The sequence below is a fragment of the Telopea speciosissima genome, chromosome 11, assembly GCF_018873765.1.
Source record: "Telopea speciosissima isolate NSW1024214 ecotype Mountain lineage chromosome 11, Tspe_v1, whole genome shotgun sequence".
NCBI classification, from domain to species: domain Eukaryota; kingdom Viridiplantae; phylum Streptophyta; class Magnoliopsida; order Proteales; family Proteaceae; genus Telopea; species Telopea speciosissima.
The window spans coordinates 12279600-12351688 of record NC_057926.1 but is presented as its reverse complement, the minus strand read 5'-3'; the positions used below and the strand labels follow the sequence as shown (position 1 = coordinate 12351688).

The following is a 72089-nucleotide window of genomic DNA, read 5'->3' as shown; positions in this document are numbered from 1 at the left end:
ACATGCAAAGTTCTGCAACAAGGAACAACGGTTAGTTAATCGTGCGAGAAAAGAAAGAGGAGAGAAAGAATGAGATATTGAAGGAGAAAGAAACGGCTGTAATTCGTTGCAGTCACTGAAGGCAGCAAGAACAAGAACTCAACAGCCAAATAGGGTTCTTTGAGTGAGGGAGGACAGAGGAGTTCCTTCGCTAGCTTGAGTAAGATGGGTAGAGCAGAGAACTCAAAACGATTGTTCTTCAAAGTGAGGGTCAAATCATTTTTCGTTTCAAATGTGTTACACAAGACCACAAAAACACCAGAATTTTCTTTTTTCCCCTTAGTACCGTTACCAGACACCCTTACCTTTCGAGGTATCGTAACTTATTATTCCCATTTTAGGGTGTAGTTGTAAACTTATTTGGTAGTATACCTAATAAAGTATTTGTTAATTATAAAGGAGGAAAGGAAAAAAAAACAGTTCTTACCTGAACCCCACTATCACTACCTTACCTAAGTTCTCCATGACTACTCTTCCTCCACTGTAAAATCTTTAACTGCCAATTTTATCCCCTTCCATCCACGAACAATTAAGACAGCACCAGAATTAGGAGAACGTATTCTTTCATAGGTGATATCCCATTCTGGAAACTACAACTGCTCTGTAGATCACCATTTGCATTTCACCCAATATGATCTCAGAGGAGTGCCAGCGCCGCCAAGACATAAGTTACAACTTACAACTGTCATATTGCTGGTATATCTGATGATCTCAAACTATTTCTAAGTAATGCAAACTTGAGCCTTCCAGGCACCTTTCTCTTCAGAACCAGATGGAAATCCATCATACATTGAACACAGAATACCCACTCTTCAGCACAAATCACAGGTTCAAGGTACTAAACTGAGAATCAAGTACTAAACAACAATAAATTAATTGAAGTGGAGAATATCATTGTTGCATAATGGAACTGTTGCTCAATTTGGAGAAACCAAATCTAGTTCAAAAGCAATGAGAAGGTAGAACATGGGATCTCCCTACAATGATAGATCTTTGCTGAAGAAACTAATGCTTTAAAGGGCCAATTTAACTGATCTGAATTTAGTAGTTCAAGTATCAAAACTTTAACATCTAGTTCATAACCAAAGGAAATAAAATAAAGGGTTAAGAAAAAATAGGCAAAGGTTTATTAGAAATGCCATAAGTAACGATGATAGAAGCATTCAACAAATCAAGCCTACCAGAACTTTTTGGGGCTGGCTGACTCGTCAGTGGTTCTAGAGGGGTAAAAGTTAACATCTGAAATTCCTTGCTTACCAATCTGATTCTCCTTCCAATTTCAACTAATGGGACTCTATCACAGATCGAATATGTATGCACCAATTCGAACCTTGTTGATACCAGAACATTGCCTCTATTGAGGGAAAGGGAGTGGGATAAAAAGTTTCATCCAGCAACAATATAAAGATGTTTTCCAGTCTCAACAGAATGCAGATGTAAGGTTCCTGCAGAATAATTCCAATTTCTAAAGATGGTACACTCACCCAACTAACAAAATTTTCAGGAAAAAATGATGTCCTTCTGAAAGGAGAGATGTTGTGCTAAGAAGACCACAGAAACCATCAATAAACAATGCAAACAGACAAGCTTCCACTGAAGGGAGAATCCATCGTCACCTAAAATTCTGATTCATTACAGAGGAATGACACAACTATTGTCAAACAACCAAACATAATTAACTAATTTCAAACATGCCAATTCAATTCTAGATGAGACACAAGGATGATAAAGTTGAGAAGAAGAAAAAAAACAACTTAACTTCATATATCTCAAAAACTCAGAAAGCCCAGTGATGTAGGACAACACATGAAGAAGAGGCCAAAACATTGTTCACATGAACAGTGTCACAGCCCATATTTTCCTTGTGTGGAGATATTTTTTAGAAGATTTTGTGGGCCCATCAAGTGGAGAAAGATTCTATCCTGATAATGCCATAGTTTAGGTTCTATTTTCAGTTTTAGAAAGTATATTAGGTAGTTTCTAATTTCAGTTTGATTCTATTTTTTGTTTTCTTGCTTGTTTAGAAGGCTGATCCTATAAAGCCTTAGTAGTTGCTATTTTCAAATTTCAATTCAGTTCTATTTCCATTTTGCAAGATTTAGTTTCAATTTTCCAGTCAAGTCAGTTTCTTGACGAGCAAGTATAAGCCCTCTATTTATTGTAAAGGCTTTTAGAAGCCTTTGAACGATTTTATGAGTTGAATGAAAAGTTTGCTTTGAATGCAAAGATTATCTTGTCCCTTATGAGTGACATGAAGGGCCATTAGGAGCCTGGCTACGAGAGCCTAATCCCATTATCCCCCTACCTTCTATTTTCTTATCTTCTTTATTTTCTCTACCCTTACAATCAATCCTTGTGCTGCTGCTGTTCTCTGCTGCTCAATACAATTGCTGTGAAGACTCCTTGAAGGCTTGAATCAATCTCCAATCACCTCAAGGACTGCTGCTGCGACATACAACCCAGACGAGACCTGGACAACCTTGCAGCCCTGCTGTTCTGCTCTATTTCTCCAGCAAACTTCAAGCCTCAATTTCTCTGCAACCTGAACTCAGTTTTAGCAGAGGTTCAGAGGGTTGAATCACACAACCAGGGCTCCACTAGATCCATTGTTTGAAGACCAAGTTTCCACTGGTTTGCAAGATCTGTTACAGCCTTCTAATTTTGACTCCATCTCATATCTCAATTGTTAGCCGTCAGAATAGGCTAAGATTTGGAGTATAGATCCTCCACAACTCCTCTTTCACTCGATCCCAATCTGGCAAAGTTCTGCTGTCTGATTTGGTTTAAATTCTCTAAGATACTAATTCTAATTTTGTTTTATTTTGATGTTCTGCTGCAACCTATCATCGATCCTACTGTAGAGTGGTACTTACTTGAACCCCTTCTACATTACCCAGGATGATAAAGTTGAGAAGCAAAAAGAAACAACTTCAACTTCATATATCTCAAAACACTCAGAAAGCCCATGAATTTTATGCCAACTCCCAAAAACATTAGGAGAAACTCAAATCTGGAATTCCCCATAAAAAAATAAAAAAAAACTCAAATCCGGAATTCCTCTACAGTATTAACAGGTAGGGGTGTCAAATAGGCAGTCTCGGTTGGGCTGAGACAGGACCAAATCATAGTGTTGAGACTAAAACCAACCATTGAATTTTTCGGTTTTTTAAAACTGAAACCAAAACTGAACCCTTATCGGTCGGTCATTTCAGTCCCTTATCGAGTTCTCTTTATCAGGCTTGAATTGGTCCGATTAAATTCGGTCTCGGGCTAAACCTGATTAAAGACCCGGTACTGACCCAAAAACACCCTGAGACAGAGAGAGAGAGAGAGAAAGTCAGGGAGAGGGGGAATCGGAGAGAGAAGAATCAGAACCAGAACCATGTAAGGCATTTAAATGGGGTAAATTATTCTGTGCCATAGTTGGTTTGGTCGGTCTAATGGTCGATCTTATTGGGTACCCGTCAGTCCAACCCAGACCAAACCGAAGCTGAATTACTTTAAAACCAAAACTGAACCATTATGGGTAACAGTTGGTCCAGTTTTGCATTTTCCAATCGGTTTTGACCGGTTCTAATGGTTTGGTACAATTTATGACACCAACAGGAGAAATGGTTAAGTTCCATAAAAACAACAAAAAATCTATGCCAAGATTAAATGCAAATAAAAATATTTTAAGCATCATGAATCTATTCTTTTAATGCATATATTTACCCCAAGAAAACTAGCTACTTATGTACCATAAAAAAAACCCTATGGAAAAGAATATACATTGACTGATGAGGTTACATAACAAAATGCAAGGGAACATAAAACTAGAATAACATGGCAAAGGGTATTCATGAGATAACAAAGCACACACAGATATAGTGAAACAGAAGCAGCAGAACATATTCTCCTTTCACAACAATTTACAGTTCCTTGACAAAAAAATGAGACAATGCAAGGCACTCGCAGCCTGTGCATCTGCATCTGTTTCTGCTTCTAATTGTTATCAGGGAAACATCCTCACATCCAACTGTCAGTCAAACCTCTAGAACAATTACATTAAAGATTCACAAACTAGAAAAACTGTTCGGTTATGGGAAAGAAAAATGCTCCATACAACAAACAGAGAGGTTGATAGAAGAACAAAGCTAAGTACTTTAAGCCATCAATTCACATTTGCGATGAGTTCAACCCAAAAGAGAATAATAGACAGCTTTACTGTCAATGTAACATCATTTCCCAATACCACCACCCACAGAAGAGTTAAAGAACCCTGTGAATACAAATGCATAACTGCTCTAACGATTTTTGAGCCTCCATGATTCAATTTTAGCATGAACAAACAAATGCATAACTGCTCTAACGATTTTTGAGCCTCCAAGATTCAATTTTAGCATGAACAAATCCACAAAACAGGAAACAAAACAGAGAACAAAATAAAAGGCCATAAACAATGGCTTCCAATGTAGAAAAAAAATCTCATACCTTGACTTATAAAAGGTTTGGCGCATTCAAGAACAACCAGTTTGGGTATTTCGAATTTGCACATCTTTTTCCACTCCCTCCTTTCTTTTCCCCTTTTTAATAACTATACTTGCACAACTTTGTGCGCCCTCATACAGATGAAGCCCATAATCATCACCGGAAAGGGATAAAGTCCACCCTCAACATCCCCATAACACCCAATCTGTCTGATGGCCTGAGACTCTGTGTTGCCTATGGGGCAGTATTGTGAAATATCTAGGACTATACCATTAAATGAAGACACGATCCTGCAATGCTCAATAAGGTCCTAAGAAAAGTCATACTCAATATCTTAATGAGAGGAGTAGGAGCACTCCAGCAGCAAAAGAAAATTATATGGCGGGCATGCTCCTCAAGCAACGGTCAACATTGGTAGCATTAAGTCACGGAAAACCAAGGCTGCGACGTGAAACCAAACAGAGAAGTTTGCAATTCCACACCACAAACTCGTAGTTCACCATGGAAAATCAGGAAATTAAAAGGCAGCAGCAGAAGAGAAAATTCATAACTTAAACAACACCCTTTTTGCCAAAGGTATACATAGAGGGATGGGAATCTAACACCCAGATGTAGTCAAACAAACAAGTTTTTTCATTTTTTTTTTTTTAATTTTTTTTTTTCATTTCAATGAGTATTCTGTCCATTTTCAACACCGAGACCATACAAGACACCGGCATATTTCTCAGTTGAGCTATTAAAGAAATGATCTTTCAACTTCCTGAATGTACATGAAGTCAGCAAACTATCAGATCCTGCTTGGTGGCAGATACCAAACCTCTCTACCTCCAAGAGCTCCGCAAGCTTGTTCAACCCACCGTGTAGGCTGTTGCAAAACTTCATCAGATGCTTAATATCGTAAACGGTGGGGAAATACATGTTGATCAGGTTGAAGAATCCAGCCTGGGTATCTGGGAGGTTCTGGCACGTCAGGAGCTTGAGCAAGTACCCAAAGTCGTAGCCACTGTGGAAGGTAACCCAATGCACGTAATCATTCAATACAATTCCCGAAGACATCAAGAGCTCGCCAAATCTTTGCGCATCAATTCCTTTCTCGTTATTCTTCTTGAAATCGATCCCGCTCTGGCGCAAAAGCTCAATCGAGTCATTCGCAAACACATCTTCGCTAACGTTGAACTCGCGGAAATTGAATTGCCAAACGCAGTACTTGTCTGTCCCACAGGTAGGAAGGTTCCCTGCCTCGTCAGAAAAGGTGAGCCCTAACTGGATAAGCTTGAGCATATCAACGTTGGCCTTCAAGGTCTGATAATGATAGTCAGAACTGGTCTTGAAATTCCCGACAGGACGAAGAACAATCCCTGGAAACTCGGTATCCATAGCGACGTAAGGGTAATCGTCCACAATCTCACGAATCAGAGCAAATTCAGCTTCAAGGTTATCATTCCACACCTCCCTAATTTGAATATCACCTTTAGGTGGTAGCATCGACATTTTTCGCAGGAAAGATACCAAGCCAGAAGGCAATCACTTCAAAACCAGATCTCTAAATAAAACATAAGCAAATAGAGCCCCACAAAACTCCGACCGATCTATCGTTAACCGCTTTCCCTTAATCAGATCTGCAAAACCTCCCAAACAAATAGACCCTAAATTATCCGGAAACATAGATCAAAGACTACAGAACGCGAATACAGTGCAGAAGAAGCGAGAAATCGAGATGAGGAACGGCGCATAGATCTGAGATGACTCACCTCAAATTACAGAAATCCTCCGATGCGATCTAAGGATTTCCTAATTCCGATTAATGACTTCGCTCTTCATCGAAGAAGAGAGATGAAGAAGAAATGTGATTAAGAGAAAAGGAGACGAGAGATGCGACCAAAGCTTTTGTAGGGCTTCTACCGTTCCTGTTTTTTTTTTTTTTGATGAATCTACCGTTTCTGCTTTATATATTTGGGAAATGAAAAATGAGAATTTGTATTATATAATTTATTTTCATTTAAATAAAATGATGAAAATGTGAAATGAGAAATTGTTATCGTCCTGGGCTCCTTGCTTTATTTAATTTAAAATAAAAAAATATTTTACCAAAAGTCGTGTGGCCCCTGGCCAGACATAGGAGCGTATAAATTTACTATCCCAACCCCATGAAATCAAATATCCCACGTCCCACCAATATTGATGTTCCTGCGTATGAATGAATTTATGTTATGTTATAATATGGGGCTATCTAAATAATAACACGTACTTGTAAACTTCTTTTGATTGTTCAATGTCTTCTTATTATTATCGAAAAAAAAAATCTTCTTTGAGAAAATTACAAAAAATTCCCCTGTAATTTGAAAACATTACAGTAATCCTCTTAAAATTACATCCACCTCCCCTCTCAAGGGGAGGCATAATTTTGAGGGGGATCAGTGTAATTATTTTAAACTATAGGGATGATAAACGTAATTTTTCCTTAAATAATTTAAAAGTAAATTACTCTGACCTCTCTTCACATTTCTGACAATTCAGAAAATCTCCCTGCGTTTTTTAACAATTACTCAAATCTCCCTTATTTTTCAAACTTGATTTCAGTTAGCCCTAATCTGTTAACGGAGTTAAGAAAAAACTTGTTCTGGCCAAATTGCTTGTACACCTTTCCCTTTCTTCCTCTTCTTCCTCTTCTTCCTCTTCTTCCTCTCCTTCTTCCTCCTGCAAACCCACCTACCCCCACCCCTCTAATTTCCCTTTTATTCTTCTTGTGTTTGCAATAGCACGCTCCAGTCCAGAAGCAGTAGACAATGGTACAGAGCCTAGAGAAACACCCAATTGATCCCACAATCAGAAAAGCCAATAAACCCCTATCTTCGTTTTCGATGAAGGCGACTTTGATGTTGGCGGAGGAGGAGATAACATCGGCGGTGGTGGTGGTGGCGGTGGGGATTGCGCCTGTAAACAGTTCCGATGATAGATAGTCACATAACCAGCGCAAAATCCAGCAGCACTGGGATATTGACCGCAACTACAATTAGTAAGAGTCATGGTTCGTAATATCGGATTGGATCGGCCGATATCGACTGGATCAGATCGGTATCGGTTGAGGCCGATCCCGAGATTAGACCTATACGTTAAGGTTTGACTGGATCATTCCCTGGATCGGCCAACTCGGTTAGATCGGCTGATCCAATCAGATCCTTGATCGATATTTTTTGGATTTTTTCAAAGTTTTTAAGGTTTTTTTTTTTTTTTTTATATTATCTTCACTGATTCTGACCAATACCAACCGATATTGACCGATCCGATCCGAAAGGGTTTCGGCTATGACCGATACCAAGTCCGATACCTGGATTTTGAACCTTGGTAAGAGTGCAAGGACCTGGAACAATCTGTGGCCGAGGAAGATAAAATGATGAACTAGTGTACATAGACATACCAGCTCCCCAACAAATCACCGAAAGATTTCTAGTTCTATTTAATTAAAATGTTTTATCAAGTTTTGCGAGACCCGATCATATACATAAACACTTATATATGGACATGTACTATAGAATGGGGTTTGGTAGTACTAATGTACATGCCCTAGATTTCTTGGTCAACCATTTGCAAAGCAAAATGGTCTGACGGCCTAGTGATTTGTACATTGTTATATAAGGCAAATACTATAAGACTAAATTATAACACAGTAATAAGAAAAATACCTGTTATCAGTACCGAGACACGAACCAAAGAGGAGAACTTCAACAGCACAAACAGGAACCAGAGACACGAACCAGGTGAGTTGTGTCCTATCTAACAGATATTTTCCTTAAGGTTTTAGATGCCTCCACTTCTGCATTGGGGTTGACCTTGCACCTAACCCTCCAAAATGAAACATCTCCTAAACATATAGGTTGCAGAACCTGATACGAGTACAGTAGGACTCCAACGATTGTACTATCATTCTGTTTATAGAAGATACAGTAAGGTAAAACTGTCTTTGGAATGAACAGTTGCAGAGACAGAAAACGAAATTTGTTGTGTGTATCAAATGGCAAGCAAGACTTTGTATATCTAGTGTTGGAGTACCCTTTCATGAAGGGATATATCTATACAAATATAGGTGACCTACGTACAGAGTGCATAGCTATGTACGGTTCAACCGTATAGACGAACCATGGGTGAACCAAACCGAGTTTTAATATGAAAATTAAAACTCAAAAGTCCAAAACTTATACTATCTAAAAATAAGGTTTTGCGCACATCCTGACCTTGGCTCAGCTCGGCTCGGAGCACGATTCAAAAGCACCCCAAGGACTCCCCACACACTAGAGAGTAGGGTGACTACCTTTCCAGAGTGCATAGCTATGTACGGTTCAACCATATAGACGAACCATGGGTGAACCAAACCGAGTTTTAATATGAAAATTAAAACTCAAAAGTCCAAAACTTATACTATCTAAAAATAAGGTTTTGCGCACATCCTGACCTCGGCTCGGCTCGGAGCACGATTCAAAAGCACCCCAAGGATTCCCCACACACTAGAGAGTAGGGTGATTATCTCTCCAAAGGGCTCACACCTTAAGGAACCAACCATATATATATACCCCTCAAATTACTCTCCCACAACCAATGTGGGACTATTCTTGAACTCAATATTGTCTCTTGCACACAAGAGTGCACAATAAATTCAAACCAAAAAATGGAGAGAAGTAAAAAATGAGGGAATGAACAAAAGACACATTTTTTAAACTTTGACTCACATTGAAAAAGTGTTTTTTGAAATAATACATTGACTCAAAAAGTGCTTTTATAAAATAATAATACAACATACATCCATCACACATAACAGAGCTTCGCTTTTCAAACTATGTTGGCATCTTATCACCAATCCCAATAAATTATTGGCTGAGAGTCGTAGACCTTAAGGCTCCATTTGTTTCGGTGTAAAATTTTACCTCAAAAATTTTACTTGAAAATTTTTACTTCAAAAAAAATTAGATGTAAAATTTTAAATGTTGGAAAGTGTTGCAATGTTTGTAAATTTTATATTTACGAAGTAAAATTTGCCGTGGAAAATTTTCTAGGTAAATTTTTACACCGTTACAAATAAAGCCTAAAGGAAAAAATACTTCCCATCTCAAAATCTCCTAGTTCACTCTCAATCCCTACACAGAGGATCGTGGACATGGAATAGTATCATGAGGATTCTTCCTTATCTATGTAACATCCTCTGTTGGCAAGTTGGTGTACATACGAGAGGGGTAAAGGGGTCATTTCAAAGGGGAAGAAAGAGATTGATAATGGGTGCTAGCTTATGGTACACCGACGATGTGCCTAGCCTTTTCCAATATATATATAGGGATTTTTTTATCGATACCCTTTAATGTATCAAATAATTTGTAACCTTACTGTTTTGTCTTTTTAATATGATATATAATTGAATTTCACATACCACCCCTGAGGTTTGCCTTAATTACTGTCACCCGTGAGGTTTGAAAATTTTCACGTATCTCCCCTGCTTTTCAAACTAAGTAACAAAAACACCCAATCTGTTAATTGTAGACGTTAAACGTTAAAATTGTGTTTAATTGATCAAAATGTCCTCATCTTACATTCTTACCCAATTAAAACACAATTTTAACCTCTTTTTTTTTTTTTGGTACGACACAATTTTAACATTTAACATCTACAATTAATGAACTAGGTGTTTTTGTTACTTAGTTTGAAAAACAGGGGAGGTACATGAAATTTTCCAAACCTCACGAATAAAAATGTAATTAAGGCAAACCTCCGATGAGATATGTGAAATTTTCTTTATATAATTTTCTCTCAATGAAGGTAATAGTGCCCTTTCAATATACCCGCCCCACGTGAAATAAACATTTTCACCCTTATCGGCATATCACTATTCCTATTGAAACAACTCACTTCTTTTTTGGGTAAATTGAAACAACTCACTTCACTAGGACTTTTACCCTCACATGCTTTTATTCAATTGTAGTGGAAGGCTAATGATGCTTTTATTCTATTGTAGTGGAAGGATAATGCTTGACAAATCATATGCAAAGATCAACCAAATCCCATCTCCTTTTTCTCCGACGCACGCTTCCTCAGCTCCGGCTTCCTCTGCATCTCCCTCCCCCCTCCCCTCTCCGCATATGTATGCATTGGCCGTTTACACGGGGATCCTTGAACAATAATTAGTCAAAGACTACTCCATCAGATCAGTACCACCTCCACACCCCCACAAATCTCCATCTTCCTATCTTCATTCCTGAATCTAAAATCTTATGGTGGAAGAGATCGTCAGTCATGGATTCGTATTTGATTTTGTTAAAAAGTATTACCATTCACTTTTATAGGGGAAATTCAGAAATTTATTGCTGCAGTCTTGTACCAACAGCAAATACAAGGATTCTCATCCCTAGTTATGTATTTTTTCGCTCGCCAGAATAGTTGCAAGTCCAAGCCGGAAGAAGTTCCAGTTACTGTTGAAATAGCAATAGCGGTTTCAGCTCCTTTTCTCTTTTCCAATGGAGTGGGGACGATAGATGAGGAGAGAGATGATCTTCGTTCCCTCTTGAACGTTTTAAGAGAAATTCTCAGAGGGTCATTGTTTTTTTAACACTCAACCAATTTTGACGAAATGGATACAGTTGATAGAATCTTTTGATTTCAGGGGAGGGAGAACTAATACTCAAGATGCAGGGGTGGGGCTTGTCATTCGGGCATAATCGAGGGAAGGGGGGAGTAATTTACTCAAAATAATCACTGCCCTTCCCTTTACTTGCAACCAAACGGAGCCTATGGAGGAAAAGAAAAGACAACTCACAATATTTTCTGAAAGGGTTGGCGAATTAGGAACTACCACCATGCCCAGAAGTGGCAAAATGTTCAGAGGAAATTTCCCAAAAAGTTTGGACCAACGTTCTGACTTCCAACCATCCATATTAACAGCATCCTGCAATTAATTACCTGGATATGATAGAATCATCTCAACAGCATTTGGGGTTTGCAGCCAAATCACCTTTGTTCAACGTATCTATCGCACATCAAGTTTCGAGTTTCCAGTTTCTAATGTTCACAGTTGCCGATAAACATCAGCAAAGTTCTATATAATTTCACCACCTTGCAATCCCTTCTTCCACCTTTTGCCTGTCAATTAAAGAAACTTCACATAGCACTACACTATTGGGTTTATATATTACAACCTGTGCGAGCCTAATGAAACCAAAGTGAGAAACAACAAATCCTCATCTAGCAGTTGCATATAAAGAAAAATCCTCATCTAATAGAACAAAGAAAACAAAGGTCAACAGCCAGGCCATACCCCCTAAATAGTATTACCCAGCAAATATATATCTTGGAGTTACAGAGCTCTGGAATGACCTATCATATCAATTCAAGCTGATGGAGGTGGTGGAGGTGGTGGCATGGACATTGGAGGTGGCGGAGGAGGTCTTCCAGCCATATGATGCTGAGGAGGTGGTGCTGGTGGCCAAACCAGTGGTGGTGCATTCATACCCATTGGTGGTGGTGGAAGCCTTGAAACTGCTGCCTGTGGAGGAGGTGGAATATTAGGTGGTGGTGGTCTGGCAAGTGGTCTGAACTGCTGAGGTGGAGGTGGCATGACAGGTGGCATCATCATTTGACCCTGTTGCTGCATCTGACCAGGCCAATGCTGCCCTGCTAGTTGCATAGGAGGGGGAAAGGCCCCAACCTGTGGCGGGGGAGGGCGGATTGCTGGAACTTGCCCAGGATTAATGGGACCATTTGCAAAGGGACGAGGAGGAACAGGGACCCCCATGGTACCATTAGCCTGAGGACCATTCGATAGTGTAGGTGGTCCACTTGCAAAAAGCGTGTGGGGCCTGTTTTTCTGCGCACCAGGATTGCTTGCAGCCAAGACTCTCTCTGCATTGCATGTTTAAAACAATAAGTATTTTCTGGAAATAGAATCGAGTATCTATCCAAATTGACGATAAAATGCTAAAAGTCAGCATTTGAGCTAGTCCAGTAAGTTGGCAGAACACATGGGGATGTGACATAGAATAGTGAATACAAGATAAAAGATGGTTGATGTAAAACCCTAACCTGCTGGGGTACCATGACGCTCCCCTTTGGTATCTTTCTTGTATGCATAGGACACTGTAATTTGACGATTGCAGAGATATTGACCATTCATGGCCTACAGATACAATAAAAAGGAACTAAATAATAGCAAGTCATTTATGACCATTTAAGATTATGACCGCAGATCAGAAGCAGGGATGTACCTCGATAGCTGCATCAGAAGACTCAAAAGAATCATAGCTAATAAAACCAAAACCACGGGAATTCCCAGTCTCAGGGTCTCTCATTATCTGAAACAGGAAGCAGTCTTGCATCAGAGATCATTTGAAAGTAAGCTGACACCCCTATGTCAATTTTACATCTCAATCAGTCATTCTAGGTCATTGATTTTCCTTCCAAAACAAGCTACTATGCTCCCGCAAGAGCAACACCTTCTAATTAGTGCCTATACTTTTTTTTTTTTTTGGCACCACTTGCAGAGAACAACTTTTTAAATGGGATCTCTATTATAAGAAAATTAAAAATTAACCTACACTATAGAACCAAATGGTAGTATTTTGGTCAATACTTTTTTCTGGATGATCGAAAATATATACTATAACTTAAGTGTTGCTTTCCATGTGGAGAAATTTACACATGCTGGCCTGCTGGATAGATCTTGATGGGGATTTTTTATTGGCTCTTTAGGCAAATTAATTTGACCGCAGAAAAGTCAATGCACTGAGCTGCTACTTTGCCTCCAGGAATACTTCCAAGGTCGCACAACCATTTTGTCTTGGAGACATGGTGAGTAGATACTGAAACTACAACCCACCATGGTATACATTTATAGAACATCTCAAGCTCCAAAACAGAAGTTCATGAGTAAACCAAATCGGAAATATGGCACCGCAAGTTTCTAGGTGCAACCAATATCTTTATTAACTCAGGCTTCCATTCAGGTGAACAAAGAGCCAAAAAAAAAGGGCATACCCAGTGCACAAGGCTTCCGCCACTGCGGGGTCTGGGGAGGGTCATAATGTACGCAGCCTTACAAATTAGATACTAGATTGCTTTGGACTTCCAGAACTAAGTAGAACATAATAGCACCCTTGGATTAAGAAGCAACAAAGTGACAAGGAAAATACACCTGGTCATTCCTAGTCATTTGCAAGTGACATAGATGAGCACAATCAGAAAGTTCAAATTAAAACAAAATGTCACTATTCAATTAGGTTTCCTGCATGGCCCACCAAGGAAGGCCTTCCCGTATTCCCCTATTTTCTACCATATGGAAGATCAGGCGGGGCCCAAATTCTGTGGGTAGGTAGAGCCAAGGCCCCCCTGCTCATATGTCAAGTTTCAGCAATAACGAAGTTGGCCATGTAGCTAGACAAAGCTTTAAAAATCCACTAGCACAAGGAATCTCTTGGGAAATGGTTTAATCTCTCTCCCCTTACAGGAAATGACCAAGCTGCCCTCCCATGTACGAAACCATCCCACCGCACCTCATTGGTGTGCTCCTCTATGCCACTTGATCAGAGACCTCTTCCTTATATCAATATCCGAATTCATGTGAGGAGGGGGGCCAAGTACTTTGATACTTTCAGGTTTCTATTGCTAAAACTTTCACTTCTAATGGTACAAGATGGTGTACTCACCTAACACAAAGGCTCCAAGAGTGCATAAAGGAATTAAGCTAATAACATGATAGTATGAAATTCATGCACAACAGAAAGTTAAAAAGCCATAGAATGCCCAACTGCTAACTGCAACAAGGTGATATAATGCAGCAGTTCTCTCCTTTCTTTTAGTCAGCATTATAATTTACATTAAAGGAAGAAAGAACAGACTGATAAAGTAGAGCCAATTAAGAGGGATAATAACCTTCGGGTTTGTAACAATGAGTCCAAATGCACTAAAAGTATCATAGAGAAGCTTTTCATCCACATCCTGCAAATGAAGTCAAATTCAAATGATGAGAAGAGTAATGATGGTGTTGGTGAGACAGGTAACGTCTTGATACAATTTGACAACTTACAGGGTCAAGGTTTCCAACAAAAAGGTTTGCACCAACATCCAAGCTCTTCTTATCTTGAGAAGCCTGGTGACAAATGGAAACATTATATGATAGATCATATATGAAACTTTATCATGTATAGAGAAAATAAATTCATAAAAGGGTACCTCCAAATGCCTTATATCATTTTATTACAAAATTAAGGTCCTTGACTAACACGAACAGTTAGAGGCAAGAGTGGAAAAATAACTCACCTTATTCACACGTATTGGCTTCCCATACAGTTTAATCATGTTCAGAACCTTTATTGCCTGGATTACAATAAAACAACATTAGTTCAAGGGAGGAAATAAAATTTGGCCAAAAACAACTAAAGCCCCATATCAACAGAATTATCTTTTGTTAAAGAGTCTACCGATTTATGTAAAGTTGTGTTTCTATTTAATAGTTCTAGATAGTCTAGGATTCTTTGTTTCCTTCGTTGAGTCTGTTTTAGACTCCTACTATAAGTTGTACTCTTTCTATATTTATATGGTCATAGGGTGAGCTCATAGACTCACTGACTCTGCTTCCTTTCTTGTTGCAGAGTTCCTTCATCTTCTTCTCTCTCTCTCTCTCTCTTGCTTCTGTTAAGGGTTTATTAGTCTCTATATCGTTACATCTTTTATTGAGAAAACAAATATAACAAAGCATGCCGGAGAACTTGTGGATGAAATAGTATTAGACTGCCCTTATTTGGTTGATTCTAGAACAAATCCACAAAGCTAATAATTAAGGAAAAGGACTAAATTGCAGGGTTTTTATTTAATATATTATGATATCATGACAACAGGGTAACTACTTACCATGGAACTAAATCTCGCGAAATCTCGGTTTTTTCCAGGGTCGAGACGAGATCCCATCTGAAACAAAAAAGTGCAATATCTCGTCGAGATCTCGGGTCGACCCAGATCTCGACCCAACTCACCTTATAAAACTTCCAGATCTCGACCTGTCTCGAGCTATCTCAACCGAGAGGCTGTTCCATGAGCTGCTGCCACTGGTTTTTCACCATTTTTGAGCTGGATTTCGTCGGAGAAGCTGCAGCCGGCATCATTCAGCTACACCACAGCAAGTCAGTCGTGGCATTCATCTCAGCCTCATCATGACTATGATTATGGCCAGAAGAGCACCGGTTCCGAATATAATGGCTATGGTCAGTTTAGGCAGTCAGCACTTGAGTTCAACAATCAAAGCACTGGATCAGGTTTTGGGCCCTTATTCCTAGTCCCAAACCAGCCACACCCATACATGCCTCAATATGATAGTAGCAGTGGATCTCACACCTCATGGCAACCGCCTCTTCTATACCCTAGGATAGGGGACTTGGCATATGTTGATGACAACAATTATATGAGTGCTGCGGCAAACTATGTGCAACACTACAGCAACACTATGACTTGGGAAGACAATGTGGAACGAGTTGGGACTGAATACGTGTGCCAATCACATTTTATGAGATGATAGAATGTGATATGTTAATCAAGTTGATGTATTGTACCCTTTAACATTTCTAATGCTTATTTAAGTTGTTTTACATTAATTAAATGTTTTGATTGCTTTCTATTACTAAATTATGTATAAAGTAAGGAATTTTAGTACGTCGTCGCCTACCAACCTAGGGTCCGAAGTGAAACTCCTATTTGGACTTTGTTTTTACAAAATTTGATAGTGCCATTGTGTTTAAATGGCCTAAAATAGGCTGAGTACCAAGTTTCAGACCTAAACTAGGTCTAAAACCCATTGAAACCAGCCTTCGAGTTGAAAAAAAAAAAATACACCAACTCGACCGAGATCTCGCGAGATCTCAAGTCAACCCGATTGTTTCCAAGGTCGAAAGCTGGCCAAGTTCCGAGTTTTAGTTCCTTGTTTCTTACCATAGTTGTCGATTGTCATGGTGCCAAGGCAAAGCAAGGGACCCCAAGGGGTAGCTCGGTTGGCAAAGATCAACACCTCATAATTAAGAGGTCTTAAGTTCAGATCTCCTTGTGGCCTATCTATCCCCCCCCCCCCAAAAAAAAAAGGGCTCCCAAGGGCAACCATATTCTAGGTATGTTTCCTTCTTCTTCTAGGTCTGGAGGTCCTCGATACAGAAGGCGACTGGTTACCTTCGGCATCAAAACCTCTTCGTTGCCTTGGCATCACCTTGACAACAATGATGCAATTAAATGACCTAAATAGGCTTAGTTTAGTGGAAATAAGCCCTGGGTTTGTTTATATATGTGTTGGGCCTTTAGTCCAATGGGTTTTCTTTGTAATGGGCCACTTTAATGGGCCTATAGTATGGGTAGAGACTAGGCATACGGGATTAGTTAAGTTAGTGTATTTATTTCTTTATTTTAATTGTTATCAAGTGTTTTAATTAGGCTAGATTAGGATTCTATAAATCCAGTCCTATTTTGAGTTAATTTCCTAGTTAGTTTATGCTACCTCATTAGTAAAGGATTAGGTTAGGGCTTTCCTTTTTAGTGTTTGAGTATTCTATATACGTTTGTAAGGGGGTCCAGCATTGTACACGAATTTTGATTAATGAAAAGCTTTTGCTGCTCCTTCCTGCATGAAGAATCCCTTGTGTTTGATCAAGGAATCTTGTGTTTTTTCATTGTTCTTATTCTCCTTCATCTTCTTCTCCATTAATCAAGTAGTGTTCTTCTAATTTTGTGCAACTCAAATTCTGATCTGGAATTCGTATACAAGTCTTTTTTTACTCAAAATTCAATTGAGGGATCTGGCCATCAAATCATCCTCGAGTTTTGAAGAGTTGTTCTTCACCATAGGATAGACCTTCGACCAGAAGTTCTTACAGATCAGACCTTCTGATCTCGTTATATCTAAGAATTCCTATTCTACCCTTTATCTCCAGTTTCTGAATTTCTGCAATTCTGATTACTGATTCGATATGTTTAGATCTAGTTCCTAATATCAGTTTCAATTGGGTATTATAATTCCAGATTTCTGGTTATTAATCTCATATGTGATTTGACTGAAATATCCTTCTCCTAGTATCACTAGGATTAATCCTGTTAATTAATGGAAGGAAAAGAAGAAGAGAAGCAGAGAAATCGAGAGAGAAAGGGAGAGAGACGATGTGCAGAATTGGGAGTCACAATACAATCGTGATCTCCCTCTTTTCTTCACTAAATACTAATCTTAAGGGTAAAACAGGTAAACAACTTAAAAACAGAATAAGGGAAGCTTCCTAAACTACCCTTCTCACTACTCTCCTCTCGGTATTAGCGCTAGGCACTAATACCGAGAGTTATACAGCTCTCTCGTTAACACTCCCCCTCAAGCTGGAGCATAGATGTTGATCATGCCCAGCTTGTTACAAATGTATTCCACTCTAACACTCCCCAAAGACTTTGTGAATACATCAGCAAGTTGTTCTCATGTACGAACATGACAAGGAGAACTCAGTCCTTGTTGCAGCTTTTCTCGAATAAAATGACAGTCCACCTCAATGTGTTCCGTTATTTCATGAAACACCGGATTTGAAGCTATATGAACAGCAGCTTGGTTATCACACCAAAGTTGCATTGGAGAATCATCAATGAATCCAAGCTCAGCCAATAATTGTTTCACCCACATTAGTTCACAGGTAGCATGCGCTATGGCCCTATACTCTGACTCTGCACTGGAACCAAGGTTCGAAAACTCGGATCTCGGAGCCATCTCGGCCCATGAAAAAACCAAGTTGGGCCGAGATCTCGACGAGTTTGTGCAATTTTTTTTTGTTCGACTCAGAAGCCCATCTCGGTGGGTTTTAGACCTCTGTTGGGTGTGAAAATCAGTATACAGTCTATTTTAGGCCATTTAAACACAATGGCATTATTAGATTTTGCAAAAACAAAGTCCAAAGGTGACTTTTACATCGGACCCTTAGTTGGTAGGCGGCGAAGTATTAAAATAGCATAGTATATACATTAATGACATAATTTATGTACATAGAACTCAAACAAAACATTCAATTAATAGGAAAACAAGTTAATAAGCATTACAAATGTTTAAGTTGAATAAGTGATACATCAAATTGCTCAAGCTTAACAAATAACAATGTTACAAGCTACAAGTTACAACTATCATCACATAAAATGAGATTGAATGACATATTCATTCCCCATTTGTCCCACATAGTCTTCCCATGACACATTGTTGCTCCACTGTTGCATATAGTTCTCCACAACATTCATATAAGAGTTCTCATCCAAATATGCCAAGACCCCTATCCTAGGGTATAGCTGTTCCACAGTTGCGTTAGACCGTTGCTGTGAAGGTTGATATCCACTGCTTGTGCTACTGTCATATTGTGGAATGTATGGGACTAGGAATGTGGACCCAATGCTGGACCCAATGCCAGAGCCAGCCTCACTGCTTTGATAGTCATACGCATGTGTTGACTGCCCAAAAGCCCCAAACTGACCATAGGAACTATATTCAAAACCGGTGCTCTGTTGGCCATAATCATAGGCATAATGAGGTTGAGATGATTGCCACGGCTGATGCTGACTACCAGTATCCATACTCATGCTTCCAAAACTTGCTAGCATGGTGTTCATACTCGTGCCATCATACTGAGGTTGGTTGTGTTTGCGACCCGTCCTTCTCTTGTAAGTTTTGCTATGGCCACCATGGTCTTGATCTTGTATGGCATGTGTAAACTGACTCACCTGTGAAATGAACAGGGTCCTCCTGTGTTCCCACTTCATACTGGTATTGCTTGCACAACCAGCAGGCAAATGTTCCTTTAACCTAGTTGCTCCTGCAAAATTTAAAATCTTTCCACAGTAGTTACACTTTGACTTCTTTTTGTCCTCAGACATCGGAACTCCATGTAACCATGCTATATCCCCCATTGTGTAAGAAATATCTTATTTTTTACACTGTTATATAAAAAAACATGTATTAGTTACTATTACAGACTTAAGTAAAGTATTAAACACATAAAGTATTGTATTCATAACTATTAACATAATATGAAGCTACTAGAACAATCAAATACCTCTCTTATTTATTCCCTAACCCTAGTATTTATTTATTAATTAAAAATAATATTTACAATTTTTATTAAAAATAATTATACCTTCAAATATAAAATATTATAACATAATGATGTATTTGACATCATTTGAAGTCGGACATTATGTACAAATGTTGTGCATAATTTTCCAACAAAAACAGGTATTTTTCCTTAATTTTATATATTTTTTAACTATTTTAATAATATTATTATTAAATCTGAAAAATAAAATATTTTTTTTAATGGGTGAAAAAAAAAAATGACTCCATGAGGCTGTAGAGCATGCAAACTAGTCTAACATACATCAAGATCACATCCAAACAATAAGTATTTATCCTATTTTTTTTAATTTCTTTTTTGAAAAAAAATCATTTTTTTTTTAGAAATTATAATAAATAATTTAATAACCCAAAAAACATTCAGCCTCCATCAAGTGATAGATCGGCCGAACTTGTATAACATAACTCAAAATCACACCCATCTACCAAGATTTCATCAATTTTTTTTCAAAAAAATAGGTTTAGGGAAAATGGGTTTACCTTTCAAAAAACCTTCACAAACTTAAGCAATCCTCCAAAATTGAGCTGCAATCTTCACTTTGGCACCAAATTCAACTTCCAAATGTTTGAATCCAACCAAAAAATGAAGAAGGGAAGAGAAGAAGAGAAGCAAAAGGGAGTCTCTGTCGACCTAAGGCCCCAAAAACAGATTCTGTAATGACTTAAATGAAGTCATTTGGGTCAAATGACCCAGCCCCATACCCGAGACACACTTTTCGACCCGAGATCTCGCCAAGATTTTGCATTTTCCTTCTGTGTTTTATCCTGTTTATCGAGCCCATTCGAGACGATATCTCGCCGAGATACTGCACTTTTATGTTTCGGATGGCATCTCGACTCGGCTTTCCAAAAAATCGAGAATCTCGGCCAGATCTCGCGAGATTTCGGACTATGACTGGAACGAGCAACCACTGTTTGTTTCTTGTTCTTCCAGAACACCAGGTTTCCTCCAACAAATATACAATAACCTGTGGTCGACCTTCTGTCAATCGGAACCCCTGCCCAATCAGCATCCGAAAAACCCTCTATCCGTCCATGGCCATGATTACTATAGAGAAGACCATGTCCAGGAGCCTTTTTAAGGTACCGCAATATACGCACAACTGCCTCCCAATGAGATGTTCGAGGACCAGACAAAAATTGGCTCAACACACTAACAGGAAAGGCAATGTCAGGCCTAGTCACTGTTAGATAATTCAATTTGCCAACTAACCTTCGATACATCTCAGGATCACCCAAAACATCACCATCATCAGCCATAAGCTTTACATTGGGATCCATAGGAGTATCTAAAGGTTTAGAACCCAACATCCTTGTCTCTGAAAGAAGATTCAGAACATACTTGCGCTGCGAAAGTGAAATTCCTTTCTTTGACTGAGCCACCTCCACACCCAAGAAATACTTCAACTTTCCTAGATCCTTGGTCTGAAACTTCTGCTGCAAATACACCTTCAAGTTCTCAATCCAGAAATATCATCTCCTGTAATAACTATATCATCAACATAAACAACAAGGAATATCTTTCCAGGATCAGACCGGCGGAAAAATACAGAATGATCACTACCACCCCGTGTCAGCCCAAATTCTAACACAACTTTAGTGAATCGGCCAAACCAAGCCCGAGGGGACTGTTTCAGCCCATATAATGACTTCTTGAGCTTACAAATCAAACCAAACTCCCCCTGAGCAACAAACCCAGGAGGTTGCTGCATATAAACCTCTTTATGCAAATCCACATGCAAAAATGCATTCTTGATGTCAAACTGTTACAAAGGCCAATGGTAAATAGCAACAAGAAAAATAAAAATGCGAACAGAAGCAAGCTTTGCCATAGGAGAAAACGTATCCCAGTAATCAACACCATATACTTGGGCATAGCCCTTCGCCATAAAACGGGCCTTCAAACGAGCCAAGGATCCATCAGAGTTCACCTTCACCACATACACCCACCTACAACCAATAGCAGATTTACCAGAGGGTAAGGGAACAGGATCCCAAGTCTGATTTTCCTCCAATGCCAACAATTCCTCATTCATAGCAACCTTCCAACCAGGACTGGACAATGCCACTGCGACAGACTTAGGGACAGGATGATTTTCAACAGTTTGTAAACAAGAATGAAAGGTGGAAGACAAACCAGCATAGGAAACAAAGTTAGAAATGGGGTGTTGAGTACAAGCCCGAACACCCTTACTATGTGCACTAGGAATATCAAGATCAGAAGGAGGTTCCAAAAGGAATAGGAGTATTACCTATTGCAGGATCTGTCGGCGAAGAAGTAGACGGGGCAGAATTCGTAGGAGCGGGGGTCCAACTACATACTTTCCATTGGTGACGTTGAAACACAATAGGTGGAGGTGCTAGTGATGAGATAGCCTACGGAACATGGTGAATAATAGGCTGAACAACGAAAACAAGGAGATCATCATCCAAGTCAGACACAGTAAAAGGCGAACCATCATAAGGAGTAAACTCAAAGAAAGAAACATCAACGATAACAAAATATTTTCGCAACTCAAAAGAATAACAGCGATAACCCTTTTGAGTGCAAGAATAACCAACAAACATACACTTGAGAGCCTTAGGATCCAACTTGAAAACACTCGGACGATGATCACGAATAAAACAAACACTACCAAAGACTCGTGGTGGTAAAACAAACAATGGCAGAGAAGGAAACAACAAAGAAAAGGGAATACCGCCACCTAAAACAGAGGAAAGCATGCGATTAATGAGGTAACAAGAAGTCAAAACAGCATCAGCTCAAAAGGATTTAGCCACTTTCATCTCAAATAAAAAAGAATGAGTAACTTCGATTAAATGTCAATTCTTCCTCTCAGCTACACCATTTTGTTGTGAGATGGAAGAGAGAATACCTGAAACACTAGTCATGTGATCCGATGCCCCTGAATCAATGATCCAGGGACTAGGCGTAGCAGTTGAAATACAGGCAGTAGCATTACCTGTCTGAACAAAGGTGGCGGTTGGAGGCTGGGCTGACTGAGAAATCTGAAATTGTGTAAAACAGGCATATTCTTCATCAGACATCTTCACGGTCTTACCCTCAGGCTGTGGAGATGCAAAAACTGTAGACTCAATAGTGGTAGCTAAATTGGCAAACTGCTGCTGAGAGGTGGTTTGCCATGAAGCTTCCAACAAAGCGTTGGATATGTCCTAGACGACCATAGTGATGACAAGTCCTCACTTGCCCTGAACCATCAGAAACATTTTGAGAACCCAAGGTAGGTGGTTTACTAGAACCAGCCCCACCAGCACAAGCACGACCAACACCACTATTACCATTACCACCAATACCAGCCCCACCATTGGGCCCACGGTTCTGGGGAAAAGAAGCCAAGGCCGAATTATCAACAGTAGTAGTAGTCTCATGGGAGACACGTAGAACCCTGGAAAAGGTCTCAGACAATGTGACTACCTTGTCACCACCAAGAATTTGGGAACGAACTTAATCGAACTCCTTCCCAAGTCCTCCCAAAAAAGCCATAACAGCAAGCTGCTACTGCTGACCTTGCATTGCTTCCACATTAGAAGTAATGGGAAGAAGTCAATTAAGCTCCTCATATATCCTTTTAAAATCAGCAAAGTATTGGGTCAAAGAACGACCCTTTCGATCAACCCTATAGAACTCCTAGGACAAATCATAAATGCGAGAGAGGTTGTTTTGTCTAGAGTACAAAACATTAAGGTACTCCTACAACTCCTTAACAGTATCAATGTGTGTCACCAAATTGACAATCTGATGTTCCATAGAATTCAACATCTGTCCCAAGATTCAAGCATCAACAGTATCCCATTAGGGGTCATCATCAGGTTTAGTCTTAAATAAGTGATCCTGCTGATCACATCCCGTCAAAACCAACTTAACAATCTTCTTCCATTGTTGAAAGTTGGTGATCCCCTCCAATTTCTTTTCAGTGATACGATTGGAGGAGGAAGAGAAAACCTCAGTCGTCACAGTCTTCGATGTATCACCCATAATTCACAGCCAACGAATGGAGTGAGATTGCACAAAAATTCTGCCCAAAAATTCTGACAATCGAGTCTAACCAAATCTGAACCAAACAGCTAAAAACAAATCTGCTCCCGACAAATCTAGCAATCTTTATCAAAAATTAGTTCAAAAAATGCAAACCAACAAGGTCGATGATTCTCTAGGGAGAAGAATACTTCAATCTAAAAAGAAGAATCAGATCAGAAAAATAAGTGTATACTTCCAAAAATCCAGCAAGCTTCAAAAGCTCCACCAAAAAATTCGATTAATCTCCCTAGGAAAAGTCGAACTCAAAACTCTGACAGGGTGCTGCCGACAAATTCTCCTCCAATTCCAGCGCAATCTTCACTCCATAAATCCCCAAAACACATAAAGAGAGACCTAGTTCTTATCTTATATCATGAACTAATCACTAATCAGTCCAAAAAATGCAGCATAGGATGCTGCACCCCTTCAAACGAAAGTAATAAGAAGCCGCAATTCTCTAAACTGAAATCACCTCCTCAATATTGATAGATGCCTTGATAGAAGAGACGAGAATAATTGTAGAGAGCTGTAACAGTGCCTATAGCTTTGATACCATGTTAATTAATGGAAGGAAAAGAAGAAGAGAAGCAGAGAAATCGAGAGAGACGATGTGCAGAGTTGGGAGTCACAATACAATCGTGATCTCCCTCTTTCCTTCACTAAATAATAATCATAAGGGTAAACCAGGTAAACAACTTAAAAACTGAATCAGGGAAACTTCCTAAACTACCCTTCTCACTACTCTCCTCTCGGTATTAGCGCTAGGCACTAATACTGAGAGTTATACAGCTCTCTCGTTAACAGATCCATATCTTCAGATCCAGCAGTCGGATCAACCTGGAATTTCAGCAAGGGTTCCTTACCTTGAGAATAGAATTCGACCTGAGTTTTGTTTCAATATGATCATCTAATTTTTCTATATAAGATATTCTCCCTATTTTGGATTTTATTCTCTGCGAAAAGATTCTGTTTTGGTACTGTTGTAATTATTCAAATCCAGTATTACATTAACTACACTTCTGACAAAGTGATCATACAACGAGCAAACAAAGATCCTTTTTCTTTTCTTTTCTTTTCTTTTTTGGGGGGGGGGGGGTGTACGTGTGGAGGAATTCACCATATGATTTAGAGGATTCATTATTCCAATTACCAAGGAACATGGAAAATGATATCATATTAACATATATTGAGTTGCGGCTCCATCTTGATGCAGGACATTTGGGGGCTCCTCCTACTAGCCCTAGCCCAGGCCCAATTAGATACTCCAAGGGATACCATCTCAGGCCCAAGCCCAAGCCTTACCAGCCCTGCATTTAGTTTTTATTTCAATTATTGTTGTAGAAGTAGTTATTAAAGGACAGTTATTGCTGTAGAAGTAGTTGTTAGGGAGTTATTTTCTGCAATTTTTTTGACTTTGAGTTTATAAAAGATTGTATTTTGAGAAGGAATGGGAACAGAATTGAATAGAAAGAATGAATTGAGTTTCTGGTTGTGTGCGTTTGCAGTCTCTTCCCCCCCCCCCCTCTTCTTTCTTCTCTTTTCTCCCTGCAACTCTGATCCCCCCTCTTCTTCTTCTTCTACTGCTTCTTCTCACGGTTTCTTCTCTTTTTCCCCTGCAATTCTGATTTCCTTCCTGGATTCTCTTTCTTCCTTACCCCTCCCCCCATTATCTGGTATCAGAGCCCAAACCTGGGTGAATCTCTCTCTTTTCGATTCTTCTCCCTTTTAGTCTCTCTTCCCTTCTTATCTTTCTTCTCCTATCTAAGTTCTCTTATCTTGTTCCTTCCCTGTTCTGGAAACCCCAAGCCAGAACTCCAAAATACTCTTATACAACTACCTTATCCTCTTTACCATAACATCCATTGAACCCCTTTAGCCACACGATTGCAACAACCAACCATTCCATATTGTTCCATCTTATCCCAAGTTGGAATGACAAACAACACTGGAGATGATGCAACAGTAATGGTGTATGACTTTGACAGTCCACTCAACAATATTGAGAGGACGTGCTGTTTCAAGATTTCATCTCTTTTTGTCATGAATTATCGGAGCTTTTGAACGGCATGGATGTGCAGCAGATGGACTGGATCCCGGGTTTATCCAAACTCGAGGTCGAGTTTTTTTAAAGCAAGGGAGAGTTGATGCAGGACTTTGGGGGCTCTTCCTACTAGCCCTAGCCCAGGCCCAATTAGATACACCGAGGGATACCATCTCAGGCCCAAGTCCAAGTCCTACCAGCCTTGCATTTAGTTTTTATTTCAATTATTGTTGTAGAAGTAGTTATTAAAGGACAGTTATTGCTGTAGAAGTAGTTGTTAGGGAGTTATTTTCTGCAATTTTTTTAACTTTAAGTTTTTTAAAAGACTATATTTTGAGAAGGAATGGGAACAGAATTGAATGGAAAGAATGAATTGAGTTTCTGGCTATGTGCGTTTGCACCCTCCTCCCCCCCCCCCCTCCTTCTCTTTTCTCCCTGCAACTCTAATCCCCCCTCTTCTTCTTCTTCTACTGCTTCTTCTTCTCACGGTTTCTTCTCTTTTACCCCTGCAATTCTAATTTCCTTCCTGGATTCTCTTTCTTCCTTACCCCTCCCTCCATTACATCTGGTTGGATGTAAAATGCTAAAAAGTTAATTCAACAACCAAGTGGAAAATTTCCAACTAAAACTAAGAATAACTGTATAACTCACTCAATAAACTTACTAACTAAATTTTGCAACTATACTCCCCATATTTCTGTAGAAGAATATGGCAAAGGAAAATTTTATTTCGATCTTCAACCACCAAGTAAAAAATGCTACTATCTTCTGATTACGCTATCAGCCTTTCCTCTTAAAGTATTTTATTGGACAACATTTTACATTGAACCAGAAAAACTATGCTAAACTTTTTATATATTTTAAACTAGCTTGACCTGAAAATCCAATTCCGATGTTGTTACCTTGAATAGTGTAACAGAATGCACTAAGAGAAAACCAGAACCGAGAGAAGAAGTGGGAGAAGAGAGGAGAGCTGTCAAGGAGGATCGAACTTGACAGCCTCCCTAAGACTGCTTGTATTTGTATGAATAGATTACAACCAAAAAGGGAGGATTACTAATAAGGGTGTCCATTTGGAACCGAAACCGACCTCATAAAACCGTACCAAACCATCCCGTTACAAATTCGGTACGGTACGGTATGAGAAATCGGTATTGGCCTCGGTACGGTATCAGTTTCTAAACTGAAACCGTTCGGTATGTACCGATACCGAATATGGGTAAACATGTAAAAACTGCCAAAACATATGAAAAGTTGAAACTCTAATACCCTTTCGGCCTTTTATAAAGCTTGTTCCTCTACTTTGTTGTGACTGACTTTCTCTGTGGCTGCAAACGGCTCTCTCTCTCTCTCTCTCTCTCTCTCTCTCTCTCTCTCTCTCTCTCCCGCAGTCCCGCTAATATAATTTATTTTTCTAATAGTTGAAGCTTTGATGGAGTTTGGACAATTGAAGTGTAATACTTTCAAAACATCAATGGGTCTTATCAGCTTCGCCTTGTGAAGCTCTCTCTTTTGATATATTTTCCTAAGCAAGTCGTTCCTGAGTCCTCAAGCTCATGTGAGTGATCGTTTCTCCTGATAATTTAGACTTCTGTAACTTCTTATTCTTCTCTCTAACTCCTGTTTGATCTTCTTGTTGAGTAGCTAATACGATCCGTAATATGATGATCGGTCCAAGCTGTGGTTGAGCTCAGTTCCATTTCTCTTCCGGTTTTGGGCTTCCATGGATATCATCTGCGTGTCTACGATTCCGTCACTTCAGGTTTCTTTGCTTTAATTGTCATCTTTAAAATTTGGTAAGGATTCCAAATGTTTCAAACCGTTTGTGTACCAAATTTATACCGATTTCTATACCGTACCGAATCGGCACGGTATCGGTATTAGAAATATAGATATTATGCGGTACAGTACAATATCGGTATCTAGTACATGTTTTCTTTACCATACCTGATTACCGATACCGTACTGATTGATACCCTTAATTCCCAATATGATTAGGAATCCTAGTTACAATAGGAAAATAGAAATAAAACAAGAACTAGGACTAAGACTAAACAACAAGAACTAGGATTAGGACTAAAGACTTCTAACAATACGAGGACTAATGATTCCTAATAATAACCAAAATAGAATTGACACATAAGGGAGGGAATCTCAATCAGAATAATGATATTCTAATCGAGATTACCCTTCTCCATATGAGCTCGATACACTTTAACATTCCCCCTCAAGTTGGAGCGTATAAATCACCTAAACCTAGCTTGGAACAACTGCTACGAAAGGCAGATCCAAACAACGGCTTGGTAGATTAGTAGTTGAAACAAATGGAGTAGAAATCAACTTCTTCATAACAGCATCCCGAACAAAATTACAATCAACCTCAATGTGCTTAGACCTCTCATGAAACATTGGTTACTAGTAATATAGATAGCAACTTGATTATCACAAAACATCTTCATAGGTTGAATGATAGAGAACCCCAACTCCTAGAGCAATGATTATACCCACATCAAGTCAGCTGCAGTATGTGTCATTGCTTAATATTCAGCCTCATCACTCGACCGAGCAACGGTAGTTTGGTTCTTGCATTTCCATGTAACTAAATTACCACCAACAAAGGTACAATAACCAGTAGTAGAACGCCTATCATCATCAACACCAGCCCAATCAGCATCAGAAAACCCAACCAAATTAGCTTTCTGATTAGGCCGATAAATAAGACCCTTACCAAGAGCACCCTTTAGATATCGAAACACAAGACAAGCAGCATCCTAGTGAATTTTTTTTGGATGTTGCATAAACTGACTAATAACTCCAACGGCAAAGGATATATATGGGCGAGTAACAGTAAAATAAATGACTTTCCCAACCAATCCTCTAAACCGATGAACATCTGAAAAATCCTCTCTCAATAAACCCTAGCTTTTGATGGGGATCCATGGGAGTATCTGCTACTTTGGAAGCAAAAATTCCAGTGTCAGTCAGAAGATCAAGGACATATTTCCTTTTAGATAAGCAAACACCTTTCTTGCTTCGCAAAACTTCAATACCAAGGAAGTACTTGAGAACACCCAAGTCTTTCATCTGAAAGTTTTGAGGAAGATATGATTTAACTTGAGCAATACCAGAAGCATCATTATCAGATATAATAATATCATCCACTGATCCACATAGACCATAATCACCACCACCTTTGAACTACGACGACGAAGAAAGACAGAATGATCAGAATAACACTGTGAGAACCTAACCTGAGTGACAATGGAGTTGAACTTATCAAACCATGCTCTAGGAGATTGTTTCAACCCATAAATTGACCTACGAAGTTTGCAAACCTTGGTAGAATTCTCCCCCTGAGCAACATACCCTGGAGGTTGCTCCATATAAACCTCCTCTTAAAGATCACAATAGAGAAAAACATTTTTGATATCCATATGTTATAAGGGCCAGTCGAAATTGGCAGCCAGAGAAAAAAGAATACGAACTGAATCCAGGCGGGCAACAGGCGAGAAAGTCTAAAAGTAATCAACACCGTAAGTTTGAGTATCGCCTTTAGCAACCAAGCGAGCCTTAAGCTGCTCAACAGAACCATCCGGATTGTATTTGATAGTATAAACCCACCGACACTTAACAAGATCCTTCCCAGTAGGTAATGGAACCAGAGTCCAAGTATATCTAGATAATAAAGCATCCATCTCGGTAACTATGGCAGCCTTCCAACCAAAATGAGAAAATGCCCCATGGTGGGTTTTAGGCACAAAGTTAGTAGATAAAGCGGAAGCAAGTGGGTGATAGTAGGATGGAAGATAAGAAATGGAAACATACTGCTCAATAGGATAAATAGTTAAAGATTTGTGTGACTTTTGAGTACAAGAGTGAGTACCTTTACGGACAACGACTGGTAAGTCGATGGAGCTCTCAACATCAGAATCAGATTGAGTGACGGGAGGGGAAGCATCTGTTATAGCAGATGGCAGATCCGGAACACAGGGAGTAGAGAGTAGTGGACCAGTTGCACTAGTTGGGACAGTGGGGGCTACTAGTAGTGGTAGATGGTAAGGTTGGTGATCGACGTTGGCGAAGGTAATAGACCCGAACCGATGGAAGTGAGGAGATGGGAATGGTAACAGGTAAGGGATGATCTAGAAGAACTTCATTGGTCACAGTGAACGACATAGAAGAACGAGAAAAATAAGGAGCATTTTCAAAAGAAGGTAACGTAAGCACTAATAAACTGTTTATTAGAAACCGGATCAAAACATTTATATCCTTCCAAAGTTCAAGAGTAACCAAGGAAAATGCATTTAATAGACAGTGGAGATAGTTTATCAATGGTAGGTTGACGAATGTGAACAAAAATACGCAACTAAAAACACGTGGTGGAGAGGTAAATAAGGAACTATCTGGGTAAAGAACAAAAAAAGGAATTTTATTATTTATACAGATGACGACATACGATTAATAAGATAACAAGCAGTAAGGCCAGCATCACACCAAAAGCGTTTGGGGACATTCATGTGATGCATAATACACCAGACCACTTCCAGTAAGTATCAATTTTTGCATTCGGCCACTCTATTTTGTTGTGTAGTATAAGAGCAACTAGTTTGGTGAATAAGACCATAACTGAGGCAAAAAACAAAAATCACAGTTTGAATGTTCTCAAGTGCATTATCAGACCGAAAAAAATTTTATGGATGTGCCAAACTGAGTTTTTATTTCCTGATAAATTTTTTTGAATACGTTAAGAAATTGAGTTTGGTCCATCAACAAATAAACCCAAGTGGAACAAGAATAATCGTCCACAAAACTAACAAAGTAAGAAAATCCTAGCCTATTACGAACTCGACACGGATCCCAAATATCAAAATGTATTAAAGAAAACAATGAAGAACTTCTAGGTGTAGTACGGGCAGGAAAGGAGGCATGGTGATGTTTGACAAGTTCACAGACTTCACATTCAAGACGAGATGTGGATCTAAAACTAGGAACCATTAATTGGAGTTTAGGTAGAGACAGGTGACCAAGACGTAGATGTCATTACATGGTAGATGGTATGGTAGCACTAGTAGCAGTAGAAGGTCCAGTGCCATCCAAGTAATACAACCCATCGCGCTCAAGCCATCCACTAATCATCTTCCTTGTCTGAAGGTCCTGAAAAATACAGTAAGAAGGATAGAAAGTTACTAAGCAGTTAAGATACTTAGTGAGTTGACTGACAGATAAAAGATTTAAAGGTAATTTAGGGACATGAAGAACAAGAGAGAAGGTCATGGAGGATGTTGGTGAAACAATTCCATGATCAGCTACCTGAGTAGAAGACCCATCAACTAGGATAACGCTATAAGAGGTTTGAACAAGATTTATTGAAGAAAACAAACTTGATTCACCAATCATATGACACGAAGCACCTGAATCAATAAGCCATGAAGTAGAAGAAGGATAAAAAACCGAGTTACTTTTATAGGCTAAGATGGCGGTAGAGGTAGAGGCAGAGGCAGCTTCAAGTTGTTGAAGGCATTTGACTAGCTTGCCGCCACCATCGCAAAACACGGAAGATGAAGTACCAGAACTCTAATTCATATCATCAGTAGGTTTCTTAGTAGTAGTGTCGGTCATAGCAGCATTGGCTAGTTCATTCGCCCACTCAGGTTTTCCATGCTTGGCCCAACAAGTACCCACAGTATGATTCGATTTGCCACAATAAGAACACTGATAGGAAGACTTGTCAGCAATTTGAGAACCTGTACCACGTCCACCAGCGCCACGGCCATAGCCTCTGGATTGGCCATGACCACGTCCTCTCCCATGATTGGTAACAAAGGCTGAGTTATCCTTAGGTGTATTATCAGTTTTGGATGGATTAGCCAGACGATTAGTACAAAGACTTCATTAAGAGAAGGAACCTTCTCCCCTATGAGTAACTGCCTCTTTACAGACTGGTAATCAGGATGTAGTCCAGCTAGAAATTTTGCAACATGGACCTTAACTCTTTGTTGTTTCAACCGGTCCAGATTGGTAGTGAGGGGCTGATGTATCTGGAGTTCTTCAATGATCTCCTTATAACTGGCAAAATATTCATTCAAGGATTTATCTCCTTGTTGGAAAGTAAAAAGTTTCTCATAGAGATCATACATGCGGGAGATATTCCTTTCTTGAGAGAAGCTTTCACACAGATCATTCCAGACATCCTAGCAAGAGTATGAAACATCACATTGGATGCAATAGCAGGTTGAACACTATTCCACAACCATATCTTGATAATAGAATTTTCACGCATCCACTCATCATGAGCTGTGATTATGGCAGGATCCTTAGGATCACAATCAGGAGGGTCATCTGTAATGTATTTGATTTTCCCTTGGCATGAATGTAAGCTTGCACTGCCTGGGCCCATAACAAATAATTTGAAACTCCGGAGAGTTTAATAGTAGTAATCTGAACTTGGACATTGTCCATAGGTGGTTTAGGATCAATCATAGGGAGTAGTAACAGCAATATGTCAATTGGCTATTGAATATAACCATATTAGGATCTGAAACAACCCAAAAAACGGCAGCAGTATACTCGGCAGTAGCAATGGAAGGTCTTAATGACCTAAAACCAGCAGCACTATCGGCAGTGGTAATATTAGGGTTTAAGAACCCTAAAAGGCAGTAGTAATCACAAAAATAGTGATAGCACACTCAGAAGTAGAAAATTAGGCTTTATGAACCCAAATCAGTAGCAATAACACAATCAGCAGAGGAGAGTATCAACTCCAAGGGTTTATCAACCCCCAAAACGCCAAAAATAGATAGCCAAGTGGTGTTCTAGGAGAAGGGAAGCAAAGTCCAAAAGTTCCCACCAGGAAAATGGATCGATTGGAGAAATAGAAATCTAACAAAGTAGAAATAAGAACAGAAATACCTCGTAGAGAAGGTCTTCAGTCTTCAGTCTTCAATATGATCCACTGACTGGACCAGAATTAGATATATCAATAGTCTTCAAGAAGAAACCGCAGCTTAAGTAGATGATCTCCAATTGATCTTGCACCTCAGGTCAGTAGTAAAACCCTAGTTTTCAATTGAAAACTCCATCTAGGGTTTAATTTGTAGTAATATGCAGCATAAGGTGTCGCACCCCCTTTAAGAAGAACTTGAAAAGACCATCAAACCAAAATCGCAGAGTAACATCCAACTAATGGTTGTGCTCTGATACCATGTAACAGAATGCACTAAAAGAAACCCAGAACCGAGAGAAGAAGTGGGAGAAGAGAGGAGAGCTGTCACGGAAGATTGAACTTGACCGCCTCCCTCAAACTGCTTGTATTTATATGAATATATTACAATCAAAATTGGGGGGGGGGGGGGAAGGGGGAATTCCTAATATGATTAGGAATTCTAGTTACAATAGGAAAATAGAAATAAAACAAGAACTAGGACTAGGACTAAAGACTTCTAAGAATACTAGAAGAGACACATGAGGGAGGGAATCTCAATCAGAATAATGAAATATTCTAATCAAGACTACCCTTCTCCCTATGAGCTCAATACACTTTAACAAATAGTTTGTTAACCTTTAAGGCTCTTATTTTTCTTGATAGAAATGCCTTTTATGACCTAATTCAAAAGCAAAGATAATTAAGATGCAACTGCATGCAATACTCACATAGTCCGCATCTTCTTCACTCCGGAACTCCACAAACCCATATCCTTGATGAAGATTTGTCACTCTATCCTTTGGCACATAAACATTGACTGTAACATGACGAAGAAAATGAGATAATATCACTATTGAAATCGATATAGATCAACTAAAAACAATTCAAGAAAGCCTCATCCTTATGTTCGTTCATCAGATCAGTAATCAGTTAGGTGATATTTCACTGAGGTTGTCAATAGTGGTTCGTACTTAATTATGTGTTACAAGCTGGTCATGGGAGATGTCTATTCTCCACCTCGAGGAGGAGTGTTGCAGTGTTGGTGAGAAGTACTGGATCATTACCCTATTTAGTTGAGCTGTATTGAATCATATTGGTGATTTACCAGATCAAATTGTGAGGAGTACTGGATCAGTAGCCTATTAAGGGAAGAGTATTATTGTCATTACAGGATATAAGGGCGTAGGGCGTACCCAGTGCACGAGGCTCCCGCCACTGCGGGGTCTGGGGAGGGTCATAATGTATGCAGCCTTACCGCTGTAGCCCATTACAGGATATACACTAATTAATATATTAGATCGGTGGGGAGAGTTCTCTCTCTAATCGATCACTTTTCTTCCCTTTTCTTTCTCTTCTCTTTTCTTTATTGCTTTTCTCTGCTCTGGCTTATTGAGTGTTCAGATCTACTACATGGAATCAAAGCCAGGAGGTTGGGTGTTTGATCTTTGGTAAGTCCAGAGGTGCATAGGAGTGTAGGAGTGTGTTGTTGTGCCTCTACACCCTATTCCCTTAGTGTCACGTGTTGGTGTCACATGTAGAGCACTATGTGTAGGTTTGCATGTGTGGGGGTGTGATATACATTATTGTGTGCCCTTCCTAACAGCTCGAGCTTTTGCGATAAGCGGTTATAACAACATTCATGATAGTTATCCAACAACTACTCAAATAGGTAAGTTATAATAATGGAAAAAATGAAACCTACCAACAGGGCCTGCTTGAACAAACAACTCCCATAGTAATTCCTCACTGACCTGAAAAAAGATCATCATCAAATACGAAGCAAATTAAAAGTTCAATTAATTTAAAAAAGTGAAGTTCAATAGAGTAATACAAACCCAAAAGCAGTTCCATTATTGAACCTCCACTGAGATCAGTCCATGGTGTTCAAAATTATAAAGACAATGAAAGAACACCCACACACTAATGTAGAACTAGAACCTGAATAGATCAAATCTCAGGCAGGATCAAATAGAAAAAAACCCTAGAGTCTTAGGAGAAAGAGGCATGAACTGTATATCTCAAAGAGGTCGTATTTCTTTGGGTTGGTAGTAATAGAATGGTTTCATTATCTAAAATGAAATTAAAGAATAAGTGATAAAACAGTGATCTGGATTTCAGATGTAATTCAAATTTCAATGAATCACTATATTCAGATATAGGAACAGAATACCAAAAGTCGATCCATAGGTCTGATCTAGAGTTTCAGAAGAATCATACTTGAGATAGGACTTCCCAACTAAGTATCGATTCCTGCAATATCTTTGCAGAGATTAACTAATGAAGAAGAGGATTAGGAGAAGAAGATATAGCCAGACCTCTCACCTGGCCTTTCTGGAATCTCACCAATAGAGTAGTTGAATCCCACAACTAGTTTCTCAGTAAAACAGAAAAGGAACAGCAAAAAGCATGCTTTATCCATAATAAAATTCGTATAGCTTAAAGGTTGGTCACAAAATTATATATAAACTCTCCAAATATGACTCATAACATGAATAGAAATAACCTAAATAACTAGTAATCAAGCTGGGTACTTAATTGACCAATAAAAGACTTAAAACAATTCTTAAACTGACTCAGGAACCTCCAGCTGTGTTTGGAGTCCTAAACAACTAGGACTTCACATAATGAAAGAAAATCAAATCATAAACAGGATTGGACTTATAGATTCCTAATCTAGCCTGAACTAGGAAAAAAAAACTGAAAACAGAATGCCCACTCATTTCATTTAAGACTTTGTAATCCCTTTCATTTCTTCAATCATTGATAAGAACTAATAAATAACTCAAGTTTCATTCAAATGCATCATGCGAACTTGCTGTTTTTACGTAGATGACAAGTTCTTAAACGCTACATCCTTCTCGTTGCTGAAGTTCTGATAGGACAGAACGATGCTGTTCCAGCCTTTGCTGCCGTCCTTCGTGACAGCAGGAAGTCGATCATAATGGAATATTCACCCTCATTCCGCACGGGTGGTCGATTTCCATATCATGGAACACCCCGTATGAACAAGGCAACATAGAGCTCACTAGTAGAGTAGGAAAAGGATTCCCAGTGAGACTAGGAATTCTAAAATTCCTGAAATCACTTCTTCTTTTCTTGGCACTGCTGCCAATGCCCAAATACTGCTTCATCCCCTCTACAAGTGGGTGAAGGAGCGAGGTGCCCTTATATTGGATGAGCCTAGGGGTGAATCTAACTTCAAAATTGCAGACAGATGCATAATGATGTCGACATGTTTGTGTCACATTAGAGCGAGGTTCACTCACAGGCACCACAACCTTTTTAATCCCAATCGGGCTTGGGAAATGATGAGGAAGACGTCAATTGGTCTGGCATCCCCCCGTCACTCGCAAACCATCTACATCAGACATGGTGGTGGTGAGGGATGATTATGATGGGGGTGATCAACCTACAGCCATAGGTGGAGATAATATCCAGGAAGAGGGGGAAGGGGAAGAGCATGACCAGACCGATAAGCACATCCGATTCAGAGGGGAGACTCAGTTTGACCATACACACAATATGTCAACCACGGTGCACATGCCCTTTGTAGAGGCTACCCGAGAGGTCTGCACTGTAAATTCAAACCAAAGGAGGAGGAAGATAGGATGGATCTAGACTCTTGAATTACAAGCTTGTCTAGCACTCTTGGAGACCAAAGTCTTGAGGAGGGTAGTAGATATAGTGGGTATGGGCAATGGTGTACACCCTCCTTTGCCCAAGGTAGCTCTAATTTTGAGTATGGTGGATATGGTGAGTATAGTGATATGGCCTCAACTTATACCCGACATCCAACCATATATGCCCACTCGGCCAAGCAGTTAAGGTGGATCCATACATGCAGTATCGTCTTTACAACCCGATGATGATCCATATCCTAGGTTGGGTTACCTCGCATATATTGATGATTCCATCTATAGGGCTATTGTGAATCTGTGATAGACTTTGAGAGATTCTTCATACAGTCTGAACATTCATTCATTTGGTTCCAAGCTACAAGTGATGTTTTGACCCTCCCAGGAACTCTATGTGGTATTGAAGATGGGGTGGGGGTGTATAACTTGGAATATTGAATGTCTAAAACATTTGGCAACTAGTACTTATTGTCTATGATGACACATGTTGAGGAAGCAATTTATGTATGATTGTAATGTTAAATTGTTTTACACTTTGATATATGCTTGCTGATTTTATTTGTTCTTCATTCCTAATGCATTTGTCTATTATTTTGATTGAATGTTGTATGGTGTTGGCCTAAATTATGTGTAGAATAAATTATATAAGGGAAAGGATACAAGAGGCTATGTTATACATTAGAAACATCGGTTCAAAGCCAAATTACCACTTTTTTTTTCTTTTGGGGCATCTAATGATTCAAACATGTGTATTCATGCTTAAATAGGGACTCCCTGAAATTTGAAGGGAAAATTCCACTGTTTAGGGACCAAAAAGGTATTCTGTATCAAATTTCATCTCCATTCCGCTGAAATATCTTGGTTTCAGCAGGGGACGAAATGGGGTAGCCTGCCGAAATCTTGAACCTTGGTTGTGAGACAGTGATACATAGCATTTGCTAATGTTTTCTGTGACTATGTTTTATCTCAAAGCCCCAAGATTCTTATCGAGCCTGTAGGGTTGCCATTGTAGATCTCTTTCCTCATTTCTTAATAAGTTCATTTGTAACAAATTTAGAAAAAAGATTAGGAGGTTTGATCGTGGATGGATTCACAGCAGAATGAATCGCAACAAGTACAGAGACCAAACCCTCTTCTAAAACCAAGGAACAAGGAAGACAATGCAGATAAAAGGGTTGCTGTCCAGTATATACCTAAAATGGGCAAACAATAAAAGCCCCGAAAAACCTATAGAACAACAGTGTGGACTTCTAACCTGTTAGACACATATTTGACAAGCATGAATTCTATCAAGTGATTTTAGAACATTTTCTGCTCCATTCCCTTCGATTCTTGCTTAAATATGAATCTAGAAGGTAGTTTCAGAAGCACAATGCATAGCTTGAATAGACCAATACCTAGTACTCCTGAGGACATAAAACAACTCAAGCACAAATCTCCAATTGACGACTTAAATCCCGTTTTTCCAACCCTAGTTTCGTCATCAGAACTACAATTTGCAAGACGAAACTTAGAATTACCTCCACACAACAAATGAAGATTCAGCATTCAGATATACGCAATAATATCCAGAAGGCAGTAAAACAGACATAGATATTAAACAAATATTCACAGAGAGAACTAGAATGATAAAGGAATGAAAGAGGGGGGGGAGAGATGGTGAAGAAGAAAGGGTAATACTGTAAGAAGCAAAACCTGGGGGTCGAGGTTGCCAACATAAGCAGTGGCGTCTTGATTCCTCTCGGCCGAGTGTTGGCCCAGGAGGTTCGCTCCAACGCCCGGAGCGATTCGAGTCGTCATCCCTAGCTCACCTCCAAATTCTGCTCATTCAATTTGAGCGAAGTCAAGAACTAATTAACCACAAACAGATTCAAAAATAAATGCTCGTATTTAAGGCATATAGGAAACGGAAATGAAAACCTGTTGCAACCGCTTTAACTCCAACGGTGGCAATGCAACGGAAGCGAAGTCTCTGAACCTAGTCCTCTGCTCTTCTGTTCTTCTTTTGTTACCAAATAATTAGTTTTTTGAGCTGTGAGAGTACGATGCCAGTGTAAGAAGAGAAACTCGTCACGAGTAGAAGCTGGGATGGCAGACCCGGCAAGAAGTGATTTAAGGTCGGCTGAGGTAATGTCTAAAAATAATAAAAAAAAGGGAAGCAAAGAGGCTGTTTCCAGACTCAAACCTGTGACCTCAAATTTTCATCCTCTCAAGTGCGGTGCACTGCCTAGCGCATTAGACACTGCACCACACTTAAAAAATCTGTGGTGCACCTAGGGGTAGGGGTGAAACAGGGCCGGGTTTTTAAAAATCTTAGCTCAACCCTGGAACCCTTTAGCTTAGCCCAGGCCCGCCCTGACCCTGACTCAGTTTAAAAAACTCAACCCAGGCCCAACCCTGCCAGGCTCAGCCCAGCCCAGACCCTGATTGACCCTGATTTTTGTCCGGGCCAAATTGACCCTGTTTGGCCCTGATTTTTTTGTCATTTTTATTGTCCTCCTATGCATTAAAAAAAATCACAACAATATACGCTTACCAAATAATATTAAAAGAAAATCAATAGCAAATGCACCCAAGAGAAATTTGAAGCTGTAAATAACAACATTGATAATGAACAAAAACATTAACAACAATAGGAAATCTCCCTTATCACCTGGTTGTTCTTCACAAGGATTGTTGAAGATTGCATGGCTGCATGCAGAATAAAAAGCATCCATTTTACCACATCAAGGAGCTCATGATCAAACAGGAGCTTTAAAAAAATCAAGAACTTGCAAATGAGAGTTGGGGCCTGGGATAGATACCTTCCCAGTTTCAAGAAGAAAAATGTAAAGAAAAAGAAAGTTAAGGGTAAAGAGAAGAAACTTTATACGCCCTCTCCTCCTCCTCAATAGACCAGTAAGATTGATCTTCACCTGGAAAGTGGTGAATATTTCTTGAGTGACAGAAAGAAGTCAAGAATGATTCCAATAAATCTGGATTCCAATAAATCTCAGGATGATAAGAATGATTTAGCAACCATGACAAAGTTATTAAAGGAAAAGTCAGAAATTTGGGAAGCAGAATATTATTGAGAATGTAAGGCTGAAACATTTTCACTGTAAGTGCCTAACCACCAAGCAAGAAGTCCAAGCCATCGTTCACCCAAAAAACAAACAAAAAAAACCAAGCGTTCCAAATCTTATCTAATTGCTTGAGCTGCAGCATTGAACTTCAAAAGCATACCAGAATAATAAGAAGAGAAGTACAAATCATTTACAAAAAGTATGAAATCCCTCATAAACACTGCTCACTCCCCATATAAACCATCATAATTCATAACCCACAATTCCACAAACAAATCTCCTCTGCATGCTTAGGGAAAAAACTAAAAAAGATACAAAAGAGAAGCGTCACATTGATTAGTAGTTTCCCTTCATATCTTCTCCAGCAGAAGTACCATGACAGATGGTTGGATTACAGATTCTGAGATGTTAGAAAAAGATTTGAGAAAAAGGTTTTCAAAGACGCAGAGATGCGTTCTTTCATCTCTGCTGAGGAAATAAAGAGGTTTTATAACAGAAAAAGAAAACATCAGTGAACAAATTACCTAAAATTTGTCGAGTGGGTTTTGTAGTTCATCAAAGCTTCTTTGCTTGCAAGATTCGGAAATTTTTTCGATGTTTTCTCCTGCTAAGCCCTTGATAAAACCCTAGAGAAAGAAACGAAGGAGAACCTATAAGTGGGAGACAGGGTTCAACCGGTCTATTTGATGGTTAAGGCTGGACCGGCTTAACCGTTGGGGCTGACAGTTGAAAATCTCCCTGCCCTGGCACTCACTCTCTTCCCCTTTTATTTTTGAAGACAGAGATCTTGCATCTTGTCCCTTGTCTCTCTCTCTTTTTACTCCTTTCTTTCATCTCTATCATGGCTAGGGTTTAAAAAGTCGGGAATCAGATAGGTTGATGGGTCGATTCATAACGGAATTGGCTGATACCGATCTCGATTTCCATCGATCTTAATCAGTATAACTTAAATCGGAATTGAAACAACGATTCCTTAACCGATTCCTAATTCTTTAACCAATTCCTTTATATTTTTAGTTGAATTGAACTGATCCCCGATCTAGGGCCGATTCTAGTTTCACCCCCTATATTGATAATAACTGGTTGGTGCCAATCGATTCGGAACAGAATCGGCTCTGACCAATTCTGCCCTAACCAGATCGGCTCTGACAATATCATTTGCTTCATTCCTAAGGTGGGAAATCCAAAGGAGATTGATCACTACAGGCCTATCAGTTTATGTAGTGTGGTGACGAAGGTGGTCATGAAAATTCTGTCATTGAGATTGAAGATGATCCTCCCTAATATTATATGTCCATTCCAGTCAGCTTTCATTCCTGGGCTCCTCATCTCTGACAACATCTATATGGCTCACAAAGCATTTCACTACATTAAGAAGAAGAGATTTGTGGCGTTACAGCTCGATATGAGGAGGGCATACGATCGAGTGGAATGGGGGTTCCTATCCCAACTTCTACTAACCATGGGCTTCTCTTGTAAGTTTATCCCCTAATCATGGCATGTGTTTCCTCCGTGCATTACTCGCTCCTTGTTAATGGTTCAATCAGGTGCTCAGCTAAGCCTTCAAGAGGCATCAGGCAAGGGGATACCCTGTCCCCAGCTTTGTTTATTTTATGTTCACAGGCCCTAAGCAGTGTCCTAGCAAGAGCTGAAGCAAATGGGCTTATACATGGACTCAAAATCTAGAATAGAGGACAACCCCTCTCCCACCTTCTCTTTGTAGACGACTGTCTTTTGTTTGCTGAAATGAACCTCCGAGAATTGCATAATTTGAAAGGTTGTGTTTACCTGTATTACCGGGCTAGTGGCCAAGTTTTGAATATGAAGAAATCGAGCCTTTGCTTTAGTCCAAACACAACCCCTCGCTTCAAGATATGGCTTTCCAGGATTTTTAAGATCCCGTATGGTGATGGATCAACAAAGTACCTCGGCCTTCCTTCGATCATTAGAGCTAATAAGACCGAACCTTTTCATGAGATCACTGATAGAACCAACAGACGTATGTTTGAATGAGCATAGATAAATCTTTCTCACGCTGGCAGGGAAACCCTTCTGAAGGTGGCTGTATTGCCAATGGCCAATTTTGCGGGCACCCATTTTATTCTCCCTAGGGCTCATCACTCTAAATTGAAGAAGTTAGCAACAAACTTTTATTGGGGAGGTATCGAAGACTCCTCTAAGATCCATTGGCTTTCCTGGGAGAAATTTTGCCATTCGAAGGAGCATGGTGGCCGAGGCTTTCACGATCTAGCTAGACATAACAAGGCTCTGGCCAAGTCAGCGTGGATATTATATAGTGACCCTGACTCTTGTTGGGCAAAGTTTATGAAGGCGATATATTTTCCAAGTTGTGAATTCCTTGAGGCATCTTTGGGTAGTAACCTATTAGAGGCGGCGGAAGCTATGGGATTCTCATGTAATCACAAAATTTGGATCTCAATAAATACCTTAATGTACTAAGCTTTCGCCCCCACTGGGGGTAATTAGTCCCGGTCAGTCTATTGTCATTAAGTAGGGAATTGAGGGCGGCGTTGTTGGTTGTATTGATGGCAGTTAGGGTCTACAAATAACGTACAAGCAATTAAGTAGCAACTATACCATTGAAATACCTATCAAAAAAAAAAAAAAAACTATACCATTGAAATAATTAAGGAATCATGCATCACATTCCAATGGTAACTCACAAAATTAACATCCCTCTCAGTTGAAAATGTGAATTGGAGTCTTCTAAGCCTTTAATATGCATAGCTTAGCCTTTTCGGAGTTCACTATGTGTATACTTTGCTGTCAATACCCTAATATAAGGGTTGACCTCCAATATACTTTGGCCACCTAAGTGACAACTTAGCCTTTCGGCGTTCACTGCACACTTAAGTCAAGTAGGTATCTATCTCCTCAAAACAATTCATGGCTTTTAGGTAATGCTGACATTCAGGCTATACCTATTTACTATGATTGTTTTTTATCACGCCGGAGATGGGAGGATGCTACTTATCCACTAATCACTAAGTTTATCCTTTCGGAGTTTCCAAAGTGGTCTATGGATAGTCCATTCTCTCATCGCGATAGGAGGCCACAGGATTCTAGCCGTTAAAGATTCCCGCACTATTACTTGTTTTACTTAGTCGAGGGCAATACGGTAATTTTAACATTACTACACATTAACCTTGTTACTCCTAACCATCATACATCACATGCATCTAGTAACGCGCACAAGCAAATATTACCCGATGTACTAACATGTAGCAAACCATATAAAGCAAATAAAGTAAGCAATAATATGGTATGGTCATGGGATTCTTGAAGATCTTCAACTCCTTGAAACTTGAGAAGCTCCCACTCGAAACTTTGTCTTCCTTGAAGTCACGTTCCTCTTCTTTCATCTCAAAGATCATCTCATGTCTTCAAGCGATTACATCCATTGGACTTTAAAATTAAATTACATCTCATGAATTTAAAATAAAGATTAAAATTTTACAACCATTTAGAAAACCTTGGGAAGCCAACCTCCAATTATAGGGCTGCCCAAGGGGGGATACAACCATTTAGAATGGGGTAAGAAGAGAGGGGGAAAATTAAGAAGTAACATAAATATAAAACAACAATCATATACTTAATCCCATGACCATTCCATGCTACAAAACAAATGGTTAGATCAATTGCTCAAAATCAAAGTGCTAGTACCACATGAATCTCATAATCCCACTTTTAACTCTTTAAAAATGATTAAAGTATCAACTTTAATACCCAACACTTGGATATGCAATCTATACATGATAGGTAGGCATGTACTCAAGAAAGCATTGCATTCTCTATATTATCTCATAATAAAATGCAATGAGGGCAAAATTATAATTTCACACATACTTGTTTAATTATACAATTTCAAGAATTATTCTGAAATTTCTTTAATTAAATGATTTTAGAATGAAAATGCATTTCAGTTCTCATAAAACTCGATGTCCAATCAATTTTCAATTAATCACACCAAGTGGAACCTTAAATTAAAAAATAAAATTTGCATATATTTCATTCAAAACATTCTTTTTTATTTACAATTCGGGTCGGCCTATGGGTCGACCCATGTGGTCCGATCCACATGGACCGGCCCATGGGTCAAACCCATGTGGGTCGGCCCAAGGTCAAACCGTGTGGGTCCCATGGATCCAACCCATGTATTAATAAAGTGGGTCCCATGGGTTAATTTGTAATTAAATAAAATCCTATTTTAATTTGGACTTTTCTAATTAAGTTAGGATTCCTATTTAAAATCAATTTTCATTCATGAGAGAAAATAGTTAGAGTTTGATTCCAAATAGGAAATCAGAATCCCACTCCTTTTAAATTCTTATTATATTGTGAGCAACTTAATTAGATTTAGATTCCTATCCAAAATAGGAAATTAATTCAAATATAAATTTCCTAATCTAATTAGGCAATCTTGCTCACAAATCCAACCTTCCTAATCTAATTAGGAAACTTTGCTAAAAGTCCTATTGTGTTCAAAACACAATTAGAGCATCTTCAAGCAATCTCCATTAAAATAGCTTCAACTAGAACTCCATTAATGGAGCTTACAAGATGGAATTTGACATGAAGAAGATAAACTTTTTAAATCTACATCACATGCACACATAGAAAATTTCAAAAATCATCATCTTCCCCAACCCTCATGGACCCTTTTTTTTTGTTTTTTTTAGATGCAAGGGCCGCTGCCCACACGGCGCACAGGATAGGCAGCTGCCTACGTGCGCATTGACCGCGGCCTGCACCTGCGCGGCGCGTAGGGTTGCGCCTGCGCATGATCGCCCGCCCCACACTTGCTGACAAGCTGGCCAGTAGGCGTGGCTGGCAGGCTGTGCCTGCTTGCTGAGGCTGCAGACCGGCGGTTTCGGCTGGTGTGGCCCCTTCTCCTTTGTTTCATATATTGTCAACTTCGAATTTTGTGTACAATACTCAAAATTCAAAAAACTCAAAACACAATAATGGAGGAAGAAGAAGATTGCAAGTTGATTTTGACATGTGTTTAATGAAGAACCTACGCTCTGATGCCAATTGTTAGTGGCAGTGGAAGCGATGAGTTTCTCATATAATCACAAAATTTTATGAGCATGCAAGGATCTCAATAAACACATTAATGTACTAACCTCAAGGGGAGAGCAAGGTCATCTAGAACACTCAAATGGTGTGTTCCTCCAAAGGAATGCAACACTTGAAGAAGATCTCCCAAGCTTGCTTCACCTCCAATGGCCAATAGTGCTTAAGGAAGAAGAAGACTCTCTTTTTCTCTCTCTAAGCTCTCTCACAATTTTGTGCAAATTGTTCTAATGATTTTTTCTCTATCATCATCAATCATCTTTGGCCTTAGGTCTCTTTATATATATAGAGACCTAATTGAGGAGGTGACAAATCTACGGTCCAGATCTAACCAAGTGATGTGATCCTAAAGGGTAGCCCATAAGATTATCTTAAATTACACTTAAGGATAAAACTTATCCAAAATCACAGTAAAGGACGATCCTACTAGGGCATAACCTAAAAAATCCCTTGCGGTAGGTAATTTTATTACATTTTTTCTCACACTACTAACACCTATAATGGGCCTTTGCAACCATGGAATAAATGTCACCGCCACAATTTCGGTCCATTATAATTTATCACGAGAGTATGGAGGACTTTGATTGGCCATAAAACTCTTTGAAAACTCTTTTCCAAAATACATTTAATTTAATATTAATAAAATAAAATACTCTTTGCAAACACTTTACAAAATACCAAGGCCTTGGATTTGGCACAATCAAATCCGTTCACTCTTTTTTAGGTGTTCTCCCTTTACGGGCAGTGGAAACTTTATTGAGCATCACATCCATAACTATTTACATTGTGCATACCGAGCGACCGATATATAGTCAGTCCTTTCGGTAGATATCAACCATTGACACACCACAAATGTACAGAACATAAATAAAATGGCAAGTGTCTCTCAAGTACGGAGAAAATAACTATCGGAGATTCCTGTTGCAACTACAACTTGACAGTGAATAATTCGGGAATCCCCGTGGATCATGTTCAACACGAAATGTGCCTATATTTACATTTTGGTCTAATCACTATTGTACGAATGTAAAATATAGCAACCATAGAACAAATTGCCCAAATCTATCCATAGTTGTGAACAAAATGGTTTGAATTGGGCAGATGCAATATACAATTATGACAAGCACATAATTAAAAAAAACTAAATTAATTAATTTAATCAAATTAAATTGGGTATGATGGACACATAAACGTTACATCCAACATAACCCTTCTTGGGCAAGGAGGAGTTTATTGCAAGGAAGGAAGGTGATCACAGCTGGTTTAGTTTGGAAGGTGGGAAGTGGAGATCAGATTAACATATGGAGGGATAAGTGGGTTCCTACTCTTCCGGGTTTTAAACCAATTAAACAGGTGAACAAAACCTATCAAGTGGAGCTAGTCCGTGACCTTATCGATCAAGAAAATGGCCCGCGGAATGAAAACTTACTGAATTCTACCTTTAACCCAACCAAACGGAAGGCTATCATGCACATCCATCTCTCCTTTTTCCCTCGACGGACCATATGGTTTGGGGAGCAAGCAAGAATGGTTTGTTTTTAGTTAAGTCGACGTACCACTTATTGACAAACATAGATGATCAAGAGGCGACTCAGAGTTTGAGGTTACGCCAAGGTAAATGGGCATCTACTCCTTCACTGGTCTCGAAAAAGGTCTGGAAATGCAATACCTTTCCAAAGATCAAGAGTTTTCTATGGAGAGCTTGTGCTGATGGCTTAGCTACAGGGGAAGGCTTCTTCAAGAGGATGTTGGACAAGTGTGTGTCCCTCAAGCCTGGTTCGGTCCGGTTCAACCCGGTTCACCTTTGTATTGAACATTTATGCATTTTAGTTTAATATTATCACATGCGATGTAAACTTTTCGAGCATTACGTGTCCGTAAGTTTTACTTAAAATGGTAGTCACGACTAGGGTTTGGGTTGGGCACCCTTATCATATGGTCGTTGCATTGGGTATGCCTAGACATGTGATGTCAGGGTACGAATGCGAGTGCTCACATGTTTGATGTGTGCATTGGCGAAGAATCTACTTTGTCGATTCCCTCATGTACTACTGCCAGATGTAGGGAGGGATAGACATGTGTCACCGACACCCTGTGCCTGAGGGAACCCTGTCACTACAAAGTGTGATCGCATTCTTTGGTTCATCAATGACTGAGACTCAAGTGAGTCAAAGCCGGTGTTCTGGGAATGCGTGAACACTTTGTGAGTGAAGGAATTATCCAACATGGTCACCACTACCCGATTGGGGAACACCAAGATTGAGACTGTCTGTGTATGGTCGGATCAGAATCTGGATCCAGTGCCGTTTTGGAAATGGTTTTGCAAAAATCTATTTTACATTAAATGATAGATTATTTATAATTATTTGAACAACGTGTTTTATCGAGTTTTGCGGGATCCGATTAGATGCACAGGCGCTCGTATATGGACATGTACTATGGATTGGGGTTTGGCAATACATGTGTACATGTCCTAGATTCCATAATGATGGTGTTGATTAGTGGGAGGGTTGTATATGATAAATTGTTATCATATAGGGAGTTATTTGGAATTTGCTATTTTAATTGGTTTTTCATTTAATTAATGGATATGATGCTAATTGTAATTATCCATAAATATTAAATAAAGTAACTAATTAATACTTTCCCTAATAGATTCTGCTTCTTCCCCTTTTAGAAGCACTTTGAGTTTAAACAGAACTGCCAAACTGAGAGAGAGAGAGAGAGACAGACTCTCACTGGGATTAAAGTAATCCATCTAGGGATTAATTAAAACCCTAGCTCTATATAAAGACCAGAAAGCGCAGGAGGGAGGCAGTGCTCCACGTTTTAGCCTGACCCCCTCTCTCCTACGTTTTGGTCACTCTCTCTCCCTCTTGTGATCTCTCTTCTTCTTCTTCTATTTTCTCTCTACTGCAATTGAGAGTTAGGGTTTGTGAAACCCTAGATCTGTGCTGAAGAATTTGAGAGCATCTGGGATTGGCATGAAGAACCTTGGTAGCGGCATTTGGAGGTTCAGATCTGTTTACTTGGAGCGCTCATTGGAGGAAGAACCATTGTCTATTGGACGAGCAATACTTGAGGCTCACCAGGTTAGCAATTCGTTATTAATTCCTTCTGTTATTAATTATTAATATTTATGGGATGCGAAAGAAACTCGAATCGATTTATTTCCGCTGTGCATTCGAGTATGGGATGGATCCGTCTTGGCATGTGATGACTAGAGATGTATTTTCTTTATCCCTAATGTGTTCTATAATTTGCGTGGGACATATGAGGGAAGGAGAAACCCTAACAGGGATGCACCAGGGATTCCATGGGCAACCATGGAAAACCCTAAAAATTAAAATGGGGTACCCATGGGACACCATGGGATAACCCAGGGCGTGCAATACCCTAATTGGTTTATAATTGGTTTCTCTAGGGAACCATGGTTTGATCCCTGGACCGTAGTTATGCCTACAGTGTGGTATCAGAGCCACATTTCCCACCCATGAATATTAGATAATTAATGGTTAATATAATTATCATGAGTGGGATGCAAGTTGGCACATGGGTGGTTAAATTATGGTTGTTGTAACAACCTTCCTATGTGCGCATGGGTAGTTACAAGGTTGTTAGTGTAACAACCTACCCATGTGATGACGGATTTGATTATTATTTTGTTATTTTCAATTATTGAAACATGTATCCATGTAAGATGTGATTGTTATTATTTTTTAAATTAATTTTAATCAGGATTGTATGTGGGGGGGGGGGGGGAGCGCACGCTGCCAAGCCACTGCGCAACCCCTCCCCCCTTGACCATGCCTATGTGTGTAGCCCACACATGGGCTGCTGCCTGCAGGCAGCAAGCTTGCGGGCAGCGGCCTGCAAGCTACTGTCCGTGGGTTGGTGCTTGCGGGCTGCAGCCATGGGCTTGCGGGCTGCGCAGGGAGTGCCTGCAGCCTGCGCATGTGGGCTGCATGCACCCCCTTGATTCCCCTCCAGTTTTTAATAAATAAAAAAAAAAGAGAGGTATTTTTCAAAATAATTTTTTAAATATTTGTTTTGTTTTTGGAGGAAGAAGATGGGTGAAGGGATCCCTCCCTCTACCCATTTGCAATTAAAATATGATTTTAATTTTTATAGGCTTGGATACATGTTATCACATGTGATGTGGATGTTCAATGATTGAAGAGATCCATGTTAAATTTTTATTGGATTACTTGCTTTAATGCCCATGCATGAAATTATATTATAATGTGATTATGGGAATGACATTCTAATAAAATGGATGAATTATTTATGTATGTGATACATGGGGTTATGGGTGGATGTGATGCTTCTCTCTCTTTCTCTCTCTCCCCCTATCTTTTTTTTTTATAAACAAATGTACTCCATCCCATGGGCAGCCCAAATGGTGGGTTGGTTTCTTCATGCTGGGTTTCTTTATTATTATGGAAAGGAAAGTGTATAGAATTTTTTCTAGATTTTCATTGTAATTTTAGAGGAGCTAGGACTCCCAAGGCATGTTGATGGTGATTCACATGTGGCGCTCAAAGCTTATGGAGATGCAAGTCACCTACTTTGAAGACGTGATCGGGCGGAGGAGATGATCGAGGCGTGGCATCCATGGCATGATAAATGTACCCAAAGTTAGTAATTTTATTTTTATTGGGAGGGTTCTTTAATTGCTTCTGATAAAAATGCCGCCATCCCATAATCCCTTTTAATTAATGTTGATTAATTATGTTGTTTAAATCTATCCATGATATGTGGGAGTTAATTAATCCCTCTTTGATCATAATACATGTATGATATGGACTAGTCTTAATCGGTAGACATGTCCATGGTCTCCTATTGAAGATAAATGTAGAAAGTGTGTGACATGACCCCGCATAAGCCGACTGGACATTACTAGGACCTCTATCACACATTTACCTATATTTACCTCTATCTAGATACGTTAGGGTATGGATAGTGAGAGGGCACTGCGATAGTGGGCCATCTATCATGATTCCATGATTCTAACTAATGCAATAGGTAAGTACATGACTTGGGTGTATGTCAGCCGATAGGATCTGGACATGACACCTAGGTGGCCGAAAATATTGGAAGCCCATGAGGCGGGCAGCTTAGTCCACACTACCATGGTGTGTATAATGACTCCCGACAGGGTAAGTTATGCATGTAATGGTTGTAGGTATCCAATTCATCTTTTGGGTTATAGGGGAAACTCAAATCATGAAAGACCATTGATGTGTGTGTGCTCAATTTTAATTTCAATGGTTGTTAATTAGCATATGGTTTTTACTTGTACATGTGTAGATAATTATACGATGGCTGCCATTAATTCCAACCTTTTGATACTCATTAGCGAATATAAACTTAATGGTACAAACTATGTCGATTGGTACCGGAGCATTAAATTGCTCCTGACTGCTGAAGGACTATACACAGTTCTTTATGAACAAGTTCCTCCTCAACCCGACCCAAATGATTTTGAGGCAAATGAAGAGATGCAGGAGTTCCTCATGAGGGATTCCAAGACGTCACTTTATATCCTAGGATTGTTGGAAAAGTCAGTTCTGGACTCGGTCAAGGATATACTCACTGCTGGGGGTAAGATGGATAAGCTTGCTGAATTGTTCAATAGGCAGTTGATACACGTCCATTCTGATGTGTTGAGTCAAATCCACAACACCAAGATGTCCCAGGGGACTCCAGTGATGGATCATGTAATGAAAATGATCAATCTGTTTGAAAAATTGAAATCCATGGGGATTGATTTCAGCTTGCGATACAATACCGATGTGATCTTAGCATCACTCACCCCTGCCTATGCAACCTTTAAGATGTCCTACAAGATGTCTGATAAGGAGGTGGAGCTCACCGAGCTTGCTAACGCACTGGTAAAGGCTGAAGCGTCCTTAAAAAAGGACAAGGCTGAGGTCAATGCAACTGAGGCAAAGCCTTCTTCAAATGGGAAGAAGAAGAAAAAGGGAAGTAAGGGTAAGACCCTGAAACCCAAGGGTGGGAAGTCTGGCAGTAAAGGCAAAAGCAAGTGCTTCTATTGCAAGAAGGAGAGTCACTGGAAAAGGAACTGTCGTGCTTACCTGGCTACTGTGAAAGACAACAAGCCGGATGAAGCAGAGGCTGCTAAAGAAGGTACATATGATGTTCACGTTCTTTATGAGTCTAATTTATCTTTTGAACTGACCAATTATTGGTTGGTGGATAGTGGTTCCACTATTCACATTTGCAATGATTTGTAGGGGTTCAAGGAGACAAGGAACCTGGAAAAAAATGAGGTGCGTTTTCAGATGGGCGTTGGAGCTGAGACCATGGCGATAGCTGTGGAAACTTTTATTTTGAGTTTTAATTCTGCTTGTTTAGTTTTAAAGGATTGCTATTATGTACCCTCTTTCAAGAGGAAGATTATTTCAGTTTCAAAACTTGTTTTGGACGGGTATAGTTTTCCCTTTAATACTAAGTTAATTATTCGTTTTAATAATTCCTTCGTGGCATCTGGATATATGCAAAGTGGTTTGTATTTTCTAGATTGCCCTATTAGAACGAATGTTGTTTCAAATGTTGATTTGAAACGGAAAGCAGCTCCAGTTGATTTGAAACGGAAAGCAGCTCCAGTGAACTCAACATACCTGTGGCATCTAAGATTAGGTCACATTAATGTGGACCGAATTAGTAGATTGGTGAGGGATGGACCCTTAGAGAGTCTGAGGGTGGAACCATTCCCCACATGTGAATCATGCCTTCAGGGCAAAATGACCAAGAAACCCTTTAGCAATAAAGGTACTAGAGCCACAGATCTGTTAGAGTTAATACACACTGATGTGTGTGGACCCATAAACATACAAGCGAGGTATGGGTATGAGTACTTTATCACATTCACCGATGATTACTCTAGATATGGTTATATATACTTGATGTGTAGGAAATCGGAAGCCTTTGATAAATTCAAAGAATTCCAAGCCGAGGTCGAAAGATAACTCGATAAACGCGTTAAGTCCTTACGATCAGATCGTGAAGGGGAGTATCTATCGGATGAATTTATAAAATATCTCATATCACAGGGGATAGTTAGTCAACTAACTAATCCAGGCACACCACAACAAAATGGTGTATCCGAACAACGCAATCAGACTCTATTGGATATGGTCCGGATGATGCTCACTTATAGTGAGCTGCCTCTCTCTTTCTGGGGTACGCTTTAGAGATGGTGATTTATATCTTGAATAGGGTTCCATCTAAGTTTGTAGCCAAGACACCCTTTGAGTTGTGGAAAGGGCGAAAGCCCAGTATTCAACACCTTAGGGTATGGGGTTGCATAGCACATGTGCGAAAGCAACAAACAGACAAGTTGGAATCCAGGACTGCAAGATGTTATTTCTTAGGCTACCCCAAAGGCATGATAGGCTATTATTTCTATGACTCGGTTGACCAAAAGGTCATTGTAAGTAAACACGTCATATTTCTGGAGGAAGAAATGATGACCCAGAGGTCCGAACCAGTAGTCATTAAAGAGCTATCAGATGGCTCAGAAACGTCACTTCCAGAAGTGAGACCAATTAACATAACCCGCTGAAATACCAACACCCGAGGAACCTTGACGCAGTGGGAGGACTATTAGACCACCCACCAGGCTTACTCTTCTAACCGAAGAGGAAACAGTGGAAGAGTTCCACATGGTATCGGTTGAATCGGATGATGATCCGATGACATACTCTGAGGCTCTAAAGGATGTTGATGTCACTAGGTGCTGGAGGCAATGCGCTCTGAAATCAATTTGATGCATTCCAATAAGGTTTGGACTCTAGTTGATCTACCACTTGGCGTTAAGCCGATTGGATGTAAATGAATCTTCAAGAGGAAGAAGAGCACAGATGGAAAGGTCGAAAGATTCAAAGCGAGACTGGTGGCAAAGGGCTAAACCCAGAAAGATGGTATAGACTATGAGGAAACCTTTTCACCAGTGGCGATGATGAAATCCATCAGGATTTTATTGGCTATCACTGCACACTTTGCTTATGAGATTTGGCAGATGGATGTGCAGACTACATTTCTAAATGGGTTCCTTCAAGAGAAAATCAATATGGAACAGTCAGAGGGGTTCTCTTCCTTGGAGGAAGAAAGACAGGTGTGCAAATTGCAGAGGTCCATTTATGGACTGAAGCAGGCTTCCAGGAGCTGGAACATCAGGTTTGATCAATCAACCAAATTGTTTGGTTTTGATCAAAACATGGATGAACCATGCGTTTACAAGAAGATCAGTGGGAGGACAGTATGTTTTCTTGTTCTATACGTAGATGACATATTGGTGATTGGTAACAATGTAGGTTTTCTTTCATCAGTAAAACAGTGGTTATCCATAATGTTTTCGATGAAAGACCTTGGTGAAGCTAGCTATATCCTTGGGATCAAACTCATAAGAGATCGCCAGAAAAAGATGCTAGGCTTGTCACATGCTACCTATATAGACAAAGTCCTGGCCAGATTTAGCATGGAGAACTCCAAGAAGGGAAGTGTTCCCTTCCGACATGGAGTCAGTCTTTCCAGATCTCAATGTCCTCAGTCTCAGACGGACATTGAAGAGATGAAGAGGATTCCCTATGCCTCAGCAGTAGGGAGTCTTATGTACGCTATGTTGTGTACGAGGCCGGACATTTGTTGCAGTAGGTATGGTAAGTCGTTATCAATCTAACCTTGGATGCGAGCATTGGAGTGCTGTCAAGAATATCCTTAAGTACCTGAGAAGGACTAAGGAATATTTCTTGGTTTTTAGATCTGATCAGTTGTCAATATTGGGATACACAGATTCGGATTTCCAAACTGACAAGGATGATAGAAAATCCACGTCCGGGATGGTATATCTAATGGGTGGAGGTGTCATTGTGTGGCGGAGTGCGAAACAAAACTCTACAGCCGATTCTACTACAGAAGCAGAATACCTTGCAACTTGTGATGCACCAAAGGAAGGCGTTTGGCTGAGGAAATTCCTATCAGATTCGGAGGTAGTCCCTGACCTTGTCAAGGGCCCCATTCCCCTGTTATGTGACAACAGAGGGGCCATTGCGCAAGCTAAGGAGCCTAGGGCTCATCAGAGGAACAAGTACATGCAGCGGAAGTATCACCTCATCAGAGAGATTATCCAGCAGGGCGACATGAGTATCTCCAAAGTGGACACAATTGAGAATGTGTCTGATGCCATGACAAAGGGTTTGTCTCCAGGAGTGTTTGAGAAACACATGGAGGGCATGGGTTTAAAATGTATGGGAAATTGGCTTTGATGCACAAGTGGGAGATTGTTGGACAAGTGTGTGTCCATCAAACCCGGTTCGGTCCGGTTCAACCCGATTCACCTTTGTATTGAACATTTATACATTTTAGTTTAATATTGTCACATGCGATATAAACTTTTTGAGCATTACGTGTCAGTAAGTTTTACTTAAAATGGTAGTCACGACTAGGGTTTGGGCTGGGCACCCTTATCATATGGTCGTCGCATTGGGTATGCCTAGACATATGATGTCAAGGTACGAATGCGAGTGCTCACATGTTTGATGTGTGCATTGGCGAAGAATCTACTTTGTCGATTCCCTCATGTATTACTACCAGATGTAGGAAAGGATAGACATGTGTCACCAACACCCTGTGCCTGAGGGAACCCTGTCACTGCAAAGTGTGATCACATTCTTTGGTTCAACAATGACTGAGACTCAAGCGAGTCAAAGCTGGTGTTCTGGGAATGCGTGAACACTTTGTGAGTGAAGGAGTTATCCAACATGGTCACCACTGCCTGATTGGGGAACACCAAGATTGAGACTGTCTGTGTATGGTCGGATCGGAATCTGGATCCAGTGCCGTTTTGGAAATGGTTTTGCAAAAATCAATTTTACATAAAATGATAGATTATTTATAATTATTTAAACAAAGTGTTTTATCGAGTATTGCGGGATCCGATCAGATGCACATATGCTCGTATATGGACATGTACTATGGATTAGGGTTTGGTAGTACATGTGTACATGCCCTAGATTCCATAATGATGGTGTTGATTAGTGGGGGGGTTGTATATGATAAATTATTATGATATAGGGAGTTATTTGGAATTTGCTATTTTAATTGGTTCTTCATTTAATTAATGGATATGGTGCTAATTATAATTATCCATAAATATTAAATAAAGTAACTAATTAATACTTTCCCTATTAGATTCTGCTTCTTCCCCTTTTATAAGCACTTTGAGTTTAAACAGAACTGCCAAACTGAGAGAGAGAGAGAGAGACAGACTCTCACTGGGATTAAAGTAATCCATCCAGGGATTAATTAAAACCCTAGCTCTATATAATGACCAGAAAACGCAGGAGGGGGGCGGTGCTCCAAGTTTTAGCTTGGCCCCCTCTCTCCTGCGTTTTGGTCACTCTCTCTCCCTCTTGTGATCTCTCTTCTTCTTCTTCTATTTTCTCTCTACTGCAATTGAGAGTTAGGGTTTGTGAAACCCTAGATCTGTGCTGAAGAATTTGAGAGCATCTGGGATTGGCTTGAAGAATCTTGGTAGCGGCATTTGGAGGTTCAGATCTGTTTACTTGGAGCGCTCATTGGAGGAAGAACCATTGTCTGTTGAAGGAGCAACATTTGAGGCTCACCAGGTTAGCAATTCGTTATTATTTCCTTCTGTTATTAATTATTAATATTTATGGGATGCGAAAGAAACTCGAATCGATTTATTTCCGCTGCGCATTCGAGTATGGGATGGATCCCTCTTGGCATGTGATGACTAGAGATGTATTTTCTTTGTCCCTAATGTGTTCTATAATTTGCGTGGGACACATGAGGGAAGGAGAAACTCTAATAGGGATACACCAGGGTTCCCATGGGCAACCATGGGAAACCCTAAAAATTAAAATGGGGCACCCATGGGACACCATGGGATGACCAGGGCGTGCAATACCCTAATTGTTTTATAATTGGTTTTCCTAGGGAACCATGGTTTGATCCCTGGACCGTAGTTATGCCTACAGAGGAGTCTCCAGATTGATCCTCACTGTGGGCATTGTAGTAATGAGGTAGAGTCCATTGATCATATCTTACTTAGATGCCCCTTCACCCAAGCTGTTTGGTTCGGGTGTGCTCTATCCCTTCATCCATCGACAAATGATCAGTACAACTTGGCAAAGTGAATTGAAGATTGGCTGAAATTGGAGCAAGGAGATAAGAAGTTCAGATAAGAAGTGGAGTGTCTGGTCAGCTTCATTATGTGGTTCATTTGGAAGGCCAGAAATGACTTTGTCTTTGGCTGAAAGGACTGGTCCCCCTTGGAGGTTATTCAAATTGCATCTTCTGCCCAGAGGGAATTTTTTTAATCTAAAGAGATCCGATCAACCTCTAAAGAGAAAATTGAGCTAGGAAATTCTCCGAGTCACCTAGAGACTCCTATTCCTACATCCCATGTCAAGTTGAATGTTGATGGGTCAACGTCTGCAGATAAAGCGAAGTGTGGGTTAGGGATTCTTATTACTCAAAATAGCGAGGGTTAAGCTCAGTTTGCAAAGTCAGAAGTGGCTACTTTTGCGGAAATTGGAGAAGGTGAGGCTTTGGCTATAAGAAGTTGTCTCTTGGAAGCGATTGCGTAAGGCTCTGATCATGTGTTGGTTGAATCCGACAGGAGCCAGGTCATCCTATTCATTCAAAATGAGGATTCGGTAGCTCCTTTAACCCTCCAGCTGGTGATCTCGGACATTAGATATTTGACTTCTTTTCTCCTATCTTGTTCATTTTCTTATGTTCCTAGGGATTATAACGGCATTGCCGATACGCTAGCAAGGAAGGCCTTGTAGCTAGTGTGTTTGACAGTTTGGCCTAGCTCCACTCCTTGGTTGGAGGAGATGTGTACTCACCCTTCTAGGCGTTTGCCTCATACTCATGAATAAGCTTATTACCACCCCCACAAAAAAAAAAAAAAAACACTTCTAGGAGGAGGAGAGCATACACACCAGAGCGGTGGAGCATTGATAAGATTTGAATGTCAGCTTTTGTAAATCAATCCCTATATAGTTTTAAACTATAAAACCATGAAAACACCAGAGAACACACTGGAAAAGACTTCACTGAAACCTTCAACCATATGCGTGATCAGTTGATCCCTGTAACACTATAGGGCTACCAACTTTCCATTTTCTCATGAGGTAAGGGTTGCTTTTCTCTTATTAGGGCTACCAATTTATTAGTAGGAAAACAAACTGGGGTGAACTTACTTAGTGTCTATTAAAAATTGAATAGGCTCATCATGACAAGGTCAGCCCAATTTTTTTTGGAATTGGGAGCTTTTATATATTTTTATTTTTAAGGGGAGAGGGGGAAGGGGGGAGGGAGGAAGGTAACAACTAGGAGATTCGAACTCGAGACCTCTTGGTGAGCATGAACCCAACCAAATTTATTACAAGGGAAAAAGAAAGCCACCCAATCGTGCAGCCCTATGACTAGAGACATGGGTGGTGTACTGTAGCGATCATTGCGCTCCTATGTGACCATCTAACCACAAGGGTGGTGTGCACGACCATGTGGTGTTCTTTCTCCCTTGATACAATTGTACAAATTCAGACTTACATTGCGTTTGGTTGCATAAATTTCTTGATGTCTACATTGATTCAGATGTAACATCCATAGATCAGAGCATCTATGGATGAACGAATCTGACAGAATAACTGTTTGGTTAGCCTGATTCTGAAACCTAAATCTACCAGAATAACTATGTGATTACCCTGATTCTGAAACCTGAATCTACCAAAAATGTGATAAAATGCAATATGAAACAAAAATACTTATACTAATTATTTATTTAATAATAAGAAAATACACTCACAATTAGAATATAATAATAATAAAATATACTCACAATTAGAATATAGGTATTTAACAAATTTAGCATTTTTAATTAATAATTTAATTATGTATGCACTTTGCCTTCCATGCAACCATTGCCTTTTAATTAATTAGATGAAATTTTAATTATATGATGCTTTGGTTGAATGATTTTTTCTCCTACAATAGAAGAGTTAAATAGAATTCAGTCAAACATGTTGGTTCACATTTTATTGTCACTTAATTCAAGTACATAAAAAAAAAAAAAAAATAGTGTCTGACAATGCCACGTGATATTTGTCACATTCTCTTCCTTCCTCCCAGATCCCTTCCTATTTGTTAATGTTTAGTTTTTTGACAATGTCCAGATTATCCTCCAAATCCTTTGTATGTTTTTTGGAAGCTGATATTTTTTCTTCGACAATGCTTTGCAGATAGTTTGTGTCCGGGCTTGGTGTTGATGTGACAGTGGTAAGATCCTCGGCAGCATTCCTTGTTTGCTGGTTTGAATATGAAGATTCTCCTTCATTTATAAATTTGAAATATCTATAACCTTGCTTTTTTTCCTACAAACAAATAAATCAATACTGTTTAATTAATACAATGAGGTCTAAACAAATTATACATTATGGTAAGTGTAGTCATACCGGGGTGGATTGTGGGCAACACCAAAAATCTCGTCCTTTTCCAAGTCCTTGTTTGCACCTATGAACCTTGCATTGCCCTTGTCCACTTGGAAAAATGCGTAAGTGGTTTGTAGAATCTTCTTCCCGGGTTAGTCGTCGTATTCGACGTTAATATTATACATTGACGACCACAGTTCTCACAACTTGCCACATTATCCATCTACATTGAAAGATAAGGTAAGACCCATAAAAATCTCAAGAATAATGGGAAAGCTCAATTAGAAGAAAAGTGTCATACATTGAAAATGTATGTGGTAAATAAATATAAGCATGAATGTGGAGGAAATGTTGATGATGATGTTCACATTCCATTACCTTTTTGGGTGCTAGAAAAAAATCCATGCTCAATGTTTCGGTTTGGGTTGGGGTTGATAAAAAACTTGATCGATTTTTCTATTATGATAAATTGAATAAATAAACCAAACTCTATCTAAGGGGAAAAAACCACCAATGGACTGCTTGAATAAATAAACCAAACTCCCCTACTTTCTGTTTTGGTGACTTCTCTCTTTGACTTGTCTCTTCCTTGACATTCCACACAAGGGTAAAACAGTTTTCAAATAATCCTACTTGAACCAGGGAGGCTTAGTGCTTACTTGATAAAAACCAATTGGACTACATGCCCAGCACAAGGCTATTAGGAAGCGTTGAAGACTCTAATAGGAAAATAATGAGATTGCAAAGGGGAGTGAAAAACAGAATTGGAAAACTATGTCTATTCCATCATCTACCATTTAAAAATAATATTTCTACCATCAATCTTCAAGAGAAAGGCCTGAAGGAATGTGGTTTGCTTCACCCTTGTATATGATCAGTTAAATCATCCAACATAATAGTATTTGGAACTTTGATTGGCTTGTGTGTGTGAGTTCTTCTTGTGAAAAAGATTTTATTTGGGGGGAGAAGAAGGGGAAAGGGGGAAAAGTCTCATGCAATAGGCCAATTAACCCAAAGACCTTAAACAAACCCCATCAAAAAGAACAGAATATAACCTAACTTCTTACAATTTGAGCTAGAAAGCAAGCTAAAAAAAACAACAAAGTGGTGCTGTTGAAGTAGTAAGATCAGTTTTACATTTGACTCCCACAACTAAATATTTTAAGGGACAAAGAATCTAAACCATTGCGTGTACACAACTTTCATTGGCAACCACACTAGTACCGGGGCTACACGACTGATTAGGTTAGTGTTCTCTTACCCATGATATAGGAGGTAGCAACAACAGCACAATAAAAAGATGCAGATATACTTATAGAACAACAATAAGGGCTAGCACCACAGCAGCAATATATGAAAGATTATAACAAGAAGACCATTCATAGGACAGAGATTATTCTCTAGCTGTAGGTCAAGGCACTTTAACTTTGATTGAAGGGCAAACAAACACTATGTCTTCATAAACAACACCTTAATCTTGATTAGAAAGGATACCAGAAATTATATCTTCATAATAGTACTTTATATCGCAAAGCAACAGGTAATCTCAAGTATATATAAAAACTCTTAATCGCAGGAAACAAAAAGGAGCAGAAAATGGGAGTCATATGTCACAATCTACTGATCTGATCTGCTTCAAACTGTCATCGAGTCAAGGTCTTAAGGGCAGGAAATAAGTCCAAAATGATGGTAAAAATCAATGGACAGATGAATACTAAATGTAGTGTAACACAGTTAGCAGCTCCAAGTCCTAAATATGGGAAAACCAAGAGAATCATGAAGAAAAAGAAGAATATGCTATATAGCAGTACAGAGACAATAAATATTTTCAAACCTAGTCCTAGCACATTATCCAAGGAGGCCCCATGTTGGGTATTTCCAGGGAAAATCGACATGTATCAAACTCCAGGAATGCTGTTGTTCAATCTCGTTCGGTACTCTACCGCTTTTCTTTTCACTTGTTGAATCCTACTTTGCTTTCTGGTAGCGTTTACCAACAAGAACAGTATATTTTTCCCGTAGAATATAGAGACAGGAAATATTTTCAAACCAAACACATGATCACATAATATCTGAATCCACATAAAGCATCTATTGTAGCAAATAAAAGAGACACATCAGTTTTGTACCAAATAAAAGAGACATTAGTTTTAGAGAAAAAAAAATCCACAACCAAACAGTTTTCAACCTACTTTGTCCAGCATCTTAAACTGGCAAATACATGTCCAATATTGTCATCCTTTCGTCTTCATTTGCTTCCATTAATATATTTGCTAAGGTCTTGTTGTCCGAAAAAAATCTTTTGGCAGCGACTTTCTTATTGAAATCTATACCTAGAATTACATTGATTGTAGCAAACAATTTGCTACAAAAATCAGATGGTGAGTATTTCTTAACCATTTCAGTGATCACTTCAGCTATTACCTTTAAAGGACTAGCTACCTTATCCGCTCTCCCTTTTTTTTTTTTCTTCCCTCGACCACTTGTGGCATCTAAACGTGGCCTACGACCACTACGGTTACTACTTTCCACTTGAATTCCACTAGTATTTGGTTGGTCTTGACTGTCTTCATTAACATCTAAGTCCATGCTATTTAAACCATCAACTGACACAGAATGCTCTGTATTATCAATATGAAGTGCATCAAGTGGGTGAAAAGAACCATGCCCCGTCGCAATCTCATTCCCCATCCAAACGACAACATCCAAATGCAGTTGAAGCATTCTATGCTCTCTCCAAAATTTTTCTTCTTTTCTCTGCCAAGAGACAACTGGGAGATAATGTTAATATAATATAATATAGTAGATTATGACCTTTGTTATTAGAACTGAATCATGCATAGGAAAATATGCATTACCTTATATTTAGCCCAAACATGTTGGGGTGCATCGAACCTATTCTCCACCGAATTCCAGCCCAACCCACTCTGCTTGTGTAGGTCACCCAATGCTTTAATCTTTGCTTTCCAGACTCTGTAATGATTTCGACATTGCTCCACTTCATATGTCATGTTGCAGCGTTCTTTTATGGTTTTTGAAATCTTCACCCATTATTCTTTCTTCAAACCATTGTCTCCTGACCTTCCACTCTTATGTTGCTTTATTAGACAAACCATTGTCTCTTGACCTTCCACTCTTATGTTGCTTTATTAGACAAACTCTAGGAACATATGAGATACGTTAGTAGCCCGGGACGCTTGTGTCCTAGATTGTGAACCCACTTCTGAAGTCATAGTTTACAATGCTTGTCTGATGAAAAAACTCAACATCATACAATACAACTATTTGAGTTTATAAACAGTTTATCAATATATCTTAAATAGTTAATACGATGCAATCCACATAAACATAAACAATTGACTTTCCACATCCCCCAAATTAGAGTATCTTAAAATATCCAAAACATGTTCAAATGATTAAAACTCAATAACAACCAAATTAGAGTATCTGAAAATGTCCAAAACATGTTCAGATGTTTAATATTAAGATTACATGTGTCTCATCATCAGAGTATCTGAAAATAGTTCAATCGTTAGTATCTGTCATATAGTCATCATCATCGTCTCCTCCTGCCATCCAACCAGCACACATGTTGTCCGCCACCTCCTCTCGATATTCATCCCAATCATCATCACCAATAATAGCCCCTTCATTACCAATGGGAATAACATCATCATTATCTTCTTCCTCATCTGTTTCATCATCGCTGCTACTAGAAGATTCATCATCACTGTTCTCGTTTTCCAAAAACTCTTCTTCTTCAAGAGTATTTTGAGTAAGAATATGATAGTGAAGAAGAACACATGCTACTACAATCATTGCTTGCGTCTTATAAGGATATTCATGTTGATTTTTCAATATCTTAAATTGTGACTTTAATAGAGAAAAGACACGTTCAATTACATTGCGCAACGAAGAATGACGCAAGTTAAACAATTCCTTTTTATCAGTTGGACGGATATTAGAGTTTCTCTACTCTTTCAGATGATACCGAACATTACGGTATGGCCTTAGGAACTCCCTCTGACTTGCATACCCAGCATCAACAAGATAGCATTTACTAGGAGGGACCACCATCTTTGTTTCTCCATTTCTGCGAAGGGCTTTATATAATACTCTAGAATCTGATGCTGATCCTTCCCAACCAGATAATATGTAAGTAAACCTCGTGTCAAAATCACAGGCTGCTAATATATTCTAAGATATATTTCCCTTCCTATCGCAAAATGTCTTATGTTGATCTACCAGAACACACGCTGGGACATGTGAACCATTAATGGCGCCAATGCAATCCTTGAAGAAAGGGTAGAATCTTCTACTACCTGATATTCGATCATGAATTCTTCTACTTGGAGGCTTTAATAAAATTGGAGCCAATTCATTGTTGCACCCAACACAATATTGAAGTATCGACTTATAGTCTTTCTAGAACGGCCAAAATCATGTAGACACTTATAGTTCTTAAGGTTGTGGCCAATTGTTTGCAAAAAAATTAGCAGCTGCTCCTCCACTTGAACTGATCTGCTATCATGTAGAAGGCCCCTATCTCGCATCATTTTACTTAAACAAAAAAATGCTCTTTTGCTCATTCTTGTAATACTTCGACATGTGGTGTCACATACCCCTATGATTCTTTATGTCTCAGCATAGTCACAGAGTCGCTCATCACTGTATGGTTGTTTAACCAAATACGTTCTACTATAATACTTCGCTCCTAGAACAGCAGCTACAGTCGCTAATAAAATTTAGTTTTTTCCTGCACTCTAGCTAGGCCTCATCAGTCTCATTTACTGTGTCCATGTATATGTATATCTACAAATCAAAATATAAAGACACTAAAACTCAAAACTAACAAACATAATTGCACACCCTAATTTATTAACAACCAAGGAACACAAATGATTGTAAATGACTGCAGCCGATTTTGGGAGTGACTCAGAACTAACAAACATAACTAACACAACATCTTCTTCTTCTTTTCTTTCAATTTATAATATAACAAATAGTATAGTCTCATATAAATAGTCCCTTTGCCATATCACAATCTCTTATAACCCCATCTCAAGAATTCAAAAAGAAAACCAACCTCTCTCTCTCTCTCTCTAAATATTATATATATAATCAGAAATTTCAATGTTGAATTTGCTGACTGTGGTCGGCCTAATATATTGTAGATGCATCACTCTCTTTGTGGGGTTCTCCATATAAGGATTCTTGATGGAGACTTCTCCCATGCCCTTTTCTTAAAAAAAGGAACATCATTCTCTTGATCTTTAAGATCCAAATTAAAACAAGAGTTAAGTATATTTGAACCAATCCACAAAACCATAGAATTGAAACAAAGAAGAACTAATAGCCAAAACATGACCACCAATAAAGCATCATGGGATGGTCACAAGGTTTTAGTTCACGGTATTGGTCGCTGCCAATAATGCTTCCAAGGACCGTATCAAGCCTATTCCAGTACAGAAAACCCCTTTTTTTAAACAAAAAAGCCCACTTTTTTACTATACCGATACATATTGGCTGATACAATACCAATAACAAATCCATGGATGATCGGGAAAACTGAACCGGCCAAATCTAGAGGTTACATGATGCTAATAGTATCCCCTCCACCTATAGTAAAAGTAGAAAGACATTTCTGATCTTGGATACCAAGCTGATAGATTTTTCCACCAAGCATTAATAACAATCCATACAGGAAGTCAGTCGACTCAGTCCCTAGTCCCTACAAGTTTCCAACATTGGCATCCTCCTCATATCCAACCAATGCAATACAAGGTTTCATTAAAAAAACTAGGGAATCAGTTTTCTGTACAAGAGTGTGGCCTACGCCAGCACTCCCATGTGTCTATCTCTCTCCTCATTAAAATAAGGGGACAGAGGTGTCTTTTCACATGGGGAGGAGAGAGATAGACTCATGGGAGTGCTGGCGTAGGCCACACTCCCGGATAGAGAACTTTTTCCCAAAATACTAATGCAATAAAGGAAATAAGTTAACTGGCTTGATAGAACAAGACGAAGAAGATGACTAGAACAAGTATCAGTTTGTGCACTTGGACATATCCTAATTCCTAGGTTGAAATCCAATGAACAGTGTTGAATGGAATCCCAAATTCAATCTACTGGCAGCAGGAGATGACTAGAACAAGTATCAGGCCGATGAAGGTACTTTTTCTCTTTAATTTTGAGTGCTAGCATATTCATTAAAACATAAATAATTCTCTTTAACCTTATTTTCTGTCTTCTTCCCGGCCTCCTTCTTAATAAAATTTCAATACAGAACAGCCTAAAGCCCAAAGTTGGAACTCTAGAAAATTTCAGTTGTGAAAAAATAGAACTACAATATGGATCTATCAATTTATTCTTGACTTTCTGTCCAATTTCTTCTAAGAGGTTTCCCCAACAAACTAAAGGATGAAATTGTAGCCAATAGCCCTGTTGCGTGTGGAAATCTCCGACGCTTGGTTCGCCTACGGAGGAGCCTGCAAGGACCAAGAGATGAGCACAAGAGGGCCGGTGCGGCTCCGGCCTAGGACTCTCCGATGCTCAAGTTAGATCGCCAGTGCAACAGCGTAAAAGCTAACAAAAAGCAAGATGAGGAATGATACTCCATACCTGGGTATTTATAGAGTGAGGATGAGATGAGGCAATTGGGAGAGTCCTAGTATGGTAGGAGTCCTTCTTTCGGAAGGCTTGCTCGTGTAGAGCAGAGTGGAGAGCTATTTTCGGGGCCGGGCTCTTATTAAGGTAAGAGTCCATGTAGAGTGTGACTTCGTATCGCGCCAGGATCGTGACTCGATTCTTATCCAGTGATTCTCGAGATGCGCTGACGTGGCCCTGCGATCCCTGGTGGGGTGCTATGGTAGCTTCCGTGTAGGAGGGCTTGGCCTGGGAGGTCGGCCTAGTCGGTCGGCCTTGGCAGTCACCTCGGCCTGGGAGGTCAGCCCGAGAGGTTGGTCTTGGCAGTCAGCTCGGCCAGGAGTTTACGGCTGACCTATGTGAGCTCGGCCTGAGCCACCGGCTAACTTGTGTGAGCCCGGCTCTGTTAGGTGACTTATCGGAGGTCAGGTTGGCCTGGTTTTTTGCTCGGCTCAATTTGGTTCTCGGACTGAGGTCAGGTCGGCCACGTGGCAGCCTCTGATTGGTGGGGTGTTTTATGCCTCATCATAGGCCCCCCACTCATCAGGGGTCAGCTCGGCACTAATGAGTGAAGTTTCCAGGTCTGCTTGTCTGGAAGATTTTTACGGCCGAGCCGAGCCTATTTTTACCATGGATTTGACGTTGCATGGTCTGACGGTTGGGCGTCAGTGCCACATCAGCAGAGTCATTATGGCAGGCTCAGGAATTCAAAACGTCCTTTGAAATGGGCCGTTGAACTATGCTGAGCTCTGCTCGGCCATTGGACCAGTTCAACCCAAGAGTTATAAATAGGCGACTCCTAACTATTCATTCTTCACTGCTCTAAGTTATTGACTTCTCGGCAAGCTCGGATTCTTCAGCTCTGTAGTGCTCGGTGCTTTCTGGTTCGTGATCAGCTCGGCCTTTGCTTCGTTCGCGCTCAGCTCATCCTCAGCTCTTCTTCAACCAGTAAGTCTTCTCCGCCCAGTATGTCAGTTGGTAGTAGTCTCATGGGCGAGCTATTCGTCGGGGTGGCAGAGGGCGCGAGTCCGAGCCGAGAGCTCCCCGCTCGTTCTCCCACCATAGACTTGTTGGGCTCTACTTCGGATGAGCCCGATGTAGTGGAGCCTCATCAGGCCGAGCCTCAGTTGCTCCTGGAGTTCGACCACGTGGCCCAATCAATTGCCGTGGACCGAGCCGAGAACTCTGGGTCATCCTCATCCGATGAGGAGTCAAGTGAGGGAGATTCTTCCGAAGTGGGGGTTGGTTCGGTCAGCTCGTCCGTTGACGCCCCTGAGCTCAAAGAAGGGAGTGTCGGTACCGTTTCGAGCACGATCACGAATGCCGACCTCAACTATCTGAGGACTACCTATGCCATCCCCAAGGACATTCAGCTCCGAGCTCCTAACCCAGGGGAGATGGCCTACTACATCAGGCCCGACGAGGTGGCTTTGTACGAGCTGCCCTTCAAGTATGCGTTCAGGCTCCCCGTCCTCGGCCTAGTGGACCAGATCTTGGACTATTTCCACTTATCCCTGGGTCAGCTGGTGTCGAACTCTTGGCTGGCCGTGTACGGCTTCTACGCCTTATTTTGCAAGATGGGCCGAGGCACATGGGTGGCACTTTTCTCTCGGCTCTTCTTCTTGAAGAAGTCTCCAAAAAAGGGGTGGTACTATTTCAGTCGCCGATCTGGGAAGAGTGCATCCCTGGGCGGCCACAAGTTTTTGGTCGGCACGCCGAGCTTCAGTAAGCATTGGAAGCCCCGCTTTTTCTTTGCTTCGATCCCAAATAGCCCTCTCTGAGCCGAGTGGAAGGAGATCCATTTGAATTATGTCAACAGGGTACTGCCCTTGACTGAGAATGAGCTGACCTCACTTGACTTGATCCCCCAGCGTCCGCCCCTCGATGTCCTCCAGCTTTAGGACGAGGGGTTTCTTCAGAGGTGGCATATGACCCCTGGTAGGAGCCCTAGCCAAGCCCGTTTCTATTGCCCGAGCTGGCCCCTTTACTTAGTCTTCTTTTCTTTTTTGATTTATTTTTTATGTTTGGTTTCTCTTGCAGTGGTCGGCCATATTCCCCCTATGGATACCGCTCGGCTAAGGACCGAGACCCTAGTGGACCAGAAGAAGAAAAACGCTGAGAAGAAGTCCCGGGACGAGTCCTCCAAGGCCCCCAAGGGCATGGCCGTGATGTTGAGCCCGCCAAACATTGTGATCAGCCTTGAGGCCGAGAAGAGTACGGGCCCAGCGGGGTCTCCGAGGAAAGGGAAGGGCCGAAAAGGCGAGAGAAGCCCGCTGAAAGATACCAAACTTTAGAAGCTCTCGGTCAATCTGACAAGTGGTGGCCTTCCGCCCGTGGCTTCACCCCTCAACATCTCCCGATATGTCTTGGGGAGGGCCTCGGCCAGCAACGTTCCTGTGAGGCTGACCTGGTGCCTCTTCCTAGGGGACTTGACATTGACGTCGGCCGCACATGCCAAGGAATGGCTGGACACAGGTTGGCTTCCGGCTGACAGGGAGAAGCTCGAGGCGCTGTCTGACCCTGAGCTCCTCTCCACCCTGTTTCAGGATTTCAACATGGTAAGTTTCCTGGTCGGCTCTTGTGATTAGGTCCGACCTATGTAATCTGTCCTGACTTTTGTTCTCATGCTTTTTTGCAGGGCTTCGCCAAGGCAGTGGAGACCATGCTTCATTTTGAGCGGCTCTTGACTGAGAACCACTACTTGGGCGTCCAGTGCAAGAAAGCCTACCAGGATGCCCAGGATGCCATTCAGAGGCGTCGGGAGACCCAAGAGAAGCTTACTGTCGCCAAGGCCAAAGTGGAGAGCTCTAAGGCTGAGGTGATCAGGCAGAAAGAGAAGGTCCGGGCTCTGTAGGCTCAGCTCATCGAGGCGAGGGAGAAAGCCAAGGAGGACCTGGCCATGGCTCAGGACGAGGCAATCAGCGACTATCTCCAGTCGAAGGAGTGCGCTGATGTGTGCCATGAGATCAGGAAGCCTCCCTACTCCGAAGGTTTTAAGGCAGGCCAGGAGGATCTCTTGGCCGAGATCAAAGCGGTCTATCCTGATCTCAATCTCTCACGTTTTGATGATGACGTGACTACCTTTACCGGGGAGTTGGGAGATGAGGAGAGAGCCAAGGTCACCCATGCTCTGCCCCTTGAGGAAACTACGCAGGCCAACCTCTTCACCCTTGACGCTGAACCCCAAGACCCCCTTGCCGAGCCTACCACCATGGATGTCGCCGAGGTCGCCTCCAAGTCCACTGCCGAGGAGATTGAGATGTAAAAATTTGTTTTTTTTTTTTTTTTTGGGGCTGAACTGCCCTCATTGTAACCATGCCGAGCAGTCGGCCTGTACTGAATAAAAAATTTATTTTTGCCAGAATTTGTCCAAGTGTTTTAGCTCGGCATTCTAAGCCTTCTTTTCCTTGTGTATGTTGTTCTATTTGAGGTTGTGGCTGAACTGACGACCCGTTCCGCCAGCCGAGCTTAGGGACTTGTCTGTTTTTTACCCATGCTTCATGTGGTCGATGGTTTGGCCATGCCATGCCCGAGGCCAAGGTGATTTCCGCTTTGGTTAGTTAATTCGCCATTCCCATCGGTCCAATCGGACCGGCTATCATATAAGCGGACGCGTGGCCGAGCAGCCTTCCTGGCCGAGCGTAATGCCTTAGCTTAGTTTCAAACTTTGTTAGGCTCGGCCAAGGGGGGAGTTTTCTCTTGAGAGGTCGGCCAGGTCTATGAGGACCGGTCTTACGACTTGGTTGCCGACCTATGAGGGTCGGTCTTCGAGGTCGGACAGGTCTATGAGGACCGGTCTTACGAATTTGATTTAGGAGCTTATAAATACGTTAAGTGGTGGAGAAAGACTTTATTTAATTGAATCAACTGTCGGGGCTGAAGCCGAATACAAACATACTCGTCAAAAACCTTGTCGAGCAGAATACTTATGGAAGTTACTGAAAAAATTTCTTCAAATTTTTCGAGTTCCAAGGTCTCGGTACCTTCTTGCCCCCTGGAGTCTGCAAGCGATACGTCCCAGGGCAAATTTTCTTGGAGACTATGTACAGGCCTTCCCAATTTGGTGCTAACTTTCCTTGCTGCCTTGGCTGGGATGCGCTGAGTTTTCTGAGAACAAGGTCCCCTTGACAGAAGTGCTGTTCTTTTACTCTTGAGTCATAGTACTTTGTCGTCCTCTGTTGGTATGCCGTGTTCCAGAGTAGGGCATTTTCTCAAACTTCATCGAGAAAGTCAAGGTTGGCTCTCAGCCCATCTTCATAGGTCTTCTCATCGAAGTTGAGCACTCGGTACGACGATGCCATAATTTTGACCGGGGCGAGGGCTTCGGTCCCATAAGCGAGGCGAAAAGGGCTCTCCCCGGTTGGTGTTCTTACTGTCTTCCTATATGCCCATAGGACACTTGGGAGCTCTTCCACCCATCTTCCTTTGGCCTCATCTAACCTTCTCTTAATGCCGGTGAGTAATGTTTGGTTGGATACTTCTACTTGTCCATTTGCTTGCGGATGAGCTACTAAGACGGGTCGGAAGTCAATGTAGAAGTATTCGCAGAACTCTCGGAAGGCCGGGTTATTGAATTGCGTGCCATTATCAGTGATGAGCACTTTTGGTAGCCCGAACCGGTAGATGACCTTATCTTGGAAGAATTTCTCCATGTTCTTCTCGGTGATGGTTGCAAGGGGCTCAGCCTCGACCCATTTAGTGAAGTAATCGATCGCCACTACTACGTACTTCTTGTTTCCCGATGCCGGGGTAAAATCTCCTAGAATATCCATTCCCCACATAGCGAAAGGGATTGGGCTCAGCATTGAGGTAAGCTTTGTTGCTGGTCGGCTTGGGATTGGTGCAAACAGCTGACACTTCTCGTTCGTCTTCACATACCTCATGGCCTCTTCTTGCATTCTTGGCCAATAGAATCCTTGTCGAAGTATCTTGTATGCGAGAGCCCGGCCACCCATGTGACTCCCGCATATTCCCTCATGCACCTCGGCCAAGGCATACTCAGCTCCCTTCGGTCCAAGGCATCGGAGAGGCGGGGCGGAGATTGCTCTTTTGTAGAGCACTCCGTCGATCATGGTGTACTTGGCAGCTCGGATCTTGACCTTTCTTGCTTCGTCTCGATTCTCCGAGAGCAGGTCATTCTCCAAGTAGTTGACAATGGGGTCCAACCAGGTCGGCCCGTCCTTTTCAATGTGCTTTACGCTTTCTTCTTGTAAGGATGGCTTCTCCAAGATCTCTATGTATACTGATCGGTTTAGATATTGGAGGTCGGCCTCGGCCAACTTTGACAAGGAGTCAGCCGCGACATTCTCTTTTCTTGGTATTCGAGTCATCTCAAAGTGTTCGAGTTCGGAAATCAGATCTTGTGCTTAGCTCAGGTAAGCTATCATCCTTTAGTCTTTCGCCTCATAGTCTCCATTGACCTGGTTGACCACGAGTTGGGAGTCTCCTCGCACCTTCAACCGCTTTACGCCCATTGCCCTGCTGACTCGAAGTCCGGCTAGGAGGGCTTCATACTCGGCCTCATTGTTCGAGGTGGGAAACTTGAACCTCAGGGTTTATTGGATCAGAAACCCCTCGGGGCTCACCAGGATTAGGCCGGCCCCGCTTCCTCCGGAGTTGCTCGAGCCATCGACATTCATGGTCCAGGTCAGGTCGGCCGTAGCCCCAGCCTCTTCTGCTGTCTTTTCTTCCCCGACTTCGAGGTCGGGCCCTGTGCATTCGACTATGAAATTGGCAAGGGCTTGTCATTTTATCGCTGTCCTTGGACGATAGCTTATATCGTACTCACTCAGCTCAACCGCCCAGGTGATCAGTTGTCCCGAAACATCGGGTTTGTGTAATATCTTCTTGAGTGGCTGGTCGGTCAGTACCGCGATCGGATGAGCTTGGAAGTACCGCCTTAGCTTCCTTGCGGCCGTAATAAGAGCGAATGCTACTTTCTCGAACCTGGAGTATCTTGTCTCGACGTCGACAAGAACGTGGCTGATGTAGTATATGGGTTTTTGAGTTCGACTTTCTTCCCTAATCAACACCGCGCTGACAGCTACAGGGGTAGCGGCTAAGTAAACTTGAAGCTCCTCTTTTGGCTCGGGTTGACTGAGAAGAGGTGGGTTCTCCAAATATTTCTTCAGCTCTTCAAAAGCTTACTGGCATTCGTTCGACCAGATAAAGTCCTTTGGGTTCCGGATATTCTTGAGGGCCTTAAAGAATGGTAGACACTTGTCGCCCGATCTCGACATGAATCGTGCCAACACCGCCACTCGTCCATTTAGCCTCTGTACTTCTCGGATCGTCCTTGGAGGGTTCATCTCTTTGATGGCCCTGATTTTTTCTGGATTGGCTTCGATGCCTCTGATAGAGACCATGAAGCCGAGGAACTTTCTCGAGGTCACGTCGAATGCGCACTTGGCAGGGTTCAGCTTCATTTGGTTCTTCCTCAATACGCCAAAGGCTACTTCCAGGTCGGCCAAGTGGTGTTCGGTTTTTAAGCTCTTCACTAACATGTCATCCACGTAGACTTCCATGTTTCTTCCGATCTGCTCGCGGAATATATAGTTCACGAGCCGCTAGTACGTCGCTCCGGCGTTTTTCAATCCGAGCGGCATGAACTTGTAGCAAAAGTTTTCTTGGTCAGTTCGGAATGCCGTGTATGGCTCGTCCTCCTCATGCATCATGATTTGGTTATAGCCAGAATATGCGTCCATAAAACTCAGCATCTCGTGACTTGCCATGGCGTCGATCAAGAGGTCGATCCGAGGTAGCGGGTACTCATCTTTTGGATAAGCCTTGTTGAGGTCGATGTAGTCGACACACATTCTCCACTTCCCGTTCGGCTTGGGGACCATGACGACGTTAGCCAACCAGGTCGGGAATTTTTCTTCTCGGATGAACCCTGATCGGCGGAGCTTCTCCACCTCTTCTTTGATCACGATTTGTCGATTAAGTGCGTAGTTCCTTCTCTTCTGCCGAATTGGTTTTTGACTTGGATCTACATGGAGTCGGTGCTCGGCTATATGCCTTGGTATGCCCGACATGTCGGCAGCTGGCCAGGCAAAGACATCGGTGTTTGCCTTTAAGAAAGCTCCAAGCTGATTCCTTTGATCTTCATTCAGTAATGATCCGAGCTGTACCACCTTTGCTGGGTCATCTTTGCTGAGATGAAATGGGGTCAGGTCTTCGACGGGTCATCCTCTCCTTTCGATGAGCTCATCCCACTGATCCTTGGGGAGGTGTTTGACACACATTGCCATTCCTCGGACATTGCCTTTATTTTGCTTGACAAAAGTAGCATAGCACTCCCGTGCCTTCTTCTGGTGGCCTCGGACTTTGCCGATACCGTTCTCGGTAGGGAACTTCATCTTCAGGTGCGTGGGGGAGATGATGGCTTGGAGGGTGGTCAATGATGGGCGGTCGAGTATGGCGTTGAAAGCCACTACCGACTATACTACCATGAATTTGACCTAGATCGTCGCCTGGCATGGAGCTTGCTCGATCTTGA

At 40.6% G+C, this 72089-nt stretch overlaps 3 protein-coding genes and 1 long non-coding RNA gene across 6 annotated transcripts in view; all 4 read right to left on the bottom strand.

The window, feature by feature from the left end:
• LOC122646406 overlaps positions 1-6339 on the bottom strand; it is a 7119-nt gene extending 780 nt beyond the window's left edge. Inside the window, exons 1-2 of the long non-coding RNA XR_006330613.1 lie at positions 6202-6339; positions 4044-4046 (exon numbers count right to left, since the gene is read on the bottom strand). This is a non-coding gene — a long non-coding RNA (uncharacterized LOC122646406). The remainder of the gene's footprint in view (positions 1-4043; positions 4047-6201) is intronic.
• LOC122646405 (probable CCR4-associated factor 1 homolog 7) lies at positions 5044-6403 on the bottom strand. The gene is made up of 2 exons (XM_043839953.1): positions 6261-6403; positions 5044-6128 (listed from the first exon to the last, which is right to left on the bottom strand). The coding sequence occupies exon 2, from the start codon at positions 5998-6000 to the stop codon at positions 5176-5178; it is 825 nt and encodes a 274-aa protein (XP_043695888.1). The 5' UTR covers positions 6001-6128; positions 6261-6403; the 3' UTR covers positions 5044-5175.
• Positions 6404-11566: 5163 nt separating this feature from the next.
• Positions 11567-38363, bottom strand: LOC122646435 (splicing factor 3B subunit 4). Of its 3 annotated transcripts, none has more exons than XM_043839987.1 (10): positions 38243-38363; positions 37993-38117; positions 34365-34413; positions 33391-33479; positions 14800-14856; positions 14567-14629; positions 14413-14478; positions 12750-12836; positions 12568-12661; positions 11567-12387 (listed from the first exon to the last, which is right to left on the bottom strand). In XM_043839987.1, exons 2-10 carry the CDS (start codon positions 38095-38097, stop codon positions 11876-11878), a joined length of 1122 nt encoding a protein of 373 aa, XP_043695922.1. In that variant the 5' UTR covers positions 38098-38117; positions 38243-38363; the 3' UTR covers positions 11567-11875. The 3 variants fall into 3 exon arrangements, with proteins under 3 accessions (XP_043695922.1, XP_043695920.1, XP_043695921.1); XM_043839985.1 differs by having other exon boundaries at positions 37993-38147; positions 38239-38349; XM_043839986.1 differs by lacking the exon at positions 38243-38363 and having other exon boundaries at positions 37993-38149.
• A 21788-nt stretch (positions 38364-60151) lies between these two features.
• Positions 60152-60957, bottom strand: LOC122644789. The gene is made up of 2 exons (XM_043838174.1): positions 60805-60957; positions 60152-60703 (listed from the first exon to the last, which is right to left on the bottom strand). Exons 1-2 carry the CDS (start codon positions 60955-60957, stop codon positions 60152-60154), a joined length of 705 nt encoding a protein of 234 aa, XP_043694109.1.
• Between the last annotated feature and the right edge of the window lie 11132 nt (positions 60958-72089).

Bases quoted from the DNA above. Each gene is read 5' to 3' on its own strand.
- LOC122646405 (XM_043839953.1), bottom strand. From the start codon at position 6,000: ATGTCGATGCTACCACCTAAAGGTGATATTCAAATTAGGGAGGTGTGG.
- LOC122646435 (XM_043839987.1), bottom strand. From the start codon at position 38,097: ATGACGACTCGAATCGCTCCGGGCGTTGGAGCGAACCTCCTGGGCCAA. The intron at 33,480-34,364 runs GTAGGTTTCATT...GTCATGTTACAG, and splicing joins TGTTCAAGCAGGCCCTGTTG to TCAATGTTTATGTGCCAAAG. The intron at 14,479-14,566 runs GTAAGTTGTCAA...CTTCATTTGCAG, and splicing joins TTGTTGGAAACCTTGACCCT to GATGTGGATGAAAAGCTTCT.
- LOC122644789 (XM_043838174.1), bottom strand. From the start codon at position 60,957: ATGACATATGAAGTGGAGCAATGTCGAAATCATTACAGAGTCTGGAAA. The intron at 60,704-60,804 runs GTAATGCATATT...GTCTCTTGGCAG, and splicing joins ATGTTTGGGCTAAATATAAG to AGAAAAGAAGAAAAATTTTG.